General features: G+C 63.4%; 3 protein-coding genes across 4 annotated transcripts in view; 2 read left to right on the top strand and 1 right to left on the bottom strand.

The window, feature by feature from the left end:
• Window positions 1–7,301, top strand: part of IL27 (interleukin 27) — a 12,246-nt gene extending 4,945 nt beyond the window's left edge. The window contains exons 2-5 of the mRNA XM_074996127.1: window positions 1,050–1,213; window positions 5,206–5,304; window positions 5,826–5,990; window positions 6,974–7,301. Coding sequence (XP_074852228.1) covers window positions 1,050–1,213; window positions 5,206–5,304; window positions 5,826–5,990; window positions 6,974–7,273 — 728 coding nt within the window. The 3' untranslated portion in view covers window positions 7,274–7,301. The remainder of the gene's footprint in view (window positions 1–1,049; window positions 1,214–5,205; window positions 5,305–5,825; window positions 5,991–6,973) is intronic.
• Window positions 7,302–7,312: 11 nt separating this feature from the next.
• On the bottom strand, window positions 7,313–12,459 carry APOBR (apolipoprotein B receptor). Its single transcript, XM_074998638.1, has 8 exons — window positions 12,383–12,459; window positions 12,140–12,291; window positions 11,741–11,792; window positions 11,601–11,667; window positions 11,248–11,468; window positions 8,697–8,885; window positions 8,405–8,598; window positions 7,313–7,975 (listed from the first exon to the last, which is right to left on the bottom strand). Exons 1-8 carry the CDS (start codon window positions 12,437–12,439, stop codon window positions 7,906–7,908), a joined length of 1,002 nt encoding a protein of 333 aa, XP_074854739.1. The 5' UTR covers window positions 12,440–12,459; the 3' UTR covers window positions 7,313–7,905.
• Window positions 12,460–26,625: 14,166 nt separating this feature from the next.
• On the top strand, window positions 26,626–55,723 carry CLN3 (CLN3 lysosomal/endosomal transmembrane protein, battenin). 2 transcript variants are annotated; one of them, XM_074998484.1, is made up of 15 exons: window positions 26,626–26,714; window positions 26,819–26,885; window positions 29,583–29,685; window positions 30,045–30,119; window positions 30,582–30,661; window positions 31,388–31,473; window positions 32,363–32,435; window positions 33,097–33,240; window positions 33,466–33,569; window positions 33,878–33,927; window positions 44,866–44,934; window positions 46,616–46,671; window positions 46,751–46,844; window positions 54,803–54,943; window positions 55,372–55,722. In XM_074998484.1, the coding sequence occupies exons 1-15, from the start codon at window positions 26,708–26,710 to the stop codon at window positions 55,489–55,491; spliced, it is 1,269 nt and encodes a 422-aa protein (XP_074854585.1). In that variant the 5' UTR covers window positions 26,626–26,707; the 3' UTR covers window positions 55,492–55,722. The 2 variants fall into 2 exon arrangements, with proteins under 2 accessions (XP_074854585.1, XP_074854587.1); XM_074998486.1 differs by lacking the exons at window positions 26,626–26,714; window positions 26,819–26,885 and adding an exon at window positions 27,970–28,029 and having other exon boundaries at window positions 55,372–55,723.
• The last annotated feature ends 12,368 nt before the right edge of the window (window positions 55,724–68,091 follow it).

Here is a 68,091-nt window from a genome sequence, read left to right as displayed (position 1 = left end):
CTGGCCCTGCCTGAACCCCACATGCCCCACCTGACCCACAGCCCGGCCCTGCCTGAGCCCCACACGCCCCACCCGACCCACAGCCCGGCCCTGTCTGAGCCCCACACGCCTCACCCGACCCACAGCCCGGCCCTGTCTGAGCCCCTCACGCCTGATCCACAGCCTTGCCCTGCCTGAGCCCCACACGCCTGACCCACAGCCCAGCCCTGCCTGAGCCCCACACACTCCGCCTGACCCACAGCCCAGCCCTGCCTGAGCCCCACACACTCTGCCCGACCCACAGCCCAGCCCTGCCTGAGCCCCACACGCCCCACCCGACCCACAACCCGGCCCTGCCTGAGCCCCACACGCCCCACCTGACCCACAGCCCGGCCCTGCATGAGCCCCACACGCCCCACCCGACACACATCCCAGCCCTGCCTGGGCCCCACACGCCCAACCCGATCCACAGCCCAGCCCTGCCTGAGCCCCACACGCCCCCCCTGACACACAGCCCGGCCCTGCCTGAGCCCCACACGTCCGACCCGACTCACAGCCTGGCCCTGCCTGAGCCCCGCCTGAGCCCCACACGCCGCACCCGACCCACAGCCCGGCCCTGCCTGAGCCCCACACGCCCCACCCGACCCACAGCCCAGCCCTGCCTGAGCCCCACACACCCCACCCGACCCACAGCCCAGCCCTGCCTGAGCCCCACACGCCCCACCCGACCCACAGCCCGGCCCTGCCTGAGCCCCACATGCCCGACCCGACCCACAGCCCGGCCCTGCCTGAGCCCCGCACGCCCCACCCAACACACAGCCCAGCCCTGCCTGAGCCCCACACGCCCCACCCGACACACAGCCCGGCCCTGCCTGAGCCCCACACCGCCCGACCCACAGCCTGTCCCTGCCTGACCCCCACACACCCGACCCACATCCCTGGCAACTCGCCCTGCCTGAGCCCAGCCCTGTCCTTCACGCATGACCCACAGCCCCGGCGGCCTGGCCCAGCTACTGCGTGACTGGCACCCGCAGGGCTTGGCCCCCGCTGACACCTGCTCTCTCTCTCAGGGCTGACCCTGCTGCTGCAAGCGGTGCTGGGCTCCCGGCTTCTGGGGGTCCCCGTAGCTGGGCCAGGCCCCCGCTGCGCCTGGGGGATGCGCTCGGAGTTCGGGAACAGCGTCAAACTCGCAAGGAAGCTCCTGGCAGAGACGAAAATCGTCACACGGCGCTTTGTACGTGGGGCACACGGGGACCCTCCCCCGGCGCTGGGCCCGGCCGTGGCGGGAAGGGGGGCTGGGCACACGGGGCCCCTCCCCCAGCGCTGGGCTCTGGCGTGGGGGGAAGGGGGGCTGGGCACACGGGGACCCTCCCCCAGCGCTGGGCTCTGGCGTGGGGGGAAGGGGGGCTGGGCACATGGGGACCCTCCCCCGGCGCTGGGCCCAGCTGTGGGGGGAAGGGGGGCTGGGTACACGGGGATCCTCCCCCGGACCTGGGCTCAGGCGTGGGGGGCAGGGGGGCTGGGCACATGGGGCCCCTCCCCCAGCACTGGGCTCAGGTGTAGGGGGAAGGGGGGCTGGGCACATGGGGCCCCTCCCCCAGCGCTGGGCTCTGGCGTGGGGGGAAGTGGGGCTGGGCACACGGGGACCCTCCCCCAGCGCTGGGCTCTGGCGTGGGGGGAAGGGGGGGCTGGGCACATGGAGCCCCTCCCCCGGCACTGGGCCCGGCCGTGGGGGGAAGGGGGGCTGGGCACATGGGGCCCCTCCCGCAGCACTGGGCTCAGGTGTAGGGGGAAGGGGGGCTGGGCACATGCGGCCCCTCCCCCGGCGCTGGGCTCTGGCGTGGGGGGAAGCGGGGCTGGGCACAGAGGGACCCTCCCCCGGCGCTGGGCCCGGCCGTGGGGGGAAGGGGGGCTGGGGACATGGGGCCCCTCCCCCGGCGCTGGGCTCAGGAGTTGGGGGAAGGGGGGCTGGGTACACGGGGACCCTCCCCCGGCGCTGGGCTCCGGCGTGGGGGGAAGGGAGGCTGGGCACAGAGGGACCCTCCCACGGCACTGGGCCCAGCCGTGGGGGGCAGGGGGACTGGGCACACGGGGACCCTCCCCCGGCGCTGGGCCCGGCTGTGGGGGGCAGGGGGACTGGGCACACGGGGACCCTCCCCCGGCACTGGGCCCAGCCGTGGGGGGCAGGGGGACTGGGCACACGGGGACCCTCCCCCGGCGCTGGGCCCGGCTGTGGGGGGCAGGGGGACTGGGCACACGGGGACCCTCCCCCGGCGCTGGGCCCGGCTGTGGGGGGCAGGGGGACTGGGCACACGGGGACCCTCCCCCGGCGCTGGGCCCGGCTGTGGGGGGCAGGGGGACTGGGCACACGGGGACCCTCCCCCGGCGCTGGGCTCCGGCGTGGGGGGAAGGGAGGCTGGGCACAGAGGGACCCTCCCCCGGCGCTGGGCCCGGCTGTGGGGGGCAGGGGGACTGGGCACACGGGGACCCTCCCCCGGCGCTGGGCCCGGCTGTGGGGGGCAGGGGGGCTGGGCACACGGGGACCCTCCCCCGGTGCTGGGCCCGGCCGTGGGGGGAAGGGGGGCTGGGGACATGGGGCCCCTCCCCCGGCGCTGGGCTCAGGAGTTGGGGGAAGGGGGGCTGGGTACACGGGGACCCTCCCCCGGCGCTGGGCTCCGGCGTGGGGGGAAGGGAGGCTGGGCACAGAGGGACCCTCCCACGGCGCTGGGCCCGGCCGTGGGGGGCAGGGGGACTGGGCACACGGGGACCCTCCCCCGGCGCTGGGCCCGGCTGTGGGGGGCAGGGGGACTGGGCACACGGGGCCCCTCCCCCGGCGCTGGGCCCGGCTGTGGGGGGCAGGGGGACTGGGCACACGGGGACCCTCCCCCGGCGCTGGGCCCGGCTGTGGGGGGCAGGGGGACTGGGCACACGGGGACCCTCCCCCGGCGCTGGGCCCGGCCGTGGGGGGAAGGGGGGGCTGGGTACACGGGGACCCTCCCCCGGCGCTGGGCTCCGGCGTGGGGGGCAGGGGGACTGGGCACACGGGGACCCTCCCCCGGCGCTGGGCCCGGCTGTGGGGGGCAGGGGGGCTGGGCACACGGGGACCCTCCCCCGGTGCTGGGCCCGGCCGTGGGGGGAAGGGGGGCTGGGGACATGGGGCCCCTCCCCCGGCGCTGGGCTCAGGAGTTGGGGGAAGGGGGGCTGGGTACACGGGGACCCTCCCCCGGCGCTGGGCTCCGGCGTGGGGGGAAGGGAGGCTGGGCACAGAGGGACCCTCCCACGGCGCTGGGCCCGGCCGTGGGGGGCAGGGGGACTGGGCACACGGGGACCCTCCCCCGGCGCTGGGCCCGGCTGTGGGGGGCAGGGGGGCTGGGCACACGGGGACCCTCCCCCGGTGCTGGGCCCGGCTGTGGGGGGCAGGGGGACTGGGCACACGGGGACCCTCCCCCGGCACTGGGCTCTGGCGTGGGGGGAAGGGGGACTGGGCACACGGGGACCCTCCCCCGGCGCTGGGCCCGGCTGTGGGGGGCAGGGGGACTGGGCACACGGGGACCCTCCCCCGGCGCTGGGCCCGGCTGTGGGGGGCAGGGGGGCTGGGCACACGGGGACCCTCCCCCGGCACTGGGCCCAGCCGTGGGGGGCAGGGGGGTTGGGCACACGGGGACCCTCCCCCGGCACTGGGCCCAGCCGTGGGGGGCAGGGGGGCTGGGCACACGGGGACCCTCCCCCGGCACTGGGCCCGGCCGTGGGGGGCAGGGGGACTGGGCACACGGGGACCCTCCCCCGGCGCTGGGCCCGGCTGTGGGGGGCAGGGGGCTGGGCACACGGGGACCCTCCCCCGGCGCTGGGCCCGGCTGTGGGGGGAAGGGGGGACTGGGCACACGGGGACCCTCCCCCGGCGCTGGGCCCGGCTGTGGGGGGCAGGGGGACTGGGCACACGGGGACCCTCCCCCGGCGCTGGGCCCGGCTGTGGGGGGCAGGGGGACTGGGCACACGGGGACCCTCCCCCGGCGCTGGGCCCGGCCGTGGGGGGCAGGGGGGCTGGGCACACGGGGACCCTCCCCCGGCGCTGGGCCCGGCTGTGGGGGGCAGGGGGACTGGGCACACGGGGACCCTCCCCCGGCGCTGGGCCCGGCCGTGGGGGGCAGGGGGGCTGGGCACACGGGGACCCTCCCCCGGCACTGGGCCCAGCCGTGGGGGGCAGGGGGGTTGGGCACACGGGGACCCTCCCCCGGCACTGGGCCCAGCCGTGGGGGGCAGGGGGACTGGGCACACGGGGACCCTCCCCCGGCGCTGGGCCCGGCTGTGGGGGGCAGGGGGACTGGGCACACGGGGACCCTCCCCCGGCGCTGGGCCCGGCCGTGGGGGGCAGGGGGCTGGGCACACGGGGACCCTCCCCCGGCGCTGGGCCCGGCTGTGGGGGGCAGGGGACTGGGCACACGGGGCCCCTCCCCCGGCGCTGGGCTCCGGCTGTGGGGGGCAGGGGGACTGGGCACACGGGGCCCCTCCCCCGGCGCTGGGCCCGGCTGTGGGGGGCAGGGGGACTGGGCACACGGGGACCCTCCCCCGGCGCTGGGCCCGGCTGTGGGGGGCAGGGGGGCTGGGCACACGGGGCCCCTCCCCCGGCGCTGGGCCCGGCTGTGGGGGGCAGGGGGACTGGGCACACGGGGACCCTCCCCCGGCGCTGGGCCCGGCTGTGGGGGGCAGGGGGGCTGGGCACACGGGGACCCTCCCCCGGCGCTGGGCCCGGCCGTGGGGGGCAGGGGGCTGGGCACACGGGGACCCTCCCCCGGCGCTGGGCCCGGCTGTGGGGGGCAGGGGGACTGGGCACACGGGGACCCTCCCCCGGCGCTGGGCCCGGCTGTGGGGGGCAGGGGGACTGGGCACACGGGGACCCTCCCCCGGCGCTGGGCCCGGCTGTGGGGGGCAGGGGGGCTGGGCACACGGGGCCCCTCCCCCGGCGCTGGGCCCGGCTGTGGGGGGCAGGGGGACTGGGCACACGGGGCCCCTCCCCCGGCGCTGGGCCCGGCCGTGGGGGGCAGGGGGGCTGGGCACACGGGGACCCTCCCCCGGCGCTGGGCCCGGCTGTGGGGGGCAGGGGGACTGGGCACACGGGGACCCTCCCCCGGCGCTGGGCCCGGCTGTGGGGGGCAGGGGGACTGGGCACACGGGGCCCCTCCCCCGGCGCTGGGCCCGGATGCCTGGGTTCACAGTCTGCCCCCCCAGGTGTCGGAGCGCCTGGCTGGCGCCAAGCTGCCCTTCCTGCCTAGCCCCGGGCTCCTGCCGCCCATCAGCCTGAGAGCCCAAACGTGGCTGGCGCTGCCGGTGAGCCCGGGGGTGCTGGGGTTGGGGGCCAGGCCATGCAAGCGGGTTCCCAGTAGTGGGGACCAATGGGAGCGGGGGAGGGCAGCGGGGGCAGTGGGGGGCAGTGGGAGGGCAGCGGGGGGTGTGTGGGGGGAGGTAGGGGGCATGGGGGGCAGTGGGGGAGGGCAGTGGGGGGGCAGCGGGGGGAGGTTGGTGGGGTCAGTGGGGGCTGCAGGGGGAGGCTGGTGGGGGCACGGGGGGCAGTGGGGGGAGGCGGGGGCAGTGGGGGGCATGGGGGCGCGGGGGACAGCGGGGGAGGGCAGTGGGGGGGCAGCGGGGGGAGGTTGGTGGGGGCAGTGGGGGGCGTGGGGGGCAGCGGGGGAGGGCAATGGGGGTAGTGGGGCGCAGCGGGGGGCTGCAGGGGGGCACGGGGGGAGGGCAGTGGGGGGAGGCGGGGGGAGGTTGGTGGGGTCAGTGGGGGCTGCAGGGGGGCAGTGGGGGGCACGAGGGGCCGCCAGCCGTGACCCGCTCTGCGCCCCCAGGCGGTGCAGCGGCTGCTCGCCATGAGGCAGGCGCTGGGCGTGTTCCGGGCTCACCTGGCGGTTGTGGGGCGCAGGGAGCAGGAGACGGGGGGCCCCCACCTGGCGCAGGCGCTGGAGGACATTGGGCTGGACCTGCGGGACCTGGCCCATCACATTGACTACCAGGTGAGGGCTGGGGGGCGCTGGGGCAACCAGTGCCCTGGGAACAGGTCCCGCTGGGCGACTGGGCCCAGGGGGGTGAATGGGCGGGTGCAGCCGGGGCAGGACAGGGGGAGGTGTTGGGGGAATGGGGACGGGGGGCAGTATCGGGGGGATTGGGCGGGTGCAGCCCGGGGGGGACGGGGGGCACTGATGGGGGGATTGGGCGGGTGCAACCAGGGGGGACGGGGGGCGGTGTCAGGGGAATGGGGACGGGGGGCAGTATCGGGGGGATTGGGCGGGTGCAGCTGGGGGGGACAGGGGGCACTGATGGGGGACGGGTGCAGCTGGGGGGATCGGGCGGGTGCAGCCGGGGGGACGGGGGGCAGTGTCGGGGGAATGGGGACGGGGGGCAGTATCGGGGGGATTGGGCGGGTGCAGCTGGGGGGGACAGGGGGCACTGATGGGGGACGGGTGCAGCTGGGGGGATCGGGCGGGTGCAGCCGGGGGACGGGGGGCACTGATGGGGGACGGGGGGCGGGTGCAGCTGGGGGGATCGGGCGGGTGCAGCCGGGGGGCGGGGGGCACTGATGGGGGACGGGGGGGCGGGTGCAGCTGGGGGGATCGGGCGGGTGCAGCCGGGGGGACGGGGGGCGGGTGCAGCTGGGGGGATCGGGCGGGTGCAGCCGGGGGGCGGGGGGCACTGATGGGGGACGGGGGGCGGGTGCAGCTGGGGGGATCGGGCGGGTGCAGCCGGGGGGACGGGGGGCACTGATGGGGGACGGGGGGCGGGTGCAGCTGGGGGGATCGGGCGGGTGCAGCCGGGGGGACGGGGGGCACTGATGGGGGACGGGGGGCGGGTGCAGCCGGGGGGGACGGGGGGCACTGATGGGGGACGGGGGGTGGGTGCAGCTGGGGGGATCGGGCGGGTGCAGCCGGGGGGCGGGGGCCAGTCTCGGGGGGATTGGGCGGCGGTGCCCGGGGCCATGACTCACTCTCCCTCCCCTCAGCTGCAGGGCTGCGGGCCCCCCGCCCCGCCGCCCCCCGCCGGCGCCCCGGGCCCCACGGCACGCCAGCGACTGGACCAAGCGGCTGGAGTCCTACCTGCTCCTGCGCGCCACGGAGGCCTTCCTGGGCCGCGTCGTCCGGGAGTTCACACTGCTGCACCGGGCAGCCCCCCACAGCGCCCCACACTGACCCTGGCGCCCACTGCCGTGCCCCACGCCAGGCAGGACCCACGGCCAGGCCCCTGCTCCCCTCCCTGTGCTGGAGGGGACCCAGGAGTCCGGGCTCCCGGCAGTTCCTCTTAAGTTATTCCCGCGGGCGTCGGTCTATTTATTGTGCTGCTATTTATTGCAAACAAACCCCAGGTTATTTATTTTCATAACCACCTGCCTGAGGCCCTGTCTTACCGCCACAGCGCGGAGGGGCAGCGAGGGGAGCCGGGGAGGGCGGGAGCCCGGACTCCTGGGTTCTCTCCTCGCGGCGGGAGGGCCGTGCACCCGGCGAGTGGAGCCCGGGAGGGCGGGAGCCCGGACTCCTGGGTTCTCTCCTCGCGGCGGGAGGGCCGTGCACCCGGCGAGTGGAGCCCGGGAGGGCGGGAGCCCGGACTCCTGGGTTCTCTCGGCCCGGGTTGTGAGTCAGCAACGGGGTTCCTGGCCCTGCTGGCCACTGGGAGAGCCCGAGCCCCTGCTCTCCCTGGCGTGGTTCCCGTAGGCCCCAGGGCGCCCGCCGTGGGCGTCATGTTCTGTCGCTGGGGGCTGGGTCCCACCAGAGCCACGTGCGGCGGGACCCCGGTCGGGTTGCAGGCGGCCTGGCGTCCCGTGGCCCTGCAGGGTCCCCGGGCAGCACGGGACGGGCACCGAGCACAGCCCCCCGGCCCGGGCTCAGGCCTCTCTCTGGACAGCTGCTCCCCGGTCTGGCGCCTCCTGCCTCGGGCAGCTCACTGGGGCGGGGGCCTGCGCAGACGGGAGTTCAGCTCCGCCATCATGTGGGGGTGGGCAAGGCCGAAGCTGTGGGGCACAGAGAGCGGGCGGCTGTGAGGGGTGTGACCGGCAGGAGCAAGAGAACCCAGGAGTCCGGCCCTCACCCCGCCCCCGCCTGCCCACTCCCCGCCCCCGCCGGGAGAACCCAGGAGTCTGGCTCCCAGCCCCGCCCCCGCCTGCCCACTCCCCACCCCCACTGGGAGAACCCAGGAGTCCGGCTCCCAGCCCCGCCCCCGCCTGCCCACTCCCCACCCCTGCCGGGAGAACCCAGGAGTCCGGCTCCCAGCCCCGCCCCCACCTGCCCACTCCCCACCCCCACTGGGAGAACCCAGGAGTCCGGCTCCCGCCCCATCCCCGCCGGGAGAACCCAGGAGTCCGGCCCTCACCCCGCCCCCGCCTGCCCACTCCCCACCCCCGCCGGGAGAACCCAGGAGTCCGGCTCCCAGCCCCGCTTACCCAGCATGCTGTGGGAGCTGCCTCCTTGAGGGCTCTGAGCATGGGGGCGGGGAGTCCCGTGGGGGGTCTGCCTCTGGAGGGGGCTGCGGCTCCCCGGGGGGTCTGCGGGCTCTGAGGCTGGGGGCCTTGCGCACCGACCCCTTCCTCCGCAGCAGCACCCGACTCCTCTGGGCGCTCACGTCCAGCGGGCAGCCCTGCGGGAGGAGACATCGGGGCGCTGGGTGGGGTCTGGCCCCACTCCGAGTGCCCTGCCCTGCCCCCCGCCCCACCCCCGCAGGGCCCCAGCACTCACCTGGCCAGGCTCCGGCAGGGGAACGCGGGTGCCGTCTGGGTGCTCAGGCTGGGGGGCAGGGCCAAAGGGGGGCTGGACCTCTGAGCCCTCCCCATGGCAGCTGCTGGCCCCCTGCAGACTCTCCTGCCCCCAGGCCCCTCCCTGGGTGCTCGTCCCATGGCCTCCCTCCCCCCTGCTCCATGGGGCCCCCTAGTGGGCAGCTGCCCCCCCCAGAGTGCCCCTCCTCTCCCCCGCAGACCCTTCCCCAGGCACTGAGGCCCCCTTCCAGCCCCACCTCACCCCATGCTCCCTGGGTCTGCAGCTGGGGGCTGCCCTCCCTGGGCTGCCCCAACTCCCCCTCCCACCTTGCCTCCCCCACCTGCGCCAGCTCCCCCTCCCCCGCCTGCATTAGTTCCCCCTCCCCCACTAGATCCCCCTCTCCCCTTGTCACCCCCACCCCCACCTGCACCAGCTCCCCCTCCCCCCTTGTCTCCTCCACCTGCACCAGCTTCCCCTCCCCCTTTGTCTGCTCCACCCCCACCTGCACCAGCTCCCCCTCCCCCCTTGTCTCCTCCACCTGCACCAGCTTCCCCTGCCCCTTTGTCTGCTCCACCCCCACCTGCACCAGCTCCTCCTCCCCCCTTGTCTCCTCCACCCCCACCTGCGCCAGCTCCTCCTTCCCCCTTGTCTCCCCCACCTGCACCAGCTTCCCCTCCCGCTTTGTCTCCTCCACCCCCTCCCACACCAGCTCCCCCTCTCCCCTTGTCACTCCCACCCCTACCTGCACCAGCTCCCCCTCCCCCCTTGTCTCCCCCACCTGCACCAGCTCCCCCTCCTCCCTTGTCTCCTCCACCCCCACCTGCGCCAGCTCCCCCTCCCACACCTGCATTAGTTCCCCCTCCCACACCAGCTCCCCCTCTCCCCTTGTCACTCCCACCCCTACCTGCACCAGCTCCCCCTCCCCCCTTGTCTCCCCCACCTGCACCAGCTTCCCCTCCCCCTTTGTCTGCTCCACCCCCACCTGCACCAGCTCCTCCTCCTCCCTTGTCTCCTCCACCCCCACCTGCGCCAGCTCCCCCTCCCACACCTGCATTAGTTCCCCCTCCCACACCAGCTCCCCCTCTCCCCTTGTCACTCCCACCCCTACCTGCGCCAGCTCCCCCTCCCCCACCTGCATTAGTTCCCCCTCCCACACCAGCTCCCCCTCTCCCCTTGTCACTCCCACCCCTACCTGCACCAGCTCCCCCTCCTCCCTTGTCTCCTCCACCCCCACCTGCGCCAGCTCCCCCTCCCACACCTGCATTAGTTCCCCCTCCCACACCAGCTCCCCCTCTCCCCTTGTCACTCCCACCCCTACCTGCACCAGCTCCCCCTCCCCCCTTGTCTCCCCCACCTGCACCAGCTTCCCCTCCCCCTTTGTCTGCTCCACCCCCACCTGCACCAGCTCCCCCTCCTCCCTTGTCTCCTCCACCCCCACCTGCGCCAGCTCCCCCTCCCACACCTGCATTAGTTCCCCCTCCCACACCAGCTCCCCCTCTCCCCTTGTCACTCCCACCCCTACCTGCGCCAGCTCCCCCTCCCCCACCTGCATTAGTTCCCCCTCCCACACCAGCTCCCCCTCTCCCCTTGTCACTCCCACCCCTACCTGCACCAGCTCCCCCTCCCCCCTTGTCTCCCCCACCTGCACCAGCTTCCCCTCCCCCCTTGTCTCCTCCACTCCCACCTGCGCCAGCTCCTCCTCCCCCTTTGTCTCCTCCACCCCCACCTGCATGATCTCCCCCTCCCCCGCCTGCATTAGTTCCCCCTCCCACACCAGCCCCCCCTCCCACACTAGATCCCCCTCTCCCCTTGTCACCCCCTCCTGCACCAGCTCCCCCTCCCCTACTACATCCCCCTCTCCCCTTGTCACCCCCACCCCTACTGGCACCAGCTCCCCCTCCCCTACTACATCCCCCTCTCCCCTTGTCACCCCCACCCCTACTGGCACCAGCCCCCCCTCCCCGACTACATCCCCCTCTCCCCTTGTCACCCCCACCCCTAGTGGCACCAGCCCCCCCTCCCCTACTACATCCCCCTCTCCCCTTGTCTCCCCCTCCCCCACCCCTGTTAGCTCCCCCTCCCCCACCACCTGCACCAGCTCACCCTCCACCGCCTGTGTTAGTTCCCCCTCCCACACCAGCTCCCCCTCCACCCTTGCCTCCCCCACCCCCACCCGCATCAACTCCCCCTCCCCCATCCATGTTAGTTCCCCCTTCCCCCTTGTCTCCTCCCCACTCCTCTGTACACCCATCTCCTGCTCTCTGACCCCAAAGGGCTCCCCCTGCCCAGGACACCCCCCTCCCTTCCTTTCCTCACTGCTGCACCCCTCCTCTTCCCCATCCGAGGTACTGCCCCCTTTGGGCCCCACAGCCGTGTTCCCCTCCTTTGTGGGGGCCCCCAGCTGTGGGCTGCTGCCCCAGGAACCCCCCACTCCCTGCCCCTCGCCTGTCTGGGTCCCCCCTGCCCCAGCCCGGCTCCCCCTGGAGCCCCCCTCCCCAGCCCCCTCCTCCCCGAGTGAGTGGCTCCCACGGGCCCCCGGTGACACCCCCTCCTCTCTTGCTCCCTGGCGTCCTGGCACGGGGCAGCTCTCCTGGCCCCACTTGGGTCCCTGTGCCTCCAGCCAGACGCTGCCAGCCCCAGGGCCCCCCTCCTCGCCCCCATGGGTCCTTCCCTGGAGCCCCTGTCCCATGCTGGCATGTGCCCCCAAGGCTGGCTGCTCCCCAGCTCTGGGCTCCAGGCTCACAGCCCCTGGCCCTGTGGGGAGAGAAGCAGGGTGGTGAGCTACTTAACCCCAGCCCCTACCACCCCTTGGCCCCCTTCTCTGCTGCCCCCCAGCCCTGCCACCCCGACGTTCCTGCCCCCAGGGCACAGCCCAACCCCACTCACGCGAGCCCAGGGGGGTGTCCAGGTCGGCCATCGCCTGAGGGGTAGCATCCTGGGCATGGAGGGGCGCCTGCGGGGACAGCCAGCAGTGAGGAGGGGCCCAGCCCAGTGGGAACACGCCCCAGGCACTGCCCCCCACGCACCTGCAGAGCCACGCACCCAGCAGGGTCCCGCAGCGCCCCCGGCGTGTCCGTCCTGTGGGTGAGAAAGGGGGGTGAGGCCTGCCTGGTCGGACCCACCTCCCTGCCCTAGCGCAGTGCTCAGAGGGGCTGTGTGCCCCTCCCTGGCCTCTTCTGAACATGGGCTGCCTCAGTGTCCCCTGTTACTGATGGGGAGGGAATGTGATCGGCCAGCCCCCTCCAGGGTAGGCTGGACCCGAGCGGCTGCCTGACCGGCTCCGGCTCCGGCTCCGGCTTGGGGGCCAGGGCCTGAACCAGGAGCCCCCAGCTGGACGGTCCCATGCTGGCAGGGGCCCAACAGCAGCCCTGCACCCTGGTGTGCCTGGTCAGGGGCCACAGGCCCCACCCCAGCCCTTTGCTTACCCCCGATGCTCAGGGGCTCCTGCCCCAGGGCCGCCCACAGGCTCCTGCTCTGGGGGCATGGAGGGGTCCGGCCCTCTGCTTCTCTGCTGTGGCTCAGCGCCCGGGTGTGCCTGCTCCCCCAGGAGGTAGCCGGAGAAGGCGTAGACGTAACCCTGGGGGAAGGCGCGAGGCTGAGTGGGGCTGGCCCCAGCCTGTGCCCCCAGCCCCACCCAGCCCCATCCCCAGCGCTGCTGGGGCCCTCACCAGAGCCCCCCGCAGCAGGCGGTGCAGCCCTGGGAGGTGCTGCTGAAGCAACTCCATGGGGCTGAGCTGAGGGGTGGCTGCAGCTTCCCCTGGGCTGGGGAAGGGAAGTGAGCTGTGGTCACCTCCTGGCGCCTGTCCCCGCCCTGCGCCCACCCCCCGGCTTCCGCCTGCCCCCCACCTACCCCTCACCTTTTGCCCTCCCTGTCCCCGCCCCTCAGGCCTTCCACCCATCCCCCACCCTGCGCCTGCCCCCCACCCTCTGCCTCCCGGTGCCTGCTCCCCACCTTCTGCCTGCCCCCCTTTGCACCCGCCCCACCCCCCGCTCTGCTCCCAGCCATGACTCAGGCCCTGGTGTAAGAGCTGGGGCAGGGACAGAGCTGGCGGAAACTGTGGGTTTGTGGCCAGGACAAGGCAGCAGATGAAAAACAAGTCCCCCCTCCCCCAATGCAGCCTCCTCTCCCGCTCCCACTGCCCCCCCAATCCTGCTGCAGCTCAGCTGCCCAGTAACTGCCCCAGCTGGACTCTGCTCTGGGCCCTTGGATTTATACTGGTCCCAACGGGCCCGTACTGGGCACCTGCGATAGGACGGGTGTTCTGGGCACAGCTAAGGAAGCCAAAATCCGGGCCCCTTACAGCCCAGGCTGGGATTTCCTCCTCACTACGGCAAATCCAACCAGCCTCCACAGCACCTCTGCCAGCCCCACTGGGCAGCCAGCGGCCACGCGAGCAACCCACAGACTGCCCAGCCGCTGCACCAGCCCAGCCCAGCCCAGCCACCCACTTACTCTGGTGAGAGGCTCTTAAGCGTACTTCACCCCGTACCACACAGATTCTTCCAGACCCCACAGGGCCCAGCCCCAATCAATATCGACTTGGGTCTGACCCAAAGAACCACAGCAAAGCCAGAGGTCGAGATCTCATATCCAAAGATTTCCTAGCACAAAGGGAAGAACAGGGCTGGGGAGAAGAAGGGTTAAAGCGACACGTCACAGGCATCAGTCACAGCTACCGACGCAGCCAGCGATGCCACGTGCTGATTCTTGAGCGTCTCTGAAGTCCGTTCCAGGCTACCCAGATTCAGCCCCGGCACATCGCAGATCCGGCCGCTGGGGCCCATGTGGACGTGGACCCTGGGAGACCACAAGACAAAGGGTCCGAGATGGACCCTGCTACATCCACACCATTGTCGACCTCTTGTGCTGCGTCCGAGTTCTTTCTCTGCCCGGGACAAAGCCCTTTCTTCTTCCCACAGCCCCTCGAGGGTGTGCCCCCACCTGACCCAGGTGGGCTGCGGTGGCAAACTGCCGTTGGACCAACACCAGGAGACAGCCTCAGATTTCTGAGCTGGACTTTTCCCTTTGGCTCAGGCCAGGTCCCCTGACCCGTGGGCCGCAGCCATTGACCCGTCCTGAGCACCTGGACTGTGGATTCGACTGTCTGAGCACCTGGTGCCCCCTTCTTGTTCAGCCCAGTGTCCTGGCGGGGCTGAGCTCACACCTGCTCTTGTGCAGCTCGGCACTGAGTGGTTTCCTAACACAGCCCCGTAGGCAAACTCTGCATCTGCTGAAGCGGGTCTTTGCCCACCAAAGCTCATGCTCCAAAACACCTGTAGCCTATAAGGTGCCACAGGACAGCTTGTTGGTCTCGTAGGTAAGCTCTGTTACTTTACCCACAGACCTGACAGACGTGTGAGCAGCACACAGAGATTCAGGTTGTCATCCTCTTTCATTTGACACCTCACACGTCCCCCAGCACCACATTGGGGCCAACAGCCTGTGATGGGGTTCAGGGGTCCCCCTGCACTGCACCCCGTCCGCTGGCAGGAGTGACTCTCACTCAGCAGGTACAACAGCAGGTTTATTAGGCAACAGATGTCCAGTTTCTCACAGAAGCAACAGCATAGCAGCCAGAGACAGTCCTTCCAACCTGTCCTGGGGGGAAGACCCCGAGGGGTGCCCCTCTGGGGTGTAGCTTTCCCCTCCTCCGGCTGGCTGCCTTCCAGCTCTCCCTTCTCCTCGCCTCTAACTGCCGCCCCCGATTCAAAACCCAGCTCAGCTCCTCCCTGCTCTTTGTTCAGGCAGAGGTGTTATTTGCCAGTTGTAGCCCCAGGGTCATCCTTAGCCACTGGGAGCTGCTGCTTGCCTCAGACATCCAGCCTGAGTCTCACACATGCATCCCCCCACTCCATCACATCTCTCCCCCCTTCCAGACCGCACTGAGCGGGGTCACTTAGCCAGTGACCTGGGGAAGTTCGGGGCCCTCCCTGCGTGACAGGGCATCGGCTATGGTGTTGTTGCTCCCCTTGACGTGGACCACCTCCATGTCGTAGTCCTGCAGGAGCAGACTCCACCGCAGGAGCTTGGCGTTGGCCCCTTTCATGTGATGCAGCCAGGTCAGGGGTGAGTGATCGGTGTACACGGTGAAACGCCGTCCAAACAGGTACGGCTGCAGCTTCCCCAGCGCCCACAGCATGGCCAGACATTCCTTCTCTATGGCCGCGTAGTTCTGCTCCCGGGGCAGCAGCTTCTTACTCAGGTACACGATGGGGTGTTTCTCCCCTTTGTCAGTCACCTGCATTAGCACCGCCCCCAGCCCCACGTCCGAGGCATCGGTGAACACCAGGAAGGGCTTGTTGAAGTCTGGATTTGCCAGCACTGGGGCCCTGACCAGAGCCTCCTTCAGCGCGCAGAGGGCCTCTTGGCACTGCTCGGTCCAAACCACCTTGTCAGGCTTTCCCTTTTTACACAGCTCCGTGAGGGGGGCTGCGATGGAGCTAAAGTGGGGCACAAACCTCCGGTAGTACCCCGCCATCCCAATGAAGGCCTGGACCTGCTTCTTAGTCTGGGGTGTTGGCCAATCTCTGACAGCCTCCACTTTAGCTGGCTCTGGCTTTAAGCAGCCGCTGCCCACCTTGTGGCCCAGGTAGGTCACCTCAGCCATTCCCACCTTGCACTTCCCTGCCTTGATAGTCAGACCGGCCTTCTGGAGTCGGTCCAGCACCTGCTTGACCTGGGACACATGGTCCTCCCACGTCTGGCTGAAGATGCAAATGTCGTCCATGTAAGCCAGGGCAAAGCTCTCCATCCCCTTCAGTAGCTGGTCCACCAGACGCTGGAAGGTAGCGGGTGCCCCCTTGAGGCCGAAGGGCAGGACCAAGAACTCGTAGAGCCCCACAGGAGTGATGAAAGCCGACTTCAGCCGGGCATCTTGGTCTAATGGCACTTGCCAGTACCCCTTGGTGAGGTCTATGGTGGTGAGGTAACGGGCTCCCCCCAGCTTGTCTAAAAGGTCATCAGGCCTGGGCATGGGGTAGGCGTCCGAGACAGTGATGGCGTTAAGCTTGCGATAGTCCACACAAAACCGAACAGACCCATCTTTTTTAGGGACTAACACCACGGGAGAGGCCCAGGGGCTGGAGGAGGGTTGGATCACCCCCAGAGCCAGCATGTCTTCAACCTCCCGCTCTATGTCCTGAGCCGTCCTCCCTGTGGCTCTGAACGGCACACACTTGATAGGGGCGTGGGTGCCTGTCTCTATTCGGTGGACAGCCAGGTCAGTGCATCCGGGTCTGTCCGAGAACAGCTGTTGATGCGAATGCAGCACCTCCTTGATCTCCGTCTGCTGGGCAGGGGTCAGCTGGTCTGAGAGGGGAATAGACTCCAGCAAGGAGCCGGCTCCAGTCCTTGTGAGTAAATCCACCAAGGGATCTTCCCCCTGCCCCTCCCAGTGTCTGCACACGGCCAGCACCAAGTTCTGCCTGTCCCAGTAAGGTTTCATCATGTTCACATGATAGACCCGGTGGCTGTGGGCCCGGATCGACAGTTCCACCACATAATTCACGTCATTTAGCTGTTTGACGACCTTGAAGGGCCCATCCCAGGCCGCTTGCAGCTTGTTCCGCCGCACAGGTATAAGGACCATCACTTGATCCCCGGTGGCATAGGCTCGGGCCCTGGCGTTACGGTCATACCAGACCTTTTGCTTCCTTTGGGCCATGGAGAGGTTCTCCCTGGCCAGGCCCATGAGTTCGGTGAGTTTTTCCCGGAAGGTCAGTACATACTGTACCACTGACTCCCCTTCAGGGGAGGCCGTCCCCTCCCAGTCTTCTCTGAGCAAGTCCAAGGGTCCCCGTACCCTCCTTCCATACAGCAGCTCAAACGGGGAGAACCCCGTGGATTCCTGGGGCACCTCCCTGTATGCAAACAGCAGGTGGGGTAAGTACTTGTCCCAGTCATGGGGGTATTGATTCATGAAGGTTCTCAGCATCTGCTTCAGAGTCCCATTGAACCTCTCCACCAGCCCATTGGTCTGCGGGTGGTAGGCTGTGGCCCAGGTGTGCCGGACCCCACACTTGTCCCACAAGCTTTGCAGTAGGGCCGACATGAAGTTGGACCCCTGATCTGTGAGGACCTCCTTGGGGAACCCCACTCTGCTAAAAATGGACAGCAGTGCATCTGCCACGGTGTCAGCGTCGATAGAGGTCAAGGCCACTGCTTCTGGGTATCGCGTGGCAAAATCTACCACTACCAAAATATATTTCTTCCCCGAACGCGTTGCCTTGCTGAAGGGGCCCACTATGTCTATAGCCACTTTCTGGAAAGGCTCCTCTATGATGGGCAGTGGCCTCAAGGCAGCTTTCCCCTTGTCCCGGCTCTTCCCCACCCTCTGGCAGGGATCGCAGGACAGGCAATACAGACGGACAGCTGCAAAGATCCCTGGCCAAAAAAAGTTCTGTAACAACCTTCTCCTGGTGCGGTGGATCCCCTGGTGTCCTGCGAGCGGGACATCATGAGCTAGGTACAGCAGCCTGCGCCGGTACTTTTGGGGAACCACCAGTTGCCTCTGGACCTTCCATGGCTCCGCTTTGCGTCTGGGAGCCCATTCCCGGTACAGGAATCCCTTTTCCCACAGGAATCTCTCCCTGCAGCCCTCCCCCAGCTGCGGAGCTGGGCTGAGACTGGCCAGTTCCCTCAGCTTCTGCAAGGAGGGGTCTCTCTGCTGCTCTGCCTGGAATTCTTCCGCTTGGGCAGAAGCGGAGGCTACTTCCCCATCCCTGCCTGGCTCCAGCATCCCTGGCCTGTGAGATCTGGTTTTTGGGGGCCCCCTTTCTCTCAGGGTTGGCCCCTGTGGCTTTGGCTGGGCCTGTACCCCTGAATCTGGGGAGCGCACCCCTCGTTTTCTTTGGCTACGGGTCAGGACCAGGGCACGAGGGCGTTCACCTTGCCAGTTCTCCAGGTCAGCCCCCATCAGTACATCCGCCGGCAAATGGCTGTGCACGCCCACTTCCTTGGGGCCTTCCTTCTTCCCCCATTTCAGGTGCACCCTCGCCATGGGCACCTTGAAAGGGGTCCCATCAATTCCTGTTATCGTCAGGTGGGAATCGGGTATCATGCAGCCCGGTGCCACCACCCCGGGTCGGGCCAGCGTCACGTCAGCGCCTGTGTCCCAGAACCCCGTGACCTTTTTCCCGTCTACCTCGAGGTGTTTGAGACACTTGCTCCACAGAGGTAGCGCTGCCCCCACTCTGTAAACTGGCCTCTGAGCATTTGGCCCCCCAGAGGAGCTGGTCTGTGGGGCGGACTCGGCCCAATCCGAGTGCCCATTGTCAGCACCACCCGCCTTGGCCGCCAGCCCCTCTGACTTCTGGGACCCCACCCAGTTGACTCCATGACCCCCCGGCCTGCTCAACCTGTCTGGGAGCCTGGGGCACTGGGCTGCTCTATGCCCCTTTCGCCCACAGCGGTAACAGACTGGGTCTTGTTGTGTCCCTCGGGCCGGCTGCTCTGTCCGGGCTCTGTTTGGCTCTCTGGGGGGTGGGTGGCTGGCCCCTCTTTCCTGGGCTTGCCCAAGAGGTGGTCCCCTCTGTTGTACAGTTAGGGACCGGTCTCTCTGAGATTCTCGGTTTCTCCAGGACTCCCTCTCCCTCCGGGACTCCCTCTCTCTCCGAGACTCCCTCTCCTTGTGGGGCTCACTTTCAAACCTGGCCCGGCTGTTTGTGAAGTCATCTGCCAGTTTCCCTGCATCATGTGAGTCCCCCGGCTTCCGGTCCACGAGCCACACCCTCAGGTCAGGTGCGCACATCTCGTAGAATCGCTCCACAACTGCCAGCTCGATCAGGTCCTCTACGGACTGGACTCCCATTCCGAACGCCCACTTCTGGTAGTATTGCTTCAGGCGGGCGGTTGTATCTACATGGGTTTCCTCTGGCCTCTTCTGCGCCTCCTGGAACTTCTTCTTGTACATCTCCGGAGTCAGCCCGAACTTATGCAGCAGGGCCTGTTTGAACCGTTCATAGTCCCCAGGCTGCAGCCCCACCAGCTGGCTGAGCACCGCTGCGCCCTTCCGGCCCAGCAAGGGGGTGAGGTGCCGGAGCCACTCATCTGGGGGAACCTCATGCAACTCACAGGCTCGCTCGAAGGCGGTAAGGAACTCGTCCATGTCCCCTGTGTCCTGACACTGGGCCAGCACACGCGTCTCCAAGTGACTGGCCACCCCGAGCCGTCTGGCCCTCTCCCCGCTTACCGCAGCTGGGGCCTCTTGGCGTCTCGCCTCTGCCATGGTTCGCTCATGCTCACGCTCTCGCTCTCTCTCCTTCCGTTCTCGTTCTTTCTCCTCCCGCTGTCTCTCTTGTAGCTGGCGCTCGTGCTCACGCTCTCTTTCTCGTTCCTGGCGCTCGTGCTCACGCTCTCTTTCCCGTTCCTGGCGCTCACGCTCTCTTTCCCGTTCCTGGTGCTCCAGTTCCTTTAATTTCACCTCGAGTTCCAGCCGTCTCAGCTCTGCGGCGGGGGACTCTGCCCGCGATGGACCACCGCTAGCTGGGCGCGACCTGGCGGGCACCGCGTCTGTCGGACGGCGTCGAGCCCCTGCTCCTGTCGGAGAATCCGAAATGCTTCCCGAGGCTGACCGGCCACTTTCTGCCGGGACAGGCTCTGCCCCCCCGGATCGGTCATTCTCTTCCAGCTGTGCAATGAGCTGGGCCTTGGTCACCTTCCCCACGGTCAGGCCCCTCTCTCTGCACAGCCCTGCTAGCTCTGCCTTCAGGAGTCGGGTATAATCCATCTCCCCGCTATTTCCCGGGGTATCCACTCACCAGCAGCAGCTGCAGGAATGGCTCTGTTCCCCCTCTGACTCTTGTGAGACTCCTTCCTTCTCTGGTGCTCAGTCAGCCACTGCTGGGAGCTCATCCGTGGGCGCAGTGCATCCCACTCCTGACACCAGTGTGATGGGGTTCAGGGGTCCCCCTGCACTGCACCCCGTCCGCTGGCAGGAGTGACTCTCACTCAGCAGGTACAACAGCAGGTTTATTAGGCAACAGATGTCCAGTTTCTCACAGAAGCAACAGCATAGCAGCCAGAGACAGTCCTTCCAACCCGTCCTGGGGAGAAGACCCCGAGGGGTGCCCCTCTGGGGTGTAGCTTCCCCCTCCTCAGGCTGGCTGCCTTCCAGCTCTCCCTTCTCCTCGCCTCTAACTGCCGCCCCCGATTCAAAACCCAGCTCAGCTCCTCCCTGCTCTTTGTTCAGGCAGAGGTGTTATCTGCCAGTTGTAGCCCCAGGGTCATCCTTAGCCACTGGGAGCTGCTGCTTGCCTCGGACATCCAGCCTGACTCACACATGCACCCCCCCCACTCCATCACACAGCCACACTGGGCATTGAAATGGTTTCCAGACCCACTGTAAAAGTCCAGCCAGGTGATACCCCCCTGCAAAAATCAATGCAGGAAGGGGTGCCAGTAACATCACTGAATGCATCTCAGGGTCTCCCCACGCTTGGCTCTGGGTCATCACAGCTTCTCCAGTACCAATGTTCAGTGGGAATGGCTCGTGCAACCCTCACTTGTCCAACACAAGCTTCATCAGCACAGCCACAGGGTCAGTGTATCCAGCTACCAGTCACAACAATGCTCAGTTAGAACAACAGTGGATGGGACCTGTGTTTTCAGCATGGCCCCCACACATCCCATGTGCTCACAAAAGAGCGAATTTACCCACGCAGGCTCTAGCAAAGGTTTGGAGTTTAGTCACTACCAGTAAATGCACCTGCAAATGTCTCCGACTGTGTCGCATCCTTGGTATTGAGCCAAGCAAGCAAAAGGGTCGTGTGCCTCAGTTTCCCCTTCCATACCTCACAGTAGATTTGGACTCCTGCTTCTCGTGTGAGACGTTACAAGTCTTGTTCCAGCAACAACAGCAACACTCCATAATTACACAGTCCCTTTACACACAGCTTGTGCTTCCACATCAACATCAATGTCTTCCAAGGTTCTTGCCACACAAGCGCATGGTACAACTTTACAGCTGTTGCGTCAGTTACAACAGCTACCATCAGTCGCAAGAACAATTCCATTGCAGATGTACATTCCTGCTGTTAAACTACAGCCTTGGGTAACGGTCTTGAGAATCTGGCAGCTTGGGGTGAAATGGCAGAGGCCTTTCTTTGCACCATCAAGGTCTGACCGCCCCCCGGCCCTGTGGGGTAGAACTCTGAATGTCCTGGCCATCTGCCTGTGCCCTCCCTGCCAACAATGGCGATAGCTAGGGAGATTCTTTTCTTCCTATTGCTCTGGAAATTTGCATTTTCACGGACCTCAAAGGGCTTCCCTGAAGGTTCTCTGTGGCTGTGGCCGCACTCGGCCAAACCTTGGAAATGGCCATGCAAATGGCCAAATTGAAGAATACTAATAAGGGGCTGAGCTGAATATTCAGCGCCTCATTAGCATTCACACGCTGCTTTTGAACGCCCGCGGTGCGGCTCCACGGGGTCCTCTTCAAAACGACCCCACCAACGTCGGAATCCCCTTCTTCCTGTCAGCTTTCAAAGTGCTGCGGCTGGCGGCATGCTAATGAGGTGCTGAATATTCATTTCAGCCTCATTAGTATTCTTCATTTTGGCCATTAGCATGGCCATTTCGCAGTTGTTTGTAAGTGTAGACATGGCCTCTCAGTCACATGAGCCGCTTCTCTCTGAACTGGAGCCCCATTCTGGTCACTCACAACGCAACCTGGACCAGCCCTGCACTCCCAGCGAGCTGCTCTCACCCAGTCACCCGGTCATTACAGCTGCTCAAATTCCCACAGCGTCTCCACTTTCCCTGGACCACCTCCTGGAATCCTTTACCCTGCCTGCCCCGGGCCCTTGCAGAGCACAGCCAGTGGTTCACACTCAGGCAGGTCATGGCCATCAGGAGCTGCAACAAACGTCTCCCCAGGCAAAGGTCTGGCTCTGGCGCTTGCAGACAAGCACGTTTCCTGTTCACTCTCCTTCACCTCACTCCCATTTTCCGCAGTCCCCACAGATGGGTCAGGAAAAGTTTCAGGGAAATTCTTTTCCTCAAGAGCTCCCCCAAACAACAACTCACCCCTGTCTGGCTCCACGGGGGCTTTGCTCCCTTGAGCCACAACCAGCTCCTGGGGTTCACCTACACCCAGGATCACTTCTGGCCCATTAGGCAGATTCCCATGTAATCCCCCTCCAGGCAGACAGCCAGTACCACCGGACAGAAGGTCAGGGTCCCTTTCCTCCCTTCTGCTACCAGCTCCTTTATCTTCATCAGTCAGCATAACTCCATTGCCAGTCTGCTCTTCCTGTGCCCTGGCTAGAGGATGACTCTGGTAGGACAGAGTCTCTCACCCCTTCCAGTAACACCTCAGCATCAGGCAAAGAACAAGTGCCAGAATCGTCTGGTCTCTGGGATTCCCTGATGATACTAACTGGATTAGACCAAGTTAAAGCATCATCCCCCCTGAGAGACACAGAGGCAGGCCCACTTCCCAGCTGGGCTTCAGCTGCCCTCAGATCCAGCTCTGGGATCTTGGCCCCATCTCGAGCCCCCACAGGCTCAGGCAAAGGATTCACTTCCCTAGAAGCAGAAGCACCTTTCTTGCACCAAGGACCAGTGTCCTTAGCAGGGACACCACTGCCCATCCCGGAGCCATTCCCTCTGCTCCAGCCCCCGCGGCTGGATTCAGAGTCACACCGGGAATGCTCCTTCACCGTCCCCTCTCCAGCCACCCCAGGCTGTGGGGTCCTGCTCAGACCCAGGGCTGGATCCCTCCCAGGCACCTTTCCAAATGCAGGCTCACACACAGGCCGCACGCCGCAGGCTGCTGCTGCTGTTCACCACAGACAGACAGTCGGAGACGCTCTCCTTTGTCCCAGCCCACGGCTGCTCTCAGACACACACTACCTGGTAACAGAGCAAGCCAGGCTAGGCTCTATGCTAACAAAACAAAGAAGCAGCCCAGTAGCACTTTAAAGACTAACAAAATAATTTGTTAGGTGATGAGCTTTTGTGGGACAGACCCACTTCTTCAGCTCAGCAGATCACACGTACCAGGTGAGGCAGCTGCCTTCTCAGACAGCTTGCAGCTCCCAGTGGACAAGCTGCTTCCCTGCACAGACAAACAGGCATCTTTCTTCTGCCAGGCCGGGAAGAGCTTTCCCCAGGCCTGTGCCTGCCCGGAGCAGACAAAACTGCTTCTCTGCACAGACTACGGCTGATCACTCCGCGCTTCTCTAAACAAATCGCTTTTCCCTGGTACCACCGGCCGCCTGCACGCTGCCACCCGGGGTGCTTCTTTTCCCGGGGAGTCTCCCTGTACAACGGGCCGTCCTGCAGGAAGAACCTGCCTTGCTCCTCACTGCCTGGGGCCTGATTCTGAGCATCAGCCCGGCCCCCTCCACGGACACATCGCTCTGCTGCGCGGTAATGAACTCTGGGGGCCCCGCTCCCACCCAGAGCCACTTCTGGGTCTTCCAGCAGCTCCTGCTGAGCCCTGTCTGAGGGACACCCTTGGTCTGCTCTCAGCCTGGGAGTCCGCCAGAGACGCACACTCCCTCTGCAACCTGCTGACAACGTTAACCCAGCCGGGCACATCCGCTGTGTCAGTCCCCACCAGGGTATCAGCTGGATTAAATCCCGGACAGCCCCCAGCACCTCGCCCTCCCACTCGAGGTGGACTTCAGCCCTCGGCACGGCTACCGAGCACTGCGACAGCGCCACGACTGTCACGCGCTCCCCTGGCAATGTCATCCGGCCTCAGCAACGGCCCTGTGGCTATACTGATTTCCACGCCTGCATCTCGCCATGCTGGCACTCACCACTATTGACCTTTGCCTCCTTAACTAGCCTCGGGCTCCCTTTGCACGCCTCGGACCTGACCCAGCGGGGGAGACCACAGGATTAGCATGAGCCACCACGTCACCTGCAGCTGAATGCTGGGTGGCCTCACTGGGTCCCACCAGGCCTGGCTGGGGGCTCAGGGTGATGGAGTTTGTGCTTATCATGGAGTTTGGGTCCACTGGCCTTGGGCTGCCCTTCAGGCCTGGGCAGTTCAGCCTCGTGTGGCCCATTCTCCCACGGTTGTAGCACTTAGCCTGGCTAATTCTTGGGGTTCCCAGGGGTTCCCCAGCCCGAGTCAGGCCCAGGGCTGTTCTTAAACCCCCCTTTCTTCCTGTTGGGTGGGGAAAGGTGGTGATTGCTCTTCCCATGGGGCCGGTGTCCTTCTCGAGCCCTGTTCTGGGTGTGGGCATCTGCAAACGCCGCAGCCCGCAGGACAGACTCAGGCTCCCTGTCACAAATGGCTGCCCTGACAGGGTCAGGAACTACTCCAAAGTGATGAGATCCAGCAGTTTCTCAAACCTCCCATCTGCCTGGGCCCCCAGAGCCCATTTCTTAACACACCCATCAGCCTGTGAGCACATTCCACACAGGTCCAGCCACCCGACATCCTAAACCTCCCAGATTTAGCCCTGTAGGGCTCAGGAGTGACCCTGAATCTCCTCAGTACAGCATCGTTCAAGGTCCAGGACTCCAGTGCTTCCTGTTCCCTGAGTTCGTTAACACTTCCCAGGCTCTTCCTGTCAGTCTGATCAGCAGGACAGGCATTTGCTGCTCCTCTGGGACTCGGCTCACCATGCAGAGGCCTTCCCACGCAGACCGGAACTCCGCTGTGTCCTCGTTCTCCTGGTAAATGGGGCACACCTTTTCCCAACTTTGGTTTGCTTGTCTCGAGGGGGTGGGCTCTCGGGGGGCTGCCTCTGCTCCACCAACCTCAGGTTCGCCTCCATTTCCTTCACCAGACAGGCGTGAGCCAACTGGGTCTCACTCTCAACTCTCCCTGCCTCAGGCATCCATTTCGGCCTCTTACACAGAAAGCTCAGTTCATCTGCCCCTTCCAAGCATTCGCTTTTTCTGCTCTGTCTCTGGGTTCCCAGCATTAGCGAGGGCTGCTCTGCCATCGGCAGGTCCCTTCCAGTGGTGAATCTCTCAGCCCCTGGTTGGCAGCGCTGTTTCTAAAGGCATTTTCCCTTTCACTGCACAGGCTCCTGGGGCCTTCCTGACTTGGGTCCCGATGGAGCTGCAGACGCACGGCGACTGCACTTCAAGCAACAGTCTCTCAAAACCCCAAACGCAAATTTAGAGCAGCGTGGCGTCCTGATCCCAAGCTCAGCTGACCAGAGTCTGTGGATCCCAGCATGACTACACCACTGCACTAGGACGGGGTTTCTGGGCCCACCTAGAGAAATCACTCCAGGTACCTTTGCCTAAAATCCGGGCTACTTACAGCCCAGGCTGGGATTTCCTTCTTACTACGACAAATCCAATCCGCCTCCACAGCACCTCTGCCAGCCCCGCTGGGCAGCCAGAAGCCACACGAGCAACCCACAGACTGCCCAGCCGCTGCACCAGCCCAGCCCAGCCACCCACTAACTCTGGTGAGAGGCTCTTAAGCGTACTTCACCCCGTACCACACAGATTCTTCCAGACCCCACAGGGCCCAGCCCCAGCCCCAGCCCTAATCAATATCGACTTGGGTCTGACCCAAAGAACCACAGCAAAGCCAGAGGTCGAGATCTCATATCCAAAGATTTCCTAGCACAAAGGGAAGAACAGGGCTGGGGAGAAGAAGGGTTAAAGCGACACGTCACAGGCATCAGTCACAGCTACCGACGCAGCCAGCGATGCCACGTGCTGATTCTTGAGCGTCTCTAAAGTCCGTTCCAGGCTACCCAGATTCAGCCCCGGCACATCGCAGATCCGGCCGCTGGGGCCCATGTGGACAGGGACCCTGGGAGACCACAAGACAAAGGGTCCGAGATGGACCCTGCTACATCCACACCATTGTCGACCTCTTGTGCTGCGTCCGAGTTCTTTCTCTGTCCGGGACAAAGCCCTTTCTTCTTCCCACAGCCCCTCGAGGGTGTGCCCCCACCTGACCCAGGTGGGCTGCGGTGGCAAAGTGCCGTTGGACCAACACCAGGAGACAGCCTCAGATTTCTGAGCTGGACTTTTCCCTTTGGCTCAGGCCAGGTCCCCTGACCCGTGGACCGCAGCCATTGACCCGTCCTGAGCACCTGGACTGTGGATTCGACTGTCTGAGCACCTGGTGCCCCCTTCTTGTTCAGCCCAGTGTCCTGGCGGGGCTGAGCTCACACCTGCTCTTGTGCAGCTCGGCACTGAGTGGTTTCCTAACACAGCCCCGTAGGCAAACTCTGTAACTCTGCCCGCAGAACTGACAGACACACAAGCAGCTTGTACAGATTCAGGGCACCATCAACTTTCGTTAGACACCTCCTACAGCTCCGCACAATCGTTGGGGCCAACAGCCACACTGGGCACTAACATGGCTTCCAGCCCCAGTATAAAAGTCCGGCTGGGTGACACCACCTGTGTGGGCCTGCGCTGTGGGGGGGATACGTGTGTGTGCGCGTGTGTACGTGTGTGCGCCTGTGTGTATGTGTACGTGGGTGTACGTGTGCGTGTGTGTATGTGCGTGTGTACATGTGTGCGCCTGCGTGTATGTGTACGTGGGTGTACGTGTGCATGTGTATGTGCGTGTGTACATGTGTGCGCCTGTGTGTATGTGTACGTGTGTGTACGTGTACGAGTGTGGCTCACAGAGGGTGGGGGGGGCTCCTGCTGAGCCCCATCTCACCCCATCACCTGACCGAAATGGGCCGCAGGCGGCCATGTTGCGGACTGGCAGGCGCGAGCAGTCACGTGAGTGAGCGAGGCCGGCGGCGGCCATGTTGGGGACTGGCAGGCGCGAGCAGTCACGTGAGTGAGCGAGGCCGGCGGCGGCCATGTTGGGGACTGGCAGGCGCGAGCAGTCACGTGAGTGAGCGAGGCCGGCGGCGGCCATGTTGAGGACTGGCGGTATCAGAAGTCAGGCGGCGGCCATCATGACTGTTGGCGTGTCCACCACCGCTTCCGGGCGCACAGGAGGCAAAGTCACGTGCTGCAAAGGGATCATGTGACCCGCCTCGGCGCTACCGGCGCCTCTCAAGGGGACAGGCTGGGGCGGGACCCCCAGCGCGCCGCGGCCATGGACGGTGAGTGCCCCCGGGAGACCCCGCCCCCGGGCCGGCGGGGAAACTGAGGCACGCGCGCGCCCCGCACAAGGCGCAGCCGCCCCTGACTCGTTCTCCCGCCGCAGGTGCGGAGCCGCCGCTGCCGCCGCCGCCCACCCGCGCCCCCTCCTGGAGGAACTTCGCTGCCTTCTGGTGAGCGGCTCCCGCCCGCCCCGGTGCATGCCGGGACAGCGCCCCCAGCCCCCGCCCGCCCCGGTGCACGCCGGGACACCCTGCCCGCTGCCCACCTGAGGAGCATCCACCGTTTGGGTGTGCCCGGCACAGGCGGGTGACTGCCTTGTGCACACCCTTGCACGCCCTCACACCTGCGCGTGTGCACGCCCTCACATGTGCACACCCTCACACCTGCGCGTGTGCACGCCCTCACATGTTCACATGTGCACGCCCTCGCACGCCCTGACACCTGCCCATGTGCACGCCCTCACATGTTCACATGTGCACGCCCGCACACGCCCTGACACCTGCCCACGTGCACGCCATCACATGCCCACCCCTGCTGTCACATACTCACTCCCTCACAGGCACACATGTGCATGCCCTTGCACACCCACCCACTCTCTTACATGCCCGCTCCCTCACGTGTGCATGTCTTTGCACGCTTTTGCACACCCTCACACATGCACACACCCTCACCTGCACCCATGTTTTTACACATGCACACTCATGTGCATGCCCCCCCACACACGCACATGCCGCCAGACATGTACACACACCCCCTCACACACCCAAGCTTTCGCCTGCACACACCCTCATGTTCCCCTGCCCCGGCAGGCGCACACACGCACTCGCCTTCGCACGCCTGTGCCCAAACCCTCCCATCCCTCTGCACACCTGCATTCCCACCCCACTTAGTGTCCTCTGCAGACCTGCTGAGGTGCAACCCAGTCCCTCAGCCAGGTCATTCAGGAAGATGTTGAAGAACACCGGCCCCAGAACCGAGCCTTGCGGCGCTGCGCTTGCAACCGACCGCCATCCAGACACTGAGCTATCGACCACTACCCGTTGGGCCTGACCCTCAAGCCAGCTTTCTATCCATCTTATAGTCCTAGGATCCAATCCATATTTCCTTAACTTATGGACAAGAATGTTGTGGGAGACCTTATCAAAAGCCTTGCTGAAGTCAAGGTATATCACAGCCACTGACTTCCCCACGTCCACAGAGCCTGTTACCTCCTCATAGAAGCTAATCGGTCTGGTCAGGCAGGACTCGCCCTCTTCCAAGTGCTCCAGAATGGGTTCCTTGAGGATCCCCTCCGTGATTTTCCCAGGGACTGAGGTGAGGCTGACCGGTCCATAGAGTTTCCTGGATTGTCCTTCATTCCTCTTTTAAAGACGGGCGCTACGTTTCCCTGCTGCCAGTCATCCGGGACCTCTCCCGTTCTCCGCGAGTGTTCAAAGTTAATAGCCAAAGGCTCGGCAATGGCATCGGCCAATTCCCTCAGTACCCTCGGGTGCATTAACTCCAGACCCCTGGATTTGTCCGCGTCCAGCTTTTCTAACGAGCTCTTAACCTGTTCTTTCCCCACTGAGGGCTGCCCCCATCCTTCCCTCCTGCATTGTCTAGTGCAGTCGTCTGGGAGCTGACCTTGTCCATGAAGACTGAGGCAAAAAACACATTGAGTGCTCCAGCCTTTATCACATCATCTGTCACCCGGTTACTTCCCTCATCCCGTAGCAGCCCCACCCCATCCACGGTCACCCTCTTCTTGTTAACCTGCCTGTAGACACCCTTCTTGTTGCCCTTCACATTCCTTTCTAGCTGCAGTTCCAAATGTGCTTTCACTTTCCTGATTACTGCCTGGCGTTCTCCAGTCGCCTATTTATACTCCTCCGTCGTCAACTGTCCAGGTTTCCCCTTCTTATAAGCATCCCTTCTGAGTCTGAGCTCGTGAAGGATTTCCCTGGTAAGCCAAGCTGGTTGCCTACCATACTTGCTTCTCTTACTGGGCATCAGGATGGTTTGTTCCTGTGCCTTCAATAAGACTTCTTTAAATACCGCCAGTTCTGAACTCCTTTCCCCTTCCTGTGAGCTCCCCAGGGGATCCGCCCATCCGTTCTCTCAGGGAGTCGACGTCGGCTCTTCTGAAATCAAGGATCTGTATTTTACTGCTCCCCTTCCTTCCTCTTGTCAGGGTCCTGCAATCCACCATCTCTGGGCGCTGCAGCCCAGGTTGCCACCCACTTGTGTTCTGTCCACTAGTTCTGCCCCGTTTGTGAGCAGCAGCTCAAGCTGTGCAGAGCCCTCTGTCCTTGTGCTGTGCCCACACCGAGCTGGGGCCTGGGTTCTCCTGCCCCCCACCCCCTGCAACCTGCCCTCGCGCCCAGCTGGGACCTGGGTTCTCACGCCCGCCCCCCGCCAACCTGCCCTCGTGCCCAGCTGGGGCCTGGGTTCTCACGCCCGCCCCCCACCCCCGCCAACCTGCCCTCGTGCCCAGCTGGGTCTGGGTTCTCACACCCACCCCCGACCCCTGGCAATCTGCTCTCACGCCCAGCTGGGGCCTGGGTTCTCCCGCCCCCCACTCCCTGCAACCTGCCCTCATGCCCAGCTGGGGCCTGGGTTCTCCCCCCGCACCTGCCCTCGCGCCCAGCTGGGACCTGGGTTCTCTCCCCCCGCCCCACCTGCCCTCGCGCCCAGCTGGGGCCTGGGTTCTCCCCCCCCGCCACCTGCCCTCGCGCCCAGCTGGGACCTGGGTTCTCATTCCCCCTCCCCACTGCTACCTGCCCTCGCGCCCAGCTGGGGCCTGGGTTCTCCTGCCCCCCATCTCCTGCAACCTGCCCTTGTGCCCAGCTGGGGCCTGGGTTCTCACACCCCCTCTCCTCTCCCCACAGGCTGCTGGGACTGTGCAATAACTTTGCCTATGTGGTCATGCTGAGTGCGGCTCACGACATCCTGAGTCAGCAGCGGGTTCTGCACACGAATGGGACCAGCCAGGTGGGGGCGCAGGGGTGGGGACTGGTGTGTCCCCCTGCCCAGCGCTGCCTTGGGGGCCTGGCACCAGGGCTGTGCCCAGGGGTTGCAAGAGCACTGGGGGGAGATCCTCGTGCAGACGATCGTGCAAAGGACAGCTCAGGGTGGGGGAGGCAGGCTGGGGGAGGGGTGTGGAGGGCTTAGTGTGTGGGACAGCCTTGGTGGGGTGCTGCAGGCCGAGGGGATTGGTGCCATGGCCCTTTGGGGGAATGGGTCTGCCTGGGCGGTGGAGGGGTCGCTTTGCAAAGGGTCCCTGTGCCAGGGCATTGTGGGTGGGGAGAATCTGCAACTTCTGCCCCAACCTCCATGTCTCCTGCTCCCAGATCCCCCCAGAGTGGCCCCCCAGTGGGAACTCATCCAACGCCTCCCGCTATGACTGCAACCCCATCTCCACCGGGGTAAGTGCTGCGGGGTGTGCGGGGGGCAGGGCTGGGCCCATCTCTCACCGCCCCCCGCTGGGGTTCGGGGGCCCCAGGCTCCGCTCCCCGGCCGCAGCCAGGAGTGACTCTCAGCAGGAGAACAGGAGTTTGAGGCAACAGACGCAGCGCAGTGCAGAGGGGTCAGTGCAGCCGGCGGAGTCTGTCCAACCCGTCCTGGGGAGGGGAACCCAAGGGGAGCCCATCTGGGGACGAACCCCCTTCCTCTCCCCTCTCCCTGGCACAGGCCGGCTGCTTTCCAGCCTCCCCCACCTTCCAACTGCCGCCTCCGATTCAACCCAGCCAGGCTCCTCCCCACCCTGTACCCAGACAGGGGTGTCACCTGCCAGCTGCGGTTCGGGGGCACCCAGGTGTGGGGAACTGCTCGGCCTGTCACACGCCCCCCCGCACACCCCACACCCACAGGGGTAATTGTCCCTGCAGGCTGTGCTCCTGGCCGACATCCTGCCCACCCTGGTCATCAAATTCAGTGCCCCCTTCTACATCCACTACCTGCCCTACAGGTGAGTGCTGGGGCTGCGGGGGAGGGGGCACAGAGAGAGGTTTCCTTGGGGAGTGCGGGCTGGGTGGTCCTGGCCAGTGGGGGGCTGCTGCTGTGTCCCTGCAGCCCATGGGGGTTGGCGTGCACCCGGCTGACCTGACAGATCCCCAGCCTGCAGGCATTGGGGTGTCAGGGGGCCCAGGGCAGCTGGGGGTGCCCGTGGAGAGCCACGGGGGTTGGGGGTGTCAGGGGGCCCAGGGCGGGTGGGGGTGCCCATGGAGAGCCCCAGGGATTGGGTGTCGGGGGGCCCAGGGTGGATGGGGGTGCCCGTGGAGGGTCGGGGGTGTCAGGGGTCCCAGGGCGGGTGGGGGTGCCTGTGGAGATTCAGGGGGCCCAGGGTCGGTGGGGGTGCCCCTGGAGAGCTGTGGGGGGCCCAGGGCGAGTGGGGGTGCCCATGGAGGGTTCGGGGGATCGGGGGGCCCAGGGCGGGTGGGGATGCCTGTGGAGGGTTGGGGGGATTGGGGGGCCCGTGGAGAGCCGGGGGGGTCGGGGGGGTTGGGGGGCCCATGGAGAGCCCCAGGCGTCGGGAGGCCCGGGGGGGTGGGGGTGCCCCTGCAGATCTGGGGGGGCCCGGGGGGGTCGGGGGGGCCCATGGAGAGCCCCGGGGGTTGGTGGGTGGGTGGGTGGAGGTGCCCGTGGAGGGTTGGGGGGGTCGGCGTGTCCCTGGCTGACCCGTCTCTCCCCACAGCCTGCGGGTGGCGCTGTGCATCCTCTGTGCTGGTGGCAGCTTCCTGCTGGTCGCCTTCTCCACCACCGTGGGCATGAGCATTGCCGGTCAGCACCGCAGGGGCGGGGGCGGGGGCTGCTGGGGACTGGGGGGGCACAAAGCAGGGCCCCAGGTGCATTGTGGGTAAGCGCTGTTCCAGGTGGGGGGGGGCCCACAGGTGCATTGTGGGTAAGCGCTGTTCCAGGTGTGGGCGGGGCCACAGGTGCATTGTGGGTAAGCGCTGTTCCAGGTGGGGGAGGGGGAACAGGTGCATTGTGGGTAAGCGCTGTTCCAGGTCAGGGGGCACAGGTGCAGTGTGGGTAAGCGCTGTTCCAGGTGGGGGAGGGGGCACAGGTGCATTGTGGGTAAGCGCTGTTCCAGGTTGGAGGGGGGGTCACAGGTGCATTGTGGGTAAGCGCTGTTCCAGGTCAGGGGGCACAGGTGCAGTGTGGGTAAGCGCTGTTCCAGGTGGGGGAGGGGGCACAGGTGCATTGTGGGTAAGCGCTGTTCCAGGTCAGGGGGCACAGGTGCAGTGTGGGTAAGCGCTGTTCCAGGTGGGGGAGGGGGCACAGGTGCAGTGTGGGTAAGCGCTGTTCCAGGTCAGGGGGCACAGGTGCAGTGTGGGTAAGCGCTGTTCCAGGTGGGGGAGGGGGCACAGGTGCATTGTGGGTAAGCGCTGTTCCAGGTCAGGGGGCACAGGTGCATTGTGGGTAAGTGCTGTTCCAGGTGGGGAAGGGGGAACAGGTGCATTGTGGGTAAGCGCTGTTCCAGGTGGGGGAGGGGGCACAGGTGCAGTGTGGGTAAGCGCTGTTCCAGGTGGGGGAGGGGGCACAGGTGCAGTGTGGGTAAGCGCTGTTCCAGGTGGGGGAGGGGGCACAGGTGCATTGTGGGTAAGCGCTGTTCCAGGTGGGGGAGGGGGCACAGGTGCAGTGTGGGTAAGCGCTGTGTCACCCCCAGGGGTGGTCCTGGCCAGCATCTCCTCGGGGCTGGGGGAGATCTCTTTCCTGGCACTCACGGCCTTCTACCCCAGGTACTTGGCGAGGGGCCCTTGGGGCTGAGGGCAGGGGTGCAGGGTGCTGCAGGGGGCGGGGGTCTCGGGAGATCTCTGGGGGGGTCATCGGGGGGCTGCTTGAGGCAGGGGTCTCGGGGGGGGTCTCTGGGGTTTGTTGGCGCTGACCAGGGTGAGGGTCTCGGGGGGAGTTGTTGGGGGGGCTGCCTGGGGCGGGGGTCTTGTGGGGGGTCTCTGGGGTTTGTTGGCGCTGATCAGGGTGGTGGTTTCTGGAGGGTCGTTGGGGGGGCTGCCCGGGGCAGGGGTCTTGGGGGGGGGCCGTTGGGGGGGCTCCCCGGGGCGGGGGTCGGCGGGGGGTTGTCGGACGGGCTGCCCAGGGCAGGGGTCTTGAGGGAGGGCGGGTCTCTGGGGTTTGTCGGTGCTGATCAGGGTGGGTGTTTCGGGGGGGCTGCCTGAGGCGAGGGTCTTTTGGGGGGGTCTCTGGGGTTTGTTGGTGCCAATCAGGGCGGGGGTCTTGGGGGGCTGTCGGGGGGGCTGCCTGGGGCGGGAGTCTCAGGGGGGTCTCTGGGGTTTGTCGGCGCCGATCAGGGCGGGGGTCTTGGGTGGCCAATGGGGGGGCTGCCCGGGGCGGGGGTCTCGGAGTGGTGCCTGCCTGCTCCCCGCTCTCCCCCTCTCCCCGCAGCGCGGCGGTGTCATACTGGTCGTCAGGCACTGGGGGCGCTGGGCTGCTGGGGGCGCTGTCGTACCTGGGGCTGACGCTGGCCGGGCTCAGCCCCCGTCACACCCTGCTGCTCATGCTGTGTGTGCCCCTGGCCATGCTGCTCAGGTGAGGGGCTGTGCGGCGGGGGCGGTCTGTGAGTGGGGGAGGAGCCGGGGGGGGGTCTGTGGGAGGGGGAAGGGCTGTTGGGGGACGGGGGGAGGGGGGGAAGGGCTGTTCGGATTCCGTGAAGTGGGAGGGGCCGATGGCCCATTGGGGGTTGTGAGTGGGAGGGGCCAGGGGACTTTGTAGCTGACCCCCCACAATCTTTCCCCTGCCTTTGTCTGCCCCCAGCTATTACTTCCTGCTGGTGCCGCCCTCTGGGCTGCCACGGTGGAGCTGGAGGGACGACGCTGGGCAGCAGGAGCCCCTCCTGGGTGGGCCCCCGGCAGAGCAGGGTAAGGGCAGGGGCAGGGCCCCGCTGAGGGTTTCTGGTGGGGCGGGATAAGTTTTGCTCTCTGCAGGGCGGCGTGCGCGGAAGTTCAGCGCCCCAGGGACGCCTGCTGGCTGGGGGCCGGAGATGGGGCCAGGGGCAGGGCCCCGCTGAGGGTTTCTGGTGGGGCGGGATAAGTTTTGCTCTGTGCAGGGCGGCGTGCGCGGAAGTTCAGCGCCCCAGGGACACGCCGCCGTCCGTGGGCGCTGTGCTCGCCAGCCAGCTCTCCATGCACTGGGGCTGTGGGGCCCGGCTGATGTCTGTCCCTGGCAGGTGGTGGGGGCACAGAACTGACGCTGCAGACCAAGGGGCGGATTGTAAAGGTAGGGGGACGCAGGGGGCGGGACAGGGCCATGCGCACTAACGGTGGAGGGGCGCGGGGCAGGGCGTGCCTGGGCTAGACCTTGGACCCCAGGGTCCCCCCGCTGGGTGGTGGGGTGGAGCTCGCAAATGTGTACCGAGGGGGATCAGCGATTTCCCTAGCCCTGCAGTGCGGCCGAGAGACAGGGCAGGGAGCCGGACCCAGGCAGGAGTGACTCACTCAGCAGGTAGAACAGGGAGTTCATGAGGCGACAGAGCCCAGCTCAGCACAGAGGTGTCAGTGCAGCCGGCAGAGACAGTCATTCCAACCCGTCCTGGGGAGAGGAGCCCGAGGGGGGCCCCTCTGGGGTGTAGCTTTCCCCCTCCTCAGGCTGGCTGCTCCCAGCTCCCTCTCCCCACCAGCCTCTAACTGCCGCCTCCCATTCAAACCCAGCTCGGCTCCTCCCTGCTCTGTGCTCAGGGCAGAGGTGTTACCTGCCAGCCGAGGTTATAGCCCCAGGGTCATCCTTAGCCGCTGAGAGCTGCTCTGCTTGTCACACACACATCCAGCCTGAGTCTCACATGCGCCCCGTTCCTCCCACTCCATCACATCTCTCCCCGCTTCCTGACCGAACTGAGGGGGGTCACTTAGCCAGTGACCTGAGGAAGTTTGGGGCCCTCCCTGCGTGACAGGGCATCGGCTGTGGTGTTGTTGCTCCCCTTGACACGTACCACCTCCATGTCGTAGTCCTGCAGGAGCAGCTCCACCACACGAGCTTGGCGTTGGCCCCTTTCATGTGCTGCAGCCAGGTCAGGGGTGTGATGGAGTCGGGGGAGGGCATGTGTGAGTCAGGCTGGATGTGTGTACATCAGGCAGAGCAGCTCCCAGCAGCTAAGGATGACCCTGGGGCTATAACCTAGGCTGGCAGGTAACACCTCAGCCCTGAACAAAGAGGAGGGAGGAGCCGAGCTGGGTTTGAATTGGAGGTGGCAGTTACAGGCTTGGGGGGACAGGGAGCTGGAAAGAGCCACCCTGGCGAGGGGGAAGCTACACCCCAGAGGGGCACCTCTCGGGCTCCTCTCCCCAGGACGGGTTGGAAGGACTGTCTCTGGCTGCTGTGCTGTTGCTTCTGTGAGAAACTGGGCATCTGTCACCTAATAAACCTCCTGTTCTACCTGCTGAGTGAGAGTCACTCCTGCCTGCAGACGGGGGGCAGAGCTTGGGGACCCCTGAACCCCATCACACTGGTGTCAGAAGTGGGATGCACTGCACCCACGGATGAGCTCCAGCGGTGGCTGACTGAGCGCAGAAGGAAGGAGCCTCACAAGAGCCGGAGGGGGAACAGAGCGATTCCTGCAGCTGCTGCTGGTGACTGGATAACCCAGGAGACAGCGGGGAGATGGATTATACCCGATTCCTGGAGGCAGAGTTAGTGGGGCTGTGCAGAGAGAGGGGCCTGACCGTGGGGAAGGCGACCAAGGCCCAGCTGATTGCCCAGCTGGAAGAGAGTGACGGATCCGGGGGGGCAGAGCCTGTCCCGGCAGAAAGTGGCCGGTCACCCTCGGGAAGCGTTTCGGATTCTCCGACAGGAGCAGGGGCTCGACGCCGTCAGACACACACGGTGCCCGCCAGGTCGTGCTCAGCTAGCGGTGGTCCATCGCGGGCAGAGTTCCCCGCCGCAGAGCTGCGACGGCTGGAGCTTGACATGCGATTAAAGGAACTTGAAGCCCAGGAACAGGTGAGAGAGCGTAAGCACGAGCACCAGCCACCAGAGAGAGAGCGGGAGGTGAAAGAGCGGGAGCATGAGCGGGCCATGGCGGAGGCGAGACGCCAAGAGGCCCCAGCTGCGGTAAGCGGGGAGAGGGCCAGGCGGCTCGGGGTGGCCAGTCACTTGGAGACGCGTGTGCTGGCCCAGTGTCAGGACCCAGGGGACATGAACGAGTTCCTTACCGCCTTTGAGCGAGCCTGTGAGTTGCATGAGGTTCCCCCACCTGAAGGCCGCAGCGGTGCTCAGCCAGCTGGAGGGGCTGCAGCCTGGGGACTATGAACGGTTCAAACAGGCCCTGCTGCATAAGTTCGGGCTGACTCCGGAGATGTACAAGTAGTTGTTCCAGGAGGCGCAGAAGAGGCCAGAGGAAACCCACGTAGATACAACCGCCCGCCTGAAGCAATACTACCAGAAGTGGGCGTTCGGAATGGGAGTCCAGTCCGTAGAGGACCTGGTCGAGCTGACGGTCCTGGAACGATTCTACGAGATGTGCGCACCTGACCTGAGGGTGTGGCTCGTGGACCGGAGGCCTGGGGATTCACACAATGCAGGGAAACTGGCTGATGACTTCACAAACAGCCGGGCTGTGTTTGAAAGTGAGCCCCACAAAGAGAGGGAGTCCCGGAGGGAGGGGGAGTCCCGGAGGGAGAGGGAGTCCCGGAGAGACCGAGAATCTCAGAGAGACCGGTTCCCAGCTGTACGACAGAGGGGACCACCTCTGGGGCAAGCCCAGGAAACGGGCCGGGCACCCACCCCCCAGAGAGCCAAGCAGAGCCTGGACAGAGCAGCCGGCCCGAGGGACACAACAAGACCCAGGCTGTTATTGCTGTGGGCGAAAGGGGCATAGAGCAGCCCAGTGCCCCAGGCTCCCAGACAGGTTGAGCAGGCTGGGGGGTCATGGAGTCAACTGGGTGGGGTCCCAGAAGCCAGAGGGGCTGGCGGCCAAGGCGGGTGGTGCTGACAATGGGCACTCGGATTGGGCCGAGTCCGCCCCACAGACCAGCTCCTCAGGGGGACCAAATGCTCAGAGGTCAGTTTACAGAGTGGGGGCGGCACTGCCTCTGTGGAGCAAGTGTCTCAAACACCTCGAGGTAGATGGGAAAAAGGTCACGGGGTTCTGGGACACAGGCGCTGACGTGACGCTGGCCCGACCCGGGGTGGTGGCACCGGGCCGCATGATACCCGATTCTCACCTGATGGTAACAGGAATTGATGGGACCCTTTTCAAGGTGCCCATGGCGAGGGTGCACCTGAAATGGGGGGACAAGGAAGGCCCCAAGGAGGTGGGCGTGCACTGATGGGGCGTGATCTGGAGAACTGCCCAAGTGAATGCCCTCGTGCCCAGGTCTTGACCCGTAGCCAAAGAAAACGAGGGGTGCTCTCCCCAGGTGCGGGGGTACGTACCCAACCAAAACCACAGAAGCCACAGGGGTCAACCTTGGGAGAAAGGGGTCCCCCAAAAACCAGATCTCACAGGCTGGTGGCTCTGGAGCCAGGCAGGGAAGGGGCACCCGCTACCTTCCAGTGTCTGGTGGACCAGCTACTGAAAGGGATGGAGAGCTTTGCCCTGGCGTACATGGACGACATTTCATCTTCAGCCAGACGTGGGAGGACCATGTGTCCCAGGTCAAGCGGGTGCTGGACCGACTCCAGAAGGCCGGGCAGAGGTGTTACCTGTCAGTTGTAGCCCCACGGTCATCCTTAGCCACTGGGAGCTGCTCTGCTTGCCTCTCGCATTCAGCCCGACTCACACCTGCACTCCCCCCACTCTATCACATCTCTCTCCCCTTCCAGACTGAACTGAGCGGGGTCACTCAGCCAGTGACCTGGGGAAGTTCGGGGCCCTCCCTGCGTGACAGGGCATCGGCTGTGGTGTTGTTGTTCCCCTTCACATGGACCAGCTCCATGTCATAGTCCTGCAGGAGCAGACTCCACCGCAGGAGCTTGGCGTTGGCCCCTTTCATGTGATGCAGCCAGGTCAGGGGTGAGTGATCGGTGTACACGGTGAAACGCCGTCCAAGCAGGTACGGCTGCAGCTTCCCCAGCGCCCACACCATGGCCAGACATTCCTTCTCTATGGCCGCGTAGTTCTGCTCCCGGGGCAGCAGCTTCTTGCTCAGGTACACGACGGGGTGTTTCTCCCCTTTGTCATTCACTTGCATTAGCACCGCCCCCAGCCCCACGTCTGAGGCGTCGGTGAACACCAGGAAGGGTTTGTTGAAGTCTGGATTTGCCAGCACTGGGGCCCTGACCAGAGCCTCCTTCAGCACGCAGAGGGTCTCTTGGCACTGCTCTTTCCAGACCACCTTGTCAGGCTTTCCCTTTTTACGCAGCTCCGTGAGGGGGGCTGCGACGGAGCTAAAGTGGGGCACAAACCTCCGGTAGTACCCCACCATCCCAATGAAGGCCTGGACCTGCTTCTTAGTCTGGGGTGTGGGCCAATTTCTGACAGCCTCCACTTTAGCTGGCTCTGGCTTTAAGCAGCCGCTGCCCACCTTGTGGCCCAGGTAGGTCACCTCAGCCATCCCCACCTTGCACTTCCCCTGCCTTGATAGTCAGCCCGGCCTTCTGGAGTCGGTCCAGCACCTGCTTGACCTGGGACACATGGTCCTCCCACATCTGGCTGAAGATGCAAATGTCGTCCATGTAAGCCAGGGCAAAGCTCTCCATCCCTTTCGGTAGCTGGTCCACCAGACGCTGGAAGGTAGCGGGTGCCCCCTTGAGGCCGAAGGGCAGGACCAGGAACTCGTAGAGCCCCACAGGGGTGATGAAAGCCGACTTGAGCCGGGCATCTTGATCTAATGGCACTTGCCAGTCCCCCTTGGTAAGGTCTATGGTGGTGAGGTAACGGGCTCCCCCCAGCTTGTCTAAAAGGTGATCAGGCCTGGGCATGGGGTAGGCGTCCAATACAGTGATGGCGTTAAGCTTGCGATAGTCCACACAAAACCGAACAGACCCATCTTTTTTAGGGACTAACACCACGGGAGAGGCCCAGGGGCTGGAGGAGGGTTGGATCACCCCCAGAGCCAGCATGTCTTCAGCCTCCCGCTCTATGTCCTGAGCCGTCCTCCCTGTGGCTCTGAATGGCACACACTTGATAGGGGCGTGGGTGCCCGTCTCTATTCGGTGGACAGCCAGGTCAGTGCGTCCGGGTCTGTCCGAGAACAGCTGTTGGTGCGAATGCAGCACCTCCTTGATCTCCGTCTGCTGGGCAGGGGTCAGCTGGTCTGAGAGGGGAATAGACTCCAGCAAGGAGCCGGCTCCAGTCCTTGTGAGCAAATCCACCAAGGGATCATCCCCCTGCCCCTCCCAGTGTCTGCACATGGCCAGCACCAAGTTCTGTCTGTCCCAGTAAGGTTTCATCATGTTCACATGATAGACCCGGTTGCTGTGGGCCCGGTTTGACAGTTTCACCACATAATTCACCTCATTCAGCTGTTTGATGACCTTGAAGGGCCTATCTCAGGCCGCTTGCAGCTTGTTCCGCCGCACAGGTACAAGGACCATCACTTGATCCCCGGTGGCATAGGCTTGGGCCCTGGCGTTACGGTCATACCAGACCTTTTGCTTCCTCTGGGCCATGGAGAGGTTCTCCCTGGCCAGGCCCATGAGCTCGGTGATTTTTTTGGGAAGGTCAGTACATACTGTACCACTCGACTCCCCTTCAGGAGAGGCCGTCCCCTCCCACTCTTCTCTGAGCAAGTCCAGGGGTCCCCGTACCCTCCTTCCGTACAGCAGGTCAAACGGGGAGAACCCCGTGGCTTCCTGGGGCACCTCCCTGTATGCAAACAGCAGGTGGGGTAAGTACTTGTCCCAGTCCTGGGGGGTGCTGATTTATGAAGGTTCTCAGCATCTGCTTCAGAGTTCTACTGAACCTCTCCACCAGCCCATTGGTCTGTGGGTGGTAGGCTGTGGCCCAGGTGTGCCGAACCCCACACTTTTCCCACAAGTTTTGCAGCAGAACTGACATGAAGTTGGACCCCTGATCCATGAGGACCTCCTTGGGGAACCCCACTCTGCTGAAAATGGACAGCAGTGCATCCGCCACAGTGTCAGCTTCGATAGAGGTTAGGGCCCCTGCTTCTGGGTATCACGTGGCAAAATCTACCACCACCAAGATATATTTCTTCCCAGGACAGGTCCCCTTACTGCAGGGCTCTGCTATGTCCATGGCCACTTTCTGGAAAGGCTCCTCTATGATGGGCAGTGGCTTCAGGGTAACTTTCCCCTTGTCCCGGGTCTTCCCCACCCTCTGGCAGGGATCGCAGGACAGGCAATATGGACGGACAGCTGCAAAGACCCCCGGCCAGAAAAAGTTCTGTAACAACCTTTCCCTGGTGCGGTGGATCCCCTGGTGTCCTGTGAGTGGGATATCATGGGCTAGGTACAGCAACCTGCGCCGGTACTTTTGGGCAACCACCAGTTGCCTCTGGATAGGGCAGAAGCGGTAGATGAGGTCTACCTAGACTTTAGTAAAGTATTTGATTCGGTCTCACATGATATTCTTATAAAAAAACTAGGCAAATACAATTTAGATGAGGCTACTATAAGGTGGGTGCATAACTAGCTGGATAACCGTACCCAGAGAGTAGTTCTTAATGGTTTTCAATCCTGCTGGAAAAGCATAACAAGTGGGGTTCTGCAGGGGTCTGTGTTAGGACCGGTTCTGTTCAATGTCTGCATCAACGATTTAGATATTGGCATAGAAAGTATGCTTATTAAGTTTGCGGATGATACCAAGCTGGGAGGGGTTGCAACTGCTTTGCAGGATAGGGTCATAATTCAAAATGATCTGGATAAACTGGAGAAATGGTCTGAGGTAAACAGGATGAAGTTTAATAAGGACAAATGCAAAGTGCTCCACTTGGGAAGGAACAATCAGTTTCACACATACAGAATGGGGAGAGACTGTCTAGGAATGACTACAGCAGAAAGGGATCTAGGGGTTATGGTGGACTGTAGGCTAAATATGAGTTAACGGTGTGATGCTGTTGCAAAAAAAGCAAACATGATTGTGGGACGCATTAACAGGTGTGTTGTGAACAAGACACGAGAAGTCATTCTCCTGCTCTGCTCTGCGCTGGTTAGGCCACAGCTGGAGTATTGTGTCCATTTCTGGGCACCGCAGTTCAAGAAAGATGTGGAGAAATTAGAGAGGGTCCACAAAAGAGCAACAAGAATGACTAAAGGTCTGGAGAATGTGACCTATGAAGAAAGGCTGAAAGAACTGGGCTTGTTTAGTTTGGAAAAGAGAAGATTGAGGGGAGACATGGTAGTGGTTTTCAGGTATCTAAAAGGGTGTCATAAGGAGGAGGGAGAAAACTTGTTCTTCTTGGCCTCTGAGGATAGAACAAGAGGCAATGGGCTTAAACTGCAGCAAGGGAGGTTTAGGTTGGACATTAGGAAAAAGTTCCTAACTGTCAGGATGGTCAAACAGTGGAATAAATTGTCAAGGGAGGTTGTGGAATCTCCATCGCTGGAGATATTTTAGAACAGGTTAGATAGACGTCTGTCAGGGATGGTTTAGACAGTACTTGGTCCTGCCATTGGGGCAGGGGGCTGGACTCGATGGCCTCTCGAGGTCCCTTCCAGTCCTAGTGTTCTGTGATTCTATGATTTATCTGTTTGACGACCCTGAAGGGGCCATCCCAGGCAGCTTGCAGCTTGTTCCGCCACATGGGTATGAGAACCATCACTCAGTCCCTGGTGGCATAGGCTCAGGCCTGGGCGTTATGGTCATACCAGACCTTTTGCTTCCTTTGGGCCCTGGACAGGTTCTCCCTGGTCAGGCCCATGAGCTCGGTGAGCTTTTCCCGGAAGGCCATATGTACTCCACCACCAACTCCCCTTTGGGAGAGGCCGTCCCCTCACGCTCTCCTCTTAGCAAGTCCAGGGGTCATAGAATCATAGAATCACAGAGCTGGAAGAGACCTCAAGAGGTGCTCGATTCCAGCCCCCTGCCCCAAGCAGGATCAAACCCAGCTAAGTCATCTCAGCCATGACAATGTCAAACCAGGACTTAAGAAGCTCGAGAGATGGAGAATCCACCACCTCTCTAAGTAACGCATTCCAGTGCCTCACCACCCTCCTGGTGAAGTAGTTTTTTGTAATATCCAACCTACTTCTCGCCCTCTTCAGCTTCAGACCATTGCGCCTTGTTCTGCCGTCTGACACTACTGAGAGCAATGTCCCTCCATCCTCTTTAGAGCTCCCCTGCAGGAAGTTGAAGGCTGCTGTTAAATCACCCCTCAGTCTGCTCTTCCGTAAACTAAACAAACCCAAATCCCTCAGCCTCTCCTCATAGGTCTTGTGCTCCAGCCCCTTAATCATTTTCATTGTCCTTTGCTGAACCTGCTCCAGCAAATCCACATCCTTTTTATACTGGGGGGCCCAAAACTGGATGCAGTACTCCAGATGTGGCCTCACCAGTGCGAAATAGAGGGGAACAACCTCTTGTCTAGATCTGCTCAAAATGCTCCTCCTAATGCACCCTAATATCTCTTTGGTCTTCTTGGCATCAAGAGTGCACTGTTTATTTACATCCAGCCTTTCACCCACCATGATCCCTAGGTCTCTTTCCACCGCACTGCTGTTTCACCAGTCGGTCCCCAGCCTGTAACACTGCTTGGGATTCTTCCGCCCCAGGTGCGGGGCTCTGCACTTCTCCTTGTTGAATCTCATCAGATTTCTTTTGGCCCAATCCTCCAATTTATCCAGGTCACTCTGGATTCTCTCTCTACCCTCCAACGTATCTATTTCTCCTTCAAGTTTTGTGTCATCCGCAAACTTGCTGAGGTGCAATCCAGTTGGACCTGGCCATCAAGCCAGTTTTCTATCCGTCTTACAGTCCGTGTATCCAATCCATACCTCCTCAACTTGTGGGCAAGAATTTTGTGGCAGACTGTATCAAAGGCTTTACTGAAGTCAAGGTGTATCACATCCACTGACTTCCCCGTGTCCACAGAGCCAGTCACCTCCTCATAGAAGCTAATCAGATTGAAAGGGGTCCTGTCGATTCCCATTTCGGTTAGGTGGGAATTGGGCATTGTCTGGTCCGGTGCCAGCATCATGTCCACACCTGTGTCCCAGAACCCCGTGGCCTTTCTTGCAGCCACCTCGAGGAGTGTGAGACACTTGCTCCGTGGAGGCAGTGCCACCCCACTCTGTAAACTGACCCCTGCAGATTTGGGCCCCCTCAGGACCTAGTCTTCGGGGCTGGCTTGTCCCAAGCTGAGGGCACACTCTCAGCCCCACAACCCTGGCTGCCAGCCCCTCTGGCTTCTGGGAGTCCACCAAGTTGACCACAAGAGCCCCCGGTCTGCTCAACCTGCTGGGAACTTGGGGACGGGCCTGTCTATGCCCCTTCCACCCACAACGATAACAGCCCGGGTCTTGCTGTGTCCCTCGGGCCAGCTGCTCTGTCCAGGCTCTGGCTGGCCCTGTGGGGGGTGGGTGCCCGGCCCTTCTTTCCTGGGCTCGCCCAAGAGGTGATCCCCTCTGCCGTACAGCCAGGAATCGATCTCTCCGGGACTCCCTTTCACACCTGGCCCGGCTGTTTGTGAACTCATCAGCCAGCTTCCCTGCTCCGTGGGTGTCCTCCGGCTTCCCGTCCTTGAGCCACATGCTCAGGTCGGGCAGACACACTCCATAGAACCGTTCCAGGGCCATCGGCTTAACCAGGTCGTCTGCGGTCTGGGCCCCCGTTCCGAACGCCCACTTGCGGTCGTATTGCACAGGCGGGAGGCCAGGTCTAAGCAGGTCTCCTCTGGCCTCTTCTGCACCTCCTGGAACTTCTTCCTGTGCGTCCCGGAGGTCAGCCTGAAAGTCTGCAGCAGGGCCCGTCTGACCCGTTCGTAGTCACAGGGCTGCAGCCCCTCCAGCTGGCTGAGCAGCTCTGCGGCCTTCTGGTCCAGCCAGGGGGTGAGCTGCCGGAGCCATTCGGCTGGGGGGACCCGGTGCACCTCGCCGACCCGCTGGAAGGAGGTGAGAAACCGTCCGGGTCCCCCACGTCCTTACATGGGGCCAGCACGTGTGTCTCAAAGTGACTGCCGGTCCCGGGCCTCCTGGCCCTCCTCCCACTCACCACAGCCGGGGCCTCCTCACGTCTCATCTCTGCCATGGGCCGCTCGTGCTCCCGCTGCCTCTCTCTCTCGTTCTTGGCACTCGTGCTGCCTCTGTCTCGCCTGGTCTTCCAGTTCCCGTAATCGCACCTGGATCTCCAGCCGTCGCAGCTCTGTCGGGGGGGGCTCCGCCTGGGACGAACCACTACTAGCGGGGTGCGGCCTGGTGGGCACCGCGTCCGTCTGGGAGCGTCCAGCCCCGGCTCCTGCCTGAGAGTCCGAAACGCTCCCAGGAGGTGACCGGCTGCTTCCTGCTGGGACGGGATCTGGCCCCCTGGATGGGTCATTCTCTTCCAGCCGGGCAATCAGCTGGGCCTTGGTCGCCTTCCCCACGGTCAGACCCCTCTGCACGGCCCCACAAGGTCTGCCTTTGGGAGTCAGGTGTGATCCATCTCCCGGCTGTTCCTCGGGTGCCGACTCACCGGCCAAAGCTGCAGCGCCCCACGGTTCCCAAAAATCGCTTTGTTCTGCCTCCAGCTCCCCTGGCTCTTGTGGGTCTCCTTCCTTCTGCTGGGAGCCCATCAACGTGTGCAGTGCATCCCACTCTGCCACCAGCTGTCATGAGGTTCAGGGGTCCCCAGGCTCTGCGCCCCGGCCGCAGCCAGGAATGGCTTTCACTCAGCAGAACAGGAGCTTTATGAGGCGACAGAGGCCCAGTTTCTCACAGAAGCATCAGTACCGCAGTCAGAGACAGTCATTCCAACCCGTCCTAGGGAGAGGAGCCCGAGGGGGGCCCCTCTGGGGTGTAGCTCCCCCTCACCAGGCTGGCTCGTTCCAGCTCCCTCTCCCAGCTTCTAACTGCCGCCTCTGATTCAAACCCAGTTCGGCTCCTCCCTACTCTTTGTTCAGGGCAGAGGTGTTACCTGCCAGCCCAGGTTATAGCCCCAGGGTCACCCTTAGCGCTGGGAGCTGCTCTGCCTGTCACACACACATCCAGCCTGAGCCTCACACCCACCCACCCCTTCACATCCCCTCAGGGTGCGACCTAGGCATCCAGGTGGGGGATCCCCTGAGGTGGGGAGGTGCCATGGGGCAGGTGTCTCCACCTCTAACCCCAGGGGTCTCTCCGCAGGGTCTCCTGAAATACCTGCTGCCCCTGGTGCTTGTGTACTTCGCTGAGTATTTCATCAACCAGGGCCTGGTGAGTGTGGGGGTGCTGCACGTGGGGGCTGGGGCTGGGGCTGGGGCTGGGGCTGGGCACCTGGCCCCCCACATGCCCTGCCTGCCAGCCAGGTGCCCGGAGGTGCCACGCTCCATCCCGCTGCCCCAGAGCCGCACAAGCCGGTCATGGCCCCGGTTCACTCACACGCCACACGAGCGCATCAGGCTGCAGCAGGGCACAGCCACGGGGGGCAGAACCCCTGGGCGCGGCCGGCCCTGGGGCGCTGCTGGGCCTGCGCTTGCTGCCCCCGGCTGCCTTGTGCTGCCTTGCTGGGTGAGTGCTGGGTACGGCCCCCCCCAGCCCCTGTGTGCGCTCGGCACGGCCCCCCCCAGCCCCTGTGAGCGCTCGGCACTGTTCCCCCCCCAGCCCCTGTGAGCGCTCGGCACGGCCCCCCCGCCAGCCCCCGTGTGCGCTCGGCACGGCCCCCCCCCCCAGCCCCCGTGAGCGCTCGGCGCGGCCCCCCCCAGCCCCCGTGTGCGCTCGGCGCGGCCCCCCCCCACAGCCCCCGTGAGCGCTCGGCGCTGCCCCCCCCCAGCCCCTGTGTGCGCTCGGCACGGCCCCCCCCAGCCCCTGTGAGCGCTCGGCACTGTTCCCCCCCAGCCCCTGTGAGCGCTCGGCACGGCCCCCCCGCCAGCCCCCGTGTGCGCTCGGCACGGCCCCCCCCCCAGCCCCCGTGAGCGCTCGGCGCTGCCCCCCCCAGCCCCCATGTGCGCTCGGCACGGCCCCCCCCCCCAGCCCCCGTGAGCGCTCGGCGCTGCCCCCCCCAGCCCCCGTGTGCGCTCGGCACGGCCCCCCCCCCCAGCCCCCGTGAGCGCTCGGCGCTGCCCCCCCCAGCCCCCGTGTGCGCTCCGCACGGCCCCTCTCCCCAGCCCCCGTGAGCGCTCGGCGCTGCCCCCCCCCCAAGCCCCCGTGTGCGCTCGGCGCTGCCCCCCCCCCCAGCCCCCGTGTGCGCTCGGCACGGCCCCCCCCCCCCCAGCCCCCGTGTGCGCTCGGCACGGCCCCCCCCCCCCCAGCCCCCGTGAGCGCTCGGCGCTGCCCCCCCCCCCAGCCCCCGTGTGCGCTCGGCACGGCCCCCCCCCCAGCCCCCGTGAGCGCTCGGCGCTGCCCCCCCCAGCCCCCGTGAGCGCTCGGCCCGGCCCCCCCCCAGCCCCCGTGAGCGCTCGGCGTGGCCCCCCCCCAGCCCCCGTGTGCGCTCGGCACGGCCCCCCCCCCAGCCCCCGTGTGCGCTCGGCCCGGCCCCCCCCCAGCCCCCGTGAGCGCTCGGCGCGGCCCCCCCCCCAGCCCCCGTGTGCGCTCGGCGCTGCCCCCCCCCCCCAAGCCCCTGTGAGCGCTCGGCACTGCCCCCCCCCCCGCCCAGTGAGTGCTGGCATGGCCCCCCCGAGCCCCTCCCTGGGAAGAGGCTGAGCTGCTCCCAGGCCTGGGGGATCGGAGCGCCCCAGCCTCGCCCCCAGGGCTGGGCCTCGGTGCTGTTCCAGACGAGCTGAGGGCGGGAGTTGGTGGGAGCCCTGGTCGGCGGGGCAGGGCAGGGCTGTGAGCGTGGCGCAGCCGGCCCACCAGGTAGAGCGGTGAACACGGTGCTGCTGGCCGGGACGGGGGTGTTGGCGGCCGGGGGCGGGACGCACACATCTGCATCTCTCACCCCGCTCCCCTTCTCCCGCAGTTCGAGCTGCTGTACTTCCGGGACGCCGCGCTGACGCACGCTCAGCAGTACCGCTGGTGAGACCCCGGCCCTGCCGCACATCCCAGGCTGGGACCCCGCCCGCAGCCCGGCCTGACTCCTCCTTTCCCTGGCCAGGTACCAGATGCTCTACCAGGCTGGAGTGTTTGTGTCCCGCTCCTCCCTGCGCTGCGTCCGCATCCGCCGCGTCTGGGCCCTGGCGCTGCTGCAGGTACCGCTCCCCCTCCCCTCCCATCCCCCCAGCCTGTACCCCCACCCAGTCCTGCTCCTCCCACCCCTGCCCTGGACCTTGTCCAGCTGGGACTGAATAACCTCCAGGGGTGGAGAATCCACCACCTCTCTCGGCAACTCATTCCAGTGCTTCACCCCCCGCCTGGGGAAGTAGATTTTCCTAATATCCAACCTACACCTCCCCCTCTGTAACTTCAGCCCATTGCTCCTTGTTCTGCCACCTGACACCACTGAGAGCAGTTTCTCACCCTCCTCTTTAGAGCTCCCCTTCAGGAAGTTGAAGGCTGCTATTAAATCACCCCTCAGTCTTCTCTTCTGTGAACTAAACAAGCCCAAATCCCTCAGCCTCTCCTCATAGGTCATTTGCTCCAGACCCTTAATCATTTTTGTTGCCCTCCGCTGAACCTGCTCCAGCAAATCCACATCCTTTTTATACTGGGGGGCCCAAACTGGATGCAGTACTCCAGACGTGGCCTCACCAGTGTCAAGTTAAGGGGAATAATAGCTTCCATAAATCCGCTGGAAATGCTTCTCCTAATGCAGCCCAATAAGCTGTCAGCCTTCTTGGCTCCCAGGGCGCACTGTCAACTCATATCTGGCCTCTCATGCACTATAATTCCCAGGGCCTTTTCTGCGGCACTGCTGCCGGGCCAGTCGGTCCCCAGCCTGTAGCAACGCTTGGGATTCTTCCGCCCCAGGTGCAGCACTCTGCACTTCTCATTGTTGAACCGCAGCAGATTTCTTTTGGCCCAGTCCTCCAATTTATCCAGGTCCCTCTGGATGCTCTGCCTACCCTCCAACGCATCTACCTGACCCACTAGCTGCAGACCTGCTGAGGGGCAACCCAGTCCCTCAGCCAGGTCATTCAGGAAGATGTTGAACAACACCGGCCCCAGAACCGAGCCTTGCGGCGCTGCGCTTGCAACCGACCGCCATCCAGACACCGAGCTATCGACCACTACCCGTTGGGCCTGACCCTCAAGCCAGCTTTCTATCCATCTTATAGTCCTAGGATCCAATCCATATTTCCTTAACTTATGGACAAGAATGTTGTGGGAGACCTTATCAAAAGCCTTGCTGAAGTCAAGGTATATCACAGCCACTGACTTCCCCACGTCCACAGAGCCTGTTACCTCCTCATAGAAGCTAATCGGTCTGGTCAGGCAGGACTCGCCCTCTTCCAAGTGCTCCAGAATGGGTTCCTTGAGGATCCCCTCCGTGATTTTCCCAGGGACTGAGGTGAGGCTGACCGGTCCATAGAGTTTCCTGGATTGTCCTTCATTCCTCTTTTAAAGACGGGCGCTACGTTTCCCTGCTGCCAGTCATCCGGGACCTCTCCCGTTCTCCGCGAGTGTTCAAAGTTAATAGCCAAAGGCTCGGCAATGGCATCGGCCAATTCCCTCAGTACCCTCGGGTGCATTAACTCCAGACCCCTGGATTTGTCCGCGTCCAGCTTTTCTAACGAGCTCTTAACCTGTTCTTTCCCCACTGAGGGCTGCCCCCATCCTTCCCTCCTGCATTATCTAGTGCAGTCGTCTGGGAGCTGACCTTGTCCATGAAGACTGAGGCAAAAAACACATTGAGTGCTCCAGCCTTTATCACATCATCTGTCACCCGGTTACTTCCCTCATCCAGTAGCAGCCCCACCCCATCCACGGTCACCCTCTTCTTGTTAACCTGCCTGTAGACACCCTTCTTGTTGCCCTTCACATTCCTTTCTAGCTGCAGTTCCAAATGTGCTTTCACTTTCCTGATTACTGCCTGGCGTTCTCCAGTCGCCTATTTATACTCCTCCGTCGTCAACTGTCCAGGTTTCCCCTTCTTATAAGCATCCCTTCTGAGTCTGAGCTCGTGAAGGATTTCCCTGGTAAGCCAAGCTGGTTGCCTACCATACTTGCTTCTCTTACTGGGCATCAGGATGGTTTGTTCCTGTGCCTTCAATAAGACTTCTTTAAATACCGCCAGTTCTGAACTCCTTTCCCCTTCCTGTGAGCTCCCCAGGGGATCCGCCCATCCGTTCTCTCAGGGAGTCGACGTCGGCTCTTCTGAAATCAAGGATCTGTATTTTACTGCTCCCCTTCCTTCCTCTTGTCAGGGTCCTGCAATCCACCATCTCTGGGTGCTGCAGCCCAGGTTGCCACCCACTTGTGTTCTGTCCACTAGTTCTGCCCCGTTTGTGAGCAGCAGCTCAAGCTGTGCAGAGCCCCTGGTCAGTTCCTTCGGCACTTGTACCAGGGGGTTGTCCCCAGCATTCTCCAGAATCTTCCTGGATTCTCCGTGTGCTGCTGCGTTGGTCTCCCACCAGGCGTCCGGATGATTGAAGTCTCCTGTGAGAACCAGGGTCTGTGATTTGGAAGCTTCTCTTAGCTGCCTTAAGAAATGCCCGTCTACCTCCTCTCCCTGAGCTGGCGGCCTGTAGCAGACACCAACCACATCATCACCTCTGTTGCTTCCGCCTCTAAGCTTAACCCAACGACTCAACTGGTTCTTCTCCCTCCATACAGTGGAGCTCTGAGCTATCACACTGCTCCCTCCCATAGCGCACAAGTCCTCCTCCTTTCCTCCGCTGCCTGCCCTTCCTGAGCAGTCTGCACCCTTCCCGGCCGCTGCTCCACTTGTGCGAGTCAGTCCATCCAGCTTCTGTTTCTCTAAGTCTCCCTGTTTGTTCCCCAGGCTCCTTGTGCTGGTGTGTGAATGCCTCAGCTAGTTAGCTGATTGGCTGCTTTCTCCTTTCGAATCAGGGCTCCTCCTTTGCTGTCCCCTCCTCCTTCCCCACTTGCCTCAGGGCTCGTGTCAGCGTCTCCCGACGAGCGTAGTTCAGAGCCGCCTCACTAGGTTTGCGAGCCTGCCCGCAAACGACGCTCTTCCCTCTCTTCGTGAGTGGGTCCTGTCTCTTCCCAGCCGTGCTTGTTCCCGACACACAATCCCTGTCTCCGACAGCACCTGCGTGACCACACGTTTGCCTCCAGGAGTCGATGATCTCTACCTGGCCCCCCTTGAAGACGGAGGCTGCAGGAGAGCACCACTTATACTCCATATTCCTGGAGTTACAGAACCCGCCGTGATCTGCTCCCGGTTGCTCTGTGCTGTGCCATTGGCTCCTGCGTGGAGGAGTAGGAAGGGGTAATAATCCGCAGGTTGGATGGTGTCGGGAAGAGACTGTCACGTCCTGGATTCCAGCTCCTGGCAAGCAGCAAACTTCCCAGGACTCCAGTGGCGGACGGCAGAGGGATGACTCCGTCCCTCCGAGAGGGAGTCCCCGACCACCACCAACCACCTTCTTCTCTTGCAGGAGGTGGTCGTAGATCCCCCTTCCTAGGGTTATGCATCCCAGGCCTGCCTTCCACCCAGTGGCATCTTCTTCTGATCCAGTCCCTGAGAGGTCTCTGCCACAGCCTTCTCCACTGAATCGCCCGTGCAGGGAGCCGAAAAGCGGTTGCTTCCCTCCACCGGAGAAGCAGATACTGAACGGGCTTTCTTCTCCCGGAGGCTCCATGCTTCCAGCTCTCTCCCTTGTGTAGCGCTGCCTGGCTGGCCGCTCAGCTGGCTGTGCCTGCAGCACAAAGTGCAGCCTTCTGCCGAGGAGGTCTGCACCTTCTCTCATACTTGCACCTCAAGTCCTCTGACCTTCTCTGCCAAGAGGGCGACCTGCTCGCACTTGTTACCCACGACATCCCTCCTATCATCTGCGGTGCAGCTCACCACAGCCAACTCATCACTGTCCATTCTTCCCTCTCTTCCGAGAGTTCCCTCAGACGTTTAGTGCCGCCACGAAGGGCAGAGGAGAAACCAAACCTGGAGAAGGAGACAACCAGCCGGTGCTGGGCTTCCTGCAAGGTGAACTCCCAGGCAAACGCCCTGTTTGCGGCTCACAATGTTCGCTGTCGCTGCCTTCTTGAGGCTGTTGGCTAGGCCTGGCCCAAGCCTGGCCTCCAGTCCAATCAGCCCTTGAAGGCCCACCTGGAACAAAGCGCTCCCAGTTCACACCTTGCAAACTGCCCCGCACGCTGTCAGACTGCCCCTGTGCAAACGCCCAGACACACAGACACTTGGAGACTCCACCCCCCAGCTCGCAACGCAGCCCCCAAAGCCGCCCTTACATGAGCTCCTCTCGGATGTTCGCCCAGGCAAACTCACAAGACAGCGAACCCTGACGAGGAGCCTTTCCCCAGAGGTTGCTGCAGCCCTGTAGGGGCCTCGCAAGTGAATGCCTCAAACACAAGCTCTGGGCTGACACTCAGAGCTCAGATACAAAAGTGACACCTGCCTGTGAGCAGCACAGACCCAAGGACTGGCCAGCTTTCTGTTGCCCCACGCCTGCCCCAGTGCCGAAGATTTGGAGCCAGCTGTAACATGATGGGGGCTCTGGACACAGCTGAGGGAACCAACCTGGGCAAATTGCCTCAGTCTGGGCCTCTGAGAGCCCCTGGCTGGGATTTCCTTCTCACTACAGCAAATCCAACCAGCCACTGCAGCACCTCTGCCAGCCCCACTAGCCAGCCAGATGCCACACGAGCATCCCACAGACTGCCCAGCTGCTCCTGATGCCCAACCAGCAACCCTGCTACTCAGGTGAGAGGCTGCGAAAGCCCATTTCACCAGATCCACACAGATTCTTCCAGACCCCAGAGGGTCCAGCCACATCCCCAGGTCAATTGGCTCTTACCCAAACCAGCCCGCTGGGCCAGTCCTCTAGAATGTAACCGCGAAAGGCTTATTACCAACGGGCGAGAGAAGAGGGAGCGAGAGACAAGTGGTTACAGCGACACTTTGCACACCTCAGTTACAGCTGTTGATGCAGGAGGCAGCGGATGGTACGTGCTGCTTTCTTGAGCGTCTCTGGAAGTACCAGAGAGGGAGCTGTGTTAGTCTGGATCTTCAGAAACAACAAGAAGTCCTGTGGCACCTTCCAGACATTCTGGAGCAAAAGCTTTTGTGGGCAAAGACCCACTTCATCAGATGCTTGAGTCAGTACGACCGTCTGAGGGATGGGCCCTCGGTGCGGACAGGCTGAGTCCAGGAGGACTGAAAGAACGCAGCTGGTCACTGCCAAGGCCCTCTCATAGCTTGCCATGTGGTGGGAAAAACCCTTTCTTCTTCCATGGGCACCGACGCGTCACCTGGCCAGGTGGGCTGCTGTGGCACATGGCCATTGGTCGCAGGGCTCGCCGGCATGTCCCAGTCCATTTACACAGCCCAGGCCACCTGGCTGGGGAAGTGATCACACCTCCCATTGGGAATCTCAGCCCTGAAACATTTCTAGTGCAGGATAAAGGCAATATCCATAGCTTCATGTACAGCCACGGCCCAGACACACTCGGGGTGTCACCAGCTCTCAGTCGGCACCTCACGTGGCAGCCCCGGCACAAGCTTTGGTGCCAACTTAATACAACGGTGGCAGACGTGGCTTCCCTCGCCAGTTGAAAAGTCCAGTCCCATCACCCCCCAGCCCTGGCCATGTCATACCCACCCCTCCCCCACAGTGGCCGTGTCACACTCCCCTCTCCCCCCTGCCGTGGCCGTATCACACCACCCCTCCCCCACCATGGCCGTATCACACCACCCCTCCCCCACCATGGCCGTATCACACTCCCCCCTCCCCTGCCGTGGCCGTGTCACACTACGCTCACCCCCCCGCCGTGGCCGTATCACACTCCCCCCTCCCCCACCATGGCCGTATCACACTCCCCTCTCCCCCCTGCCGTGGCCGTATCACAGTCCCCCCTCCCCCACTGTGGCCGTATCACACTCCCCTCTCCCCCCCGCCGTGGCCGTATCACACTCCCCTCTCCCCCCCGCCGTGGCCGTATCACACCACCCCTCCCCCACCGTGGCTGTATCACACTCCCCCCTCCCCCACCATGGCCGTATCACACTCCCCTCTCCCCCCTGCCGTGGCCATGTCGCACTCCCCCCTCCCCCACCATGGCCGTATCACACTCCCCTCTCCCCCCTGCCGTGGCCCTGTCACACTCCCCCCTCCCCCACCATGGCCGTATCACACTCCCCTCTCCCCCCTGCCGTGGCCGTGTCACACTCCCCCCTCCCCCACCATGGCCGTATCACACTCCCCTCTCCCCCCTGCCGTGGCCCTGTCACACTCCCCCCTCCCCCACCATGGCCGTGTCACACTCCCCCCTCCCCCACCATGGCCGTATCACACTCCCCTCTCCCCCCTGCCGTGGCCGTGTCACACTCCCCTCTCCCCCACCATGGCCGTATCATACTCCCCTCTCCTCCCTGCCGTGGCCGTGTCACACTCCCCCCTCCCCCACCGTGGCCGTATCACACTCCCCTCTCCCCCCTGCCGTGGCTGTGTCACACTCCCCCCTCCCCCCCGCCGTGGCCGTATCACACCACCCCTCCCCCACCGTGGCCGTATCACACTCCCCCCTCCCCCAACGTGGCCGTATCACACTCCCCCCTCCCCCCCGCCGTGGCCGTATCACACTCCCCCCTCCCCCACCATGGCCGTATCACACTCCCCTCTCCCCCACCGTGGCCGTATCACACTCCCCTCTCCCCCCCGCCGTGGCCGTATCACACCACCCCTCCCCCACCGTGGCCGTATCACACTCCCCCCTCCCCCACCGTGGCCGTATCACACTCCCCTCTCCCCCCTGCCGTGGCCGTATCACACTCCCCCCTCCCCCACCATGGCTGTATCACACTCCCCCCTCCCCCCCGCCGTGGCCGTATCACACTCCCCTCTCCCCCCTGCCGTGGCCGTATCACACCACCCCTCCCCCACCATGGCCGTATCACACTCCCCCCTCCCCTGCTGTGGCCGTGTCACACTACGCTCACCCCCCCGCCGTGGCCGTATCACACTCCCCCCTCCCCCACCATGGCCGTATCACACTCCCCTCTCCCCCCCGCCGTGGCCGTATCACACTCCCCCCTCCCCCACTGTGGCCGTATCACACTCCCCTCTCCCCCCCGCCGTGGCCGTATCACACTCCCCTCTCCCCCCCGCCGTGGCCGTATCACACCACCCCTCCCCCACCGTGGCTGTATCACACTCCCCCCTCCCCCACCGTGGCCATATCACACTCCCCTCTCCCCCCTGCCGTGGCCGTGTCACACTCCCCCCTCCCCCACCATGGCCGTATCACACTCCCCCCTCCCCCACCGTGGCCGTATCACACTCCCCTCTCCCCCCCGCCGTGGCCGTATCACACCACCCCTCCCCCACCGTGGCCGTATCACACTCCCCCCTCCCCCACCGTGGCCGTATCACACTCCCCTCTCCCCCCTGCCGTGGCCGTATCACACTCCCCCCTCCCCCACCATGGCTGTATCACACTCCCCCCTCCCCCCCGCCGTGGCCGTATCACACTCCCCCCTCCCCCACCATGGCTGTATCACACTCCCCTCTCCCCCCTGCCGTGGCCCTGTCACACTCCCCCCTCCCCTGCCATGGCCGTATCACACTCCCCCCTCCCCCGCCATGGCCGTATCACACTCCCCTCTCCCCCCTGCCGTGGCCCTGTCACACTCCCCCCTCCCCTGCCATGGCCGTATCACACTCCCCCCTCCCCCGCCATGGCCGTATCACACTCCCCTCTCCCCCCTGCCGTGGCCCTGTCACACTCCCCCCTCCCCCACCATGGCCGTATCACACTCCCCTCTCCCCCCTGCCGTGGCCGTATCACACTCCCCTCTCCCCCCTGCCGTGGCCCTGTCACACTCCCCCCTCCCCCACCATGGCCGTATCACACTCCCCCCTCCCCCGCCATGGCCGTATCACACTCCCCTCTCCCCCCTGCCGTGGCCCTGTCACACTCCCCCCTCCCCTGCCATGGCCGTATCACACTCCCCCCTCCCCCGCCATGGCCGTATCACACTCCCCTCTCCCCCCCGCCGTGGCCCTGTCACACTCCCCCCTCCCCCACCATGGCCGTATCACACTACGCTCACCCCTTGCCCTCCCCGCAGTGCCTGAACATGGGGTTCCTCCTGGCTGCTGTGAACTTCATGTTCCTGCCAAGCATCTTCCTCCTCTTCCCCCTGGTGCTGTACGAGGGGCTGCTGGGGGGCGCCAGCTACGTCAACACCTTCCACAGCATCCGTCTGGAGGTGAGCGCGGGCACTCGGCGGGGGTAACAGCCACCGGGGGGGGGCTAGGCCGGGGGTAACAGCCACCGGGGGGGGGGCCAGGCCGGGGGTAACAGCCACCGGGGGGGGGGGGCCAGGCCGGGGGTAACAGCCACCGGGGGTATCAGACACCTGGGGGGGCCAGGCCGGGGGGTAACAGACGCCTGTGGTGGCCAGACACCTGGGGGTGAGGCCGGGCTGGGGGGGAGGCTGGAGGGTAACAGATGCCCCTGGGGAGAAGGGGCCGCGGGTGGGGAAGGGGGTCTAGGAGAGGGGAAGGGGGTCGGGTCGTGCTGCCGATAGCCCAGTAGAGCCAGCCGGAGGGTGGGAGTTTGCGCTGGGCGTGGGGGTCGGGGGTCGGGGGTCAGAGGTCAGGGGTTGGGCTGCACTGCCACTCCCCTGCCCCACAGAGCCGGCCGGAGGAGCGGGAGTTCGCGCTGGGCGTGGGCTGCGTGGCCGACACTCTGGGCATCTCGCTGGCTGGAGCTGCTGCTTTCCCCACCCACAACTACTTCTGCCACCTCCCGTGAGCCAGCTGCACCGCACGGCACCGCACCCTGCCAGCCTGCACGGCTGCCCTGGGGAAGGGCATGGCCAGGAGCCCTGCTGCGTGCCCACGGCTGCCCGGGCGGGTACGGGGGGACAGGGCCCTGCTGCGTGCCCACGGCTGCCCTGGGGAAGGGCATGGCCAGGAGCCCTGCTGTGTGCCCACGGCTGCCCGGGCGGGTCAGAGCCCTGCTGCGTGCCCACGGCTGCCCGGGCGGGTATGGGGGGGGGAGCCCTGCTGCGTGCCCACAGCTGCCCGGGCGGGTACAGGGGGGGGAGCCCTGCTGCGTGCCCACGGCTGCCCGGGCGGGTACGGGGGGACAGAGCCCTGCTGCGTGCCCACGGCTGCCCGGGCGGGTACGGGGGGACAGGGCCCTGCTGCGTGCCCACGGCTGCCCGGGCGGATATGGGGGGACAGAGCCCTGCTGCGTGCCCACGGCTGCCCGGGCGGGTACGGGGGGACAGGGCCCTGCTGCGTGCCCACGGCTGCCCGGGCGGGTACAGGGGGGGGAGCCCTGCTGCGTGCCCACGGCTGCCCGGGCGGGTACGGGGGGACAGGGCCCTGCTGCGTGCCCACGGCTGCCCGGGCGGGTACGGGGGGACAGGGCCCTGCTGCGTGCCCACGGCTGCCCGGGCGGGTACGGGGGGACAGGGCCCTGCTGCGTGCCCACGGCTGCCCGGGCGGATATGGGGGGACAGAGCCCTGCTGCGTGCCCACGGCTGCCCGGGCGGGTACGGGGGGACAGGGCCCTGCTGCGTGCCCACGGCTGCCCGGGCGGGTACGGGGGGACAGAGCCCTGCTGCGTGCCCACGGCTGCCCGGGCGGGTATGTGGGGGGAGCCCTGATGTGTGCCCACGGCTGCCCGGGCGGGTATGGGGGGGACAGGGCCCTGCTGCGTGCCCACGGCTGCCCGGGCGGGTATGGGGGGGACAGGGCCCTGCTGCGTGCCCACGGCTGCCCGGGTGGGTACGGGGGGACAGGGCCCTGCTGTGTGCCCACGGCTGCCCGGGCGGGTACGGGGGGACAGGGCCCTGCTACGTGCCCACGGCTGCCCGGGTGGGTACGGGGGGACAGGGCCCTGCTGCGTGTCCATGGCTGCCCGGGCGGGTACAGGGGACAGGGTATGAAGAGCAGGGTGGGTTTGCTGGGGAATGTGGGACCTGTGCTGTGGGGTACAAGGTGTCGGGGGGGCTCATAGGTTTGTCAGGGAGAGGTTGCGGGGTGCAGGGGCCCATAGGTGTACAAGGAGGAGCAGGCCGTGGGGGAGCCCCCAGCAATAAAGGGCTGGTTCCTGGGGGGGAGCAGACACTGGGGGTTACTGCTGCGTCCGTCCCACTTTCTGCCCTGGGGCTGGGCTGGGCAGGGTCCCCGGCTGTGTGCAGCCCCCGCAGTGCTCCCATCTGGGCCCAGGCCCAGGGGAGGGGGTGGGCGGGGTGTCAGGAGTGGGAGCAGCCCTAAGCGAAGGGGCCTGTCTACACCAGCACTAACCCCCCCAGGACCTGCCCACTTCACTGGGGGGACTGTGGCCCTGCATGTGCCCCACCGGGCTGGTGGTCACTGTGATGGACTGTGGGGGGGTGAGACTGTGCTGGAGTGGGGGATACATGTGTACGTGTGGGGCTCACAGAGGGTGGGGGGGCTCCTGCTGGGGGTAACCTGGCGCCCAGGTGACATCTCTGGGCTGCAGACAAAGGGGGAGGTGGAGCCTGAGGGGTTTGAATTGGAACTGGGAGTTGGAAGCAGTGAGTCTGGGCTGGGAGAGAGAGACAAAGGAGGGGGCCAGGCCCCAGCTCCAGGGGCCCCTCGAGGCCTCCTCTCCCCACGTGGATGGGACTGGCTGTCTCTGCCGGCTGCACTGACTCCTCTGTACGACGCTGTGTCCTGTCGGCTAATAAACCCGCTGTTCTCCTGCCAAGTGAGAGTCACTCCTGCCTGCGGACGGGTGCGGAGCTTGGGGACCCTGAACCTCATCACAGCAGGGGAACGACAAGGGGGAGAAACACCCCATCGTGTACCTGAGTAAGAAGCTGCTGCCCCGGGAGCAGAACTACGCGGCCATAGAGAAGGAATGTCTGGCCATGGGGTGGGCGCTGGGGAAGCTGCAGCCGTACCTGTTTGGACGGCGTTTCACCGTGTACACCGATCACTCACCCCTGACCTGGCTGCATCACATGAAAGGGGCCAACGCCAAGCTCCTGCGGTGGAGTCTGCTCCTGCAGGACTACGACATGGAGGTGGTCCACGTCAAGGGGAACAACAACACCACAGCTGATGCCCTGTCACGCAGGGAGGGCCCCGAACTGCCCCAGGTCACTGGCTGAGTGACCCCGCTCAGTTCGTTCTGGAAGTGGGGAGAGATGTGGTGGAGTGGGGGGAGTGCAGGTGTGAGACTCAGGCTGGATGTGAGAGACAAGCAGAGCAGCTCCCAGCCGCTAAGAATGACCCTGGGGCTACAACTGGCAGGTAACACCTCTGCCCTGAACAAAGAGGAGGGAGGAGCCGAGCTGGGTTTGAATGGGAGGTGGCAGTTAGAAGCTGGTGGGAGAGGGAGCTGGAAGGAGCCAGCCTGGTGAGGGGGAAGCTACACCCCAGAGGGGCCCCCCTCGGGCTCCTCTCCCCAGGACGGGTTGGAAGGACTGTCTCTGGCTGCTGTGCTGACACCTCTGTGCAGAGCTGGGCTCTGTCGCCTCATAAACTTCCTGTTCTACATGCTGAGTGAGCGTCACTCCTGCCTGCAGACAGGGTGCAGAGCCTGGGGACCCCTGAACCCCATCACAGTCACACACCCCCATTCTGCCTGGGACAAGCCAGATCCGGGCCCTGGCCTGCCTCCCAGGGCAGTGTTGGAGCACAGAGCTGCCCTGGGAGTCGAGTCAGGTCAGGGGCTGACCAGCACTGCGCACCCTCTGCTGCAGGGCCAGAACCTCCCAGCTGCCTAGGAAGGGCCAGCGCAGGGGGTGCAGCCGCTTGCCGGCCTGGGCACTGCCATCCAGCTGCACAGCTTCCAACTGTCACCTCCAGTTCAGCCCAGCCGGGCTCCTCCCCGCCCCATGCCCGGACAGGGGTGTCACCTGCCAGCTGTGGTTCCAGCCCCATGGGGCACCCAGCCGGGGGGGAGCTGCTCGGCCCCTCGCTCACCCCAACTACATCACAACGGCGCCAAACCCCCAGTTCTGGTGCCTTGTGGAGGGGCCGTGTTCATGGGCTGCTGCAGAGAGCCTGCCTGGGGTAGGACCCCGTCTGTCCATTCTCTGCACCCTCAAGAGGGCAAAGCTGAAGCTGGAGCCCAGTGCCAGGTGGCTCGGCTTGGCTTGGCCCGGCCCGGCCCGGTCTGGTCCAGCCCAGTGTGTGTGGATGTGGAAACAGGACAAGCCACAGATGGTTGTTCTGAGCACGGGGCTGTCCAGGCCCTCAAGTCCCTGCGCCAAGCTCAGTCTGCCAGTTTCACGTATGGTCCCTAACACTGCACACGCACCAACACATGTGCTCACCTGTCATACGTGCACAAACACATCACAAGTTATGCACACCCACACGTCGTGTGCATGACACGTCACGTCACATCACACACCCACCCACCATGTGTACACTGACATGTCACGCACCCACCCACACATCGTGTGCACCGACACATCAGTCACACACACACCCCCACGTCACGTGTGCACCAACACGTCACAGTTACACACCCACCCACGTCACGTGCACTGACAGTCACAGTTACGCACACACACGTCACGTGCACTGACATCACAGTTACACACACACACACACACACACACACACACGTCATGTGTGCACCGACACGTCGCACAAGTTAGACACCAATACGTCAGGCGCACACCGACGTCACACGTGCACCATGTCATGTGCATGCCAACCCGTCACACGTTATGCACACGCCGACATGTCAGATGCAAAGTGCACTGTCACACCTCACAGACATGTCACGCCGACACGTCACACAAGGTACGCACACAGACGTCACGTGTGCACCACCATGTCACATGCCCACCAACACGTCACAAGTTACGCACACTCCAACACGTCAGATGCACACCGACACGTCACGTGTGCACTGACACGTCACGTGTGCACTGACACGTCACAGAAGTTACACACACTGACATGTCAGATGCGCACCGACACGTCACGTGCACTGACACATCGTGTGCACTGACACGTCACAGAAGTTACACACACCGACACATCAGACGCACACTGACACATCACGTGTGCACCGACGTCACAGAAGTTACACACACCAATATGTCAGACGCACACCGACACGTCATGTGCACCAACATGTCACAGAAGTTACATACACCAACACGTCAGACTCACACTGACACGTCACAGGCACTGACGTCACAGAAGTTGCACACAGACCAACATTGGTAGAGAACTTGAAGGTGGAAGGCAGCTTGGGTGAAAGTGATCATGAAATCATAGGGTTCACAATCCTAAGGAAGGGTAGAACAGAAAACAGCAAAATCAAGATAGTGGATTTCAGGAGGGCAGATTTTGGTAAACTCAGAGAGCTGGTAGGTAAGGTCCCATGGGAAGCAAAGCTGAGGGGAAAACAGCTGAGGAGAGTTGGCAGCTTTTCAAAGGGACATTATTAAGGACCCAAAAGCAAGCTAGCCCGCTGCGTAGGAAAGATAGAAAACATGGCAAAAGACTGTCTTGGCTTAACCAGGAGATCTTGCATGATCTCAAAATAAAAAAGGAATCATATAAGAAATGGAAACAAGGACAAATTACAAAGGACGAATACAGGCAAACAACACAAGAATGCAGGAGCAAGATTAGAAAGGCTAAGGCACAAAATGAGCTCAAACTAGCTACAAGCATAGAGGGTAACAAGAAGGCCTTTTACAAATATATTAGAAACAAGAGGAAGACCAGAGACAGGGTAGGGCCATTGCTCAGTGAGGAGGGAGAAACAGTAACAGGGAACTTGGAAATGGCAGAGATGCTTAATGACTTCTTTGTTTTGGTCTTCACTGAGAAGTTTGATGAAGGAATGCCCAACATAGTGAATGCTAGTGGGAAAGGAGTAGGGTTAGAAGTTGAAATAAAAAAAAGAACAAGTTAAAAATCACTTGGGAAAATTAGATGTCTGCAAGTCACCAGGGCCTGATGAAATGCACCCTAGAATCCTCAAGGAGCTGGTAGAGGAGGTATCTGAGCCGTTAGCTCTCATTTTTGGAAAGTCATGGGAGAGAGGAGAGATTCCAGAAGACTGGAAGAGGGCAAATATAGTGCCCATCTACAAAAAGGGGAATAAGAATAACTCAGGAAACTACAGGCCAGTCAGCTTAACTTCTGTGCCAGGACAGGTAATGGAGCAGGTAATTAAACAAATCATCTGCAAGCACTTGGAAGGTGGTAAGGTGCTAGGAAACAGCCAGCATGGGTTTGTAAAGGATAAATCTTGTCCAACTAATCTGATAGCTTTCTTTGATAGGATAACGACCTTGTGGATAGGGCAGAAGTGGTAGATGTGGTCTACCTAGACTTTAGTAAAGCATTTGATATGGTCTCTCATTACATTCTTATCAATAAACTAGGCAAATACAGTTTAGATGAGGCTACTATAAGGTGGGTGCATAACTGGCTGGATAACTGTACCCAGAGAGCAGTTTAAAGACTAGCGAAATAGTTTATTGGGTGAGCTTTCATGGGACAGACCCACTTCTTCAGACCAGAGCCAGAAGTGGGTCTGTCCCACGAAAGCTCACCCAATAAACGATTTTGCTAGTCTTTAAAGTGCTACTTAACTGCTTTTTGTTTTGATAGTGTATAGACTAGCCCGGCTTCCTTTCTGTTACTGTACCCAGAGAGTAGTTCTTAATGGTTCTCAATCCTGCTGGAAAAGTATAACAAGTGGGGTTCTGCAGGGGTCTGTGTTAGGACTGGTTCTGTTCAATGTCTTCATCAATGATTTAGATAGTGGCATAGAAAGTACACTTATTAAGTTTGCAAATGATACCAAGCTGGGAGGGGTTGCAACTGCTTTGCAGGATAGGGTCATAATTCAAAAGGATCTGGATAAATTGGAGAAATGGGCTGAGGTAAACAGGATGAAGTTTAATAAGGACAAGTGCAAAGTGCTCCACTTAGGAAGGAACAATCAGTGTCACACATACAGAACGGGGAGAGACTGTCTAGGAAGGACTACAGCAGAAAGGGATCTAGGGGTTCTAGTAGATCACAAGCTAAATATGAGTCAACAGTGTGATGCTGTTGCAAAAAAAGCAAACGTGGTTCTGGGATGCATTAGCAGGTGTGTTGTGAACAAGACACGAGAAGTCATTCTCCCGCTCTGCTCTGCGCTGGTTAGGCCTCACCTGGAGTATTGTGTAACATAGCTGCACAGACATTCACTCACCAGCTCACCACACAGCCCCCCAAATCTCACACTCACCCAAGCTCCTCCAGGACGCTTTGCCCAGAGGCAAACTCCCTTCCCTGTTAGCTGCTGCCCCTTGGACCCTGTACGCCCGCCAGGAAAAGAGGCTGAACGTCTTCCACTTGCGCTGCCTCAAGCGCATCCTTGGAATATCATGGAAGGACAGAGTGACCAACACCGCCGTCCTCGAGCAAGCTGGAATCCCAGCCATGCACACCCTCCTCAGGCAGCGTCGGCTCCGCTGGCTTGGCCACATCCACAGGATGAATGATGGAAGGATCCCAAAAGACATCCTGTATGGTGAGCTAGCCTCTGGCAAAAGACCTCCTGGATGCCCCCAGTTGCGCTACAAAGATGTCTGCAAGAGAGACCTCAGAGAGGTGGACATTGAGCTGGACAACTGGGAAGAACTATCAGACGACCGCGGCAGATGGAGGCAGGGGTTACACAAGGGCCTTCAGAAGGGCGAGTTGAAGATCAGACAGCTAGCAGAGGAGCAGCGAGTGCACAGAAAGCACAGTAAGGACTTGCCGGACACCCACCACATCTGCAAGAGATGCAGCCAGGACTGTCGCTCTCGTGTGGGTCTTCATAGTCACAATAGACACTGTAAATGAAGTCCTCAATTGAAACTTTAAAGGGCGCGATCCATAGTCTGTGCAGACTGAAGGATGCCTACTACTACTACTACTGGAGTATTGTGTCCAGTTCTGGGCACCACAGTTCAAGAAAGATGTGGAGAAATTAGAGAGGGTCCAAAAAAGAGCGACAAGGATGATTAAAGGTCTAGAGAATGTGACCTATGAAGAAAGGCTGAAAGAATTGGGCTTGTTTAGTTTGGAAAAGAGAAGATTGAGGGGAGACATGGTAGTGGTTTTCAGGTATCTAAAAGGGAGTCATAAGGAGGAAGGAGAAAACTTGTTCTTCTTGGCCTCTGAGGATAGAACAAGAAGCAATGGGCTTAAACTGCAGCAAGGGAGGTTTAGGTTGCACATTAGGAAAGAATAGTAACGGAGAGGAAGCCGTGCTAGTTTATACACTATCAAAACAAAAAGCAGTCAAGTAGCGCTTTAAAGACTAGCAAAATAGTTTATTAGGTGAGCTTTCATGGGACAGACCCACTTCTTCAGACCGTAGCCAGACCAGAACAGACTCAATATTTAAGACACAGAGAACCAAAACAGTAAGCAGGGAGGACAAATCCGAAAAAGATAATCAAGGTGAGCGTAGCACGTCCCGTCACGCCCAGCCCCTGGGTCTAGGGCGGGCGGCAACAAAAGAGGGGGTTAGGGCACCAGCCCGCACTCAGTTCGGGCAGTCACCGCTACCCCCGTACAGGCCCCAGCCCTCCGTCCAGGGCGGGGCAGCAGTTCACAAGAGTTATATAGTTCTGGGCCCAGCCCTCAGTTTGGGGCGGGGCAGCAACACAAGGTCTACAGACAGGCTCAGCGGGGGCTGGCCCTGTCAGGGAGGGGGGTAGGGGGTCGCAGGCCCTCCCACTCCACTGCGACCCGGCCCGGGGCCCTGGGGGTCGCTCACATGCAACCCCGGCAGTGGGGATCCAGACCGCAACACACTGCCATTGGTTCGTGAGCGACGTTCCCCGGGCCACTTCCTACCTCTCCCTCTGTTGGCGGCAGGTCCCAGTCCATCTGGTCGAGGGGTCCTCCTAGGTCGGTCTCCCCTGGGTCATCCACCTGTGGGGGCTCCGGCCAATCGTCCATGACCACGTCGTTAGGGTAGTCAGGCGGTGGCAATACAGGAGATGCAGGGCGGTCCTGGGTCTCAGCGTTGTAGGGGTCCGCCGGGGCTCTGGGGCAGCCTGCTCCCGGGGCCTCTTCCACGGCAGGGGGTCTCCACCGGTGGGAAGGTCCTGGTAGGTCCGGGAAGTCCGGGTAGTCTCCCTGGGGCATACGGACCCGGGGGTGCGTGGAGCCTCTGGGGGCCTGCTCCTTTGGCCTGGCCGGGCGGCCGCAGGCCCTCTCCCTTTGGCCCCGGGGAGCTCGGGCAGGCACGTCCTCCCTGCCCGGAGGCCCAGCCCTGAATGGCTCCCGAGTCCCGACTTTGGCTCTTCTAGCCCTTGGCCCCGCCCTCTGAGGGGCGGGCCTCTGGCCTCCTGACTCCGGCCCCGCCCACCAGGGCCTCTGCAGAGCTTCCCCAGCCTCCGGGTCTGCGGGAGGCCATACTGACCCACTACATTCCCCCCCGCCCTCAAGTCCGTCTCCCATGCCATGGGGGCGGGCTCTGCCATTTCCCCCAGGCGGGACAGGAAGTCTGCATTTATGTGGTCCTTACCTGCCCGATAACGTACGTCAAAGGCATATGGTTGTAGTGCCAAGTACCACCGCATAATACGGGCATTCGTATCCCTCATTCGCGCCAGCCACTGTAAGGGGGCATGGTCTGTAACTAGGGTGAAGGGGGCACCCAGCAGGTAGTACCTAAGGGCGTCGCAGGCCCACTTCACCGCCAGAGCCTCCTTTTCTATCACGGCGTAGCGCTGTTCCCTGGGGAAGAGCTTCCGGCTGATGTACACTACGGGGTGGTCCTTTCCGTCCACCTCCTGGGACAGGACAGCTCCCAGGCCTACACCGGAGGCATCCGTCTGCAGGATGAACGGACGAGTGAAGTCGGGGCTGTAGAGGACTGGTTCCCGTATTAGGCATTGTTTTAGTGCCCGGAATGCCTTGTCGGCAGCCGCAGTCCACACCACCCTTTGCGGCTGGGTTTTCGTTAGCAGCTGCCTCAGGGGGGCTGCAACTGAGGCGAATTCAGGGATGAAGCGTCGGTAATATCCTGCCAGTCCCAGGAACTGTCGTACCTGTCGCTTGGTACTGGGGGGAGGGCAGGCCGCTAAGGCCTGTACCTTGCCCACGAGGGGCTTTACCCGGCCCCCTCCTATGGTATACCCAAGGTAGGTCGTCTCCTGCCAACCAATCCGGCACTTCTTTGGGTTCATTGTTAGGCCCGCGGCCCTCAGAGACCTAAGGACCGCGGCCACCTGGTCTAGATGTTCCTCCCAGTGACGACTATATATAACGATGTCATCAAGGTAGGCTGCGGCATAGTCCCGGTGGGGCTGAAGGAGACGGTCCATAAGCCGCTGAAAAGTCGCCGGGGCACCATGGAGACCAAAAGGCATCCAGGTGAACTGATATAGGCCTGATGGGGTCGCGAAGGCGGTCTTCTCTCGTGAGGAAGGTGTCAGGGGGATCTGCCAGTACCCCTTGCTGAGATCCAGGGTACTAAAGTAGCAGGCGGCCCCCAGACGTCCCAGCAGCTCATCGACGCGGGGCATCGGGTACGCATCGAATTTGGAGACTGCATTCACCCGCCTGAAATCGATGCAGAACCGCTGGGTGCCGTCGGGCTTCGGGACGAGCACCACGGGGCTGCGCAACTCGCTTTGGGATGGCTCTATGACTCCCAGAGCCAGCATCGCCCGTACCTCCTCCTCTACTACCTCACACATTCGAAAGGGTAGTGGACGTGTGGCGTCGCGAACCACCTTCCCTGGCTCCGTGCAGATGACGTGGCAGACCAGGGAGGTGTGTCCTGGGAGGGCCGTGAAGTTCCCTCGGAACACCTGGAGGAGGCACTGGGCCTGTTTCCGCTGCTCCCCCGTTAGCGTTGCCCCAAGGGCCGGTTGTACAGGTTCCTCCCCATGAGGCACCTGGGGTCCTAGTTCGGGTTCCGGGGGGCAGGGGTTTATCATGAAGCCCTCCCGGTCCCGCCATGGTTTTAAAAGGTTAATGTGGTACCGCTGTGTCTTCTTGCGGCGGTCGGGTTGGCGGACTTCGTAGGTGACCGGCCCTACGGCTCAAACAACCTCGTAGGGTCCCTGCCACCTAGCCAACAGCTTCGATTCGCTGGACGGCAGTAGGACCAGGACCCGGTCACCTGGCTCGAAGCTGCGGCTCCGTGCCTCCTGATTGTACGATCGAGCCTGGGACACCTGCGCAGTTCTCAAATTTTCCTCTGCGAGAGTCCCTACCCGTTCCAGGTGCTTCTGGAGCTGGAGAACGTATTGCAGCAGTCCTTTTGAGGGGGACGCGGTTTGTTCCCAGACCTCTCGCACCAGGTCAAGGACTCCCCAGGGACGCCGTCTGTATAACAGTTCAAATGGCGAAAACCGCGTAGAGGACTGGGGAACCTCGCGGATGGCCAAAAGCAAGGGGGGCAACAACTGATCCCACCGTCGCAGGTCTTCTGGGGGGAATTTGCGCATCATTTCTTTTAGTGTGCGGTTGAATCGCTTGACCAGCCCATCTGTCTGAGGGTGGTACACGGAGGTGTGTAACTGTTTGATCCCCAGGAGGGCACAGACCTGTTTCGTCAGGCGTGATGTGAAGTTAGTTCCCCGGTCCGTAAGCAGTTCCCGTGGTAATCCTACCCGGGCAAAGATCTTCACTAGTTCCCCCGCGATGGTGCGGGCCGTGATATTGCGCAGTGGGATTGCCTCCGGGAAGCGAGTGGCATAGTCCACGAGGACTAACACAAACTTATAGCCGGCTACGCTCTTAGGGAGCGGGCCCACTAGGTCCATAGCCACCCGCTCGAACGGGGTCCCCACCACTGGCATTGGAACCAGAGGGGCCCTAGGGACCCGCGGGGGCGCAGCAAGCTGGCACGTGGGGCAAGAACTACAATAGTCCTTCACATCTTGGTAGACCCCGGGCCAGAAGAATCGGGACAGTATTCGGGCCACGGTTTTCTCTTGGCCCAGATGGCCTGCAGCAGGGATGTCATGGGCCAGCTTCATCACGGCCCGTCGGTGGCACTTCGGCACCAAAAGCTGTGCCCATTGGCCCTGGGTCTGGGGGTCCCGATTCACCCGGTAGAGCCGATCCTGGCGTAGCTCAAAGTGGGGCCATTGCGTCATGAGCTGGGGGTTTGTCGCCACCCCGTCGATGGCCGCCACCTGAGAATAGGCCCGACTTAGTGTGGGGTCGTCTTTTTGATCGCGACAAAAGTCCGAGGTTGCCCCGTTGTTGGGGCTGGTCCCTTTTGGGCCTTCAGCAGGTCTTTCCTCTGGGGACTCCAGGCTCGGCTCCACACTCTCCTCGGGTGGGTCCTTGGGCGTGTCCCCTTCTAGAACAGGGGCCGCCTCTTCGTTGGGTCCCGTGGCCGGCCGGAAGATGTCTGTGAAGCCTGGCCAGTCCCGACCCAACACCACAGGGTACGCTAGTTGGGGGGCTAGGCCGACGACCAGATAATGGGTCACCCCTGCCACCGTCAGGGGCACTCGTGCGCTGGGGTAAGGGCGCACATCGCCATGGATACATTGGAGCCGGATAGTCCCTAGAGCGGGGTCAGCCTCCAGGCCGGCACGTTGTCGTATTAGAGTCTGGCTGCACCCAGAGTCCACTAAAGCGATCATGGCTTTGTTTCCCACGAGGACTGGGACTGTAATTGTGGGTGCCTGAGGGGGTCGCGCCCTCTTTTCAGCCGCCCACACTCGGCCAAAGCTACAGATGCCTTCCGGGCAGTCCCGTTGGAGGTGCCCCCATTGACCGCAACTGAAGCAGGGTCCTACCGCGGGTTGGGCCCGCCCCCGGGTTTGGCGCCCCTTAGGATCTGGTGGTCGTGTGCTAGTAGCCCCCTCCATCCGCCCCTGGGGTTTACCGGGGTCCTGCTTCAGGGGCGTCGTCCGACATGGATTGGGTGGGTCCCGCAGCTGGCCGGACGATTTGGAGCGGGGCTCCTCTGGCTTCCCAGCTCCCCGACGCAGGGGCCAGGACGATGGGACCAGGCCCATGGGTGCCTCTGGCTCCTCCGCCGCTAGGAAGTCTTCCATAAGGCCCACAGCAACTTGCACGGTGGCAGGGCGGTGGCGCCACACCCAAGCCCGTCCTCGAGGTGGGAGGATGCAGAGGAGTTGTTCAAGCACCACCTGCTCCACGACCTCTGCGGAGGTTCTCATCTCCGGCTGCAGCCACCGCCGGCACGCGTCCCTCAACTCCTGTGCCACGCACCGTGGCCGGGCTCCCGGGGGTCGGTCAGGGACCGGAAGCGCTGGCGAAAGGTCTCCGGGCTGACGTGCAATGCGTCCAGGACGGCTGCCTTCACCCGGTCATAATCTCGGGCGTCTTCCACCGACAAAGCCCAATAGGCTCTCTGGGCCCCCCCAGTCAAATAAGGGGCCAGTAATATGGCCCACTGGCTCTG

The sequence above is a fragment of the Carettochelys insculpta genome, chromosome 6, assembly GCF_033958435.1.
Source record: "Carettochelys insculpta isolate YL-2023 chromosome 6, ASM3395843v1, whole genome shotgun sequence".
Taxonomy (NCBI): domain Eukaryota; kingdom Metazoa; phylum Chordata; order Testudines; family Carettochelyidae; genus Carettochelys; species Carettochelys insculpta.
The sequence above is the reverse complement of the archived record's forward strand: the minus strand, read 5'-3'. Positions and strand labels throughout refer to the sequence as shown.

Coding starts and splice junctions, on each gene's coding strand:
- APOBR (XM_074998638.1), bottom strand. CDS start 12,439: ATGGAGTTGCTTCAGCAGCACCTCCCAGGGCTGCACCGCCTGCTGCGG. Junction 11,793..12,139: donor GGAGCCCCTGAGCATCGGGG/GTAAGCAAAGGG, acceptor TCTCACCCACAG/GACGGACACGCCGGGGGCGC. Junction 8,886..11,247: donor AGGAGGGGGTGTCACCGGGG/GCCCGTGGGAGC, acceptor GCTGCCCACTAG/GGGGCCCCATGGAGCAGGGG.
- CLN3 (XM_074998484.1), top strand. Junction 30,662..31,387: donor ATCCACTACCTGCCCTACAG/GTGAGTGCTGGG, acceptor CTCTCCCCACAG/CCTGCGGGTGGCGCTGTGCA. Junction 32,436..33,096: donor CTCACGGCCTTCTACCCCAG/GTACTTGGCGAG, acceptor CTCTCCCCGCAG/CGCGGCGGTGTCATACTGGT.